General features: G+C 45.4%; 2 pseudogenes; one reads left to right on the forward strand and one right to left on the reverse strand.

The window, feature by feature from the left end:
• The first annotated feature begins 27,991 nt into the window (after nt 1–27,991).
• LOC120694127 lies at nt 27,992–54,916 on the forward strand (annotated as a pseudogene).
• A 9,457-nt stretch (nt 54,917–64,373) lies between these two features.
• LOC120694126 lies at nt 64,374–68,249 on the reverse strand (annotated as a pseudogene).
• Nucleotides 68,250–69,411: the final 1,162 nt, after the last annotated feature.

Here is a 69,411-nt window from a genome sequence, read left to right on the forward strand (position 1 = left end):
GATCTCCCTGTTTTGTAGTTTAATCTCTGACGAGCTAACTAATGAGAAAGTGTAGATATAGCTAGCCTAGCACAGATGACTCGAGCTCTGACTTTTACCTTGCTCCCGGCCTAAAGTAACCTTTATTCTTTTATCCAAGAAAGTAGTTTGTGTGTGTGTCACACTACCTCCTACCATGTTATTATCTTACCCCTATTTCTGCATGAGAATATCCAATCTCGATAGAGCTCACCAACTGATCTATATATTCTCTCACTCATCTCCTTCCCTGCGGAAATATAAATGACACCCCGGTATACTCCCGGGTAAAATGCTACAACAGTATTCCGTGTGCTTGCGGATCTATTCGTGGTTCATGAAATACTGCCGTCACAAATTGGCATCTGCGGGCATCATCGCTAGGTGACGTTGGTAGGCGCCAACAAGCATTTTTGGCGCCATTGCCGGGGAAGGTACAGAGTGAAATATATAGACAGAGTTGTGAACAAAATCGAAATTGGTATTCGCTTGCTCAACATGCTAACTTGGCTTTGTTTTCTTGTCTTCATTGATATGAAAACAGGGTAGTGTATGACCAGTTTTGACTTGCCGCAAAACTTTCATTCCGATCCAGAGTTACTTTTGAGGAGGACGCGAGCTCGTCTCGTATCACCTCGGAGATCACTCTCGGTAGTTGATCCAGTCATCGCATTGTCGTCAGCTCCTAGAGCTATGGCCCAGAAGTCACTCCGTGATTACTCTGCTCCGTCTGCTAGCCAGGTCCCGACTAGACACGAGGTTAACACCGGAGGAGAAAATTTCGAGATCAAGACGAGTCTCATTACGATGGTGCAGGCCAGCCCATTTTGTGGCAGGGCCAATGAGGATGCCAGCGTTCATCTCTAGCAGTTCCTGGAGCTCTGTAGTACTTTTGTTATCAAGGGTGTATCGCAAGATGCAATCCGGCTCCGTCTGTTTCCATTTTCTCTCTTGGGGAGAGCGAAGCAATGGTTTTATGCTAACAAGGCTGCTGTGGATACTTGGGACAAATGTGCCAACGCGTTCCTCTCGAAGTTCTTCCCGACGGGCAAAACCAATGCTCTTCGTGGTCGGATTTCGAACTTCCAGCAGGCATCAAAAGAGTCACCGGAAGCTTGGGAGAGGCTTCAGAAGTATATTCTGGCGTGTCCGCACCATGGAATGGATAATTGGCTCATTCTACAAAACTTCTACAATGGGTTGACACAGTCATCCTGTGATCATGTGGATGCCGCTGCAGGTGGAGCTTTCTTCTCGCTGACCATTGAAAGAGCTACATCATTGATTGAGAAGATGGTTTCCAACTAAGGTTGGAGCGATGATCGCCTCCAACCATGTCAGCGAGGTATGCACTCCGTCAAGGAGGCCGACATGCTTGCTATGAAGATTGATCCCCTCCTCAAGAAATTTGAGGATTAATCCCAAGATAAGGCTTAGATGCAAACACTTTGTGCCTTGGAAACTCGCATGACGTGCGAGGTCTGCGGGAATGTTGGACATTCGAGCGACAATTGCCCAGAAACCCAAGAAGAAGCTCTATTCTTCAATGGCAGCAATGGGTTTCATCCACAAGGAGGTCAGGGGTGGAATCAACCACACCCATATTACCAAGGAGGTAATGGGAATTCGAATTCTTTCGGTCCTAACCAGCCTACCTTGAGAGATCATGTCTACGGGCAAGCGAAGATCAATGAGTCCCTTCAGAACAAGATGGCCGCTACAGACAAATCTATGGAGACCATCCATGCCAAGATGGACGGATTCTCCACTGCTATGAAGAACCAGCTGAGTTTCAATAAGGCGCTAGAAACTCAATTGGCTCAACTAGCTGCTGCTACACCTGTTGCTGAACTAGAAAAGATTTCGGGGCAACCCGAATCAACTCTAGAAAGCGTGAATGTCATCAATGCTATGTGGAAAGAACCCCTCAGCAGGACATCCCTCAGCTATGCAGAGAAGCTCACACGCCCAAGAAGAGGTGCGTGGGGCGAGTTGGCACCCACAATAAGAGAAGATCCCGGAACCCCAGTGATCAGCTGCTCAATCTTTGATTATGAATTTGATCACGCCCTTTGTGACCTTGGAGCCAGTGTTAACATCATGCCCAAGGTGACTTTCGAGAAGCTAGGCTATCCATCAATTTCCCCTACCACTATGTGTGTTCAGCTGACAGATTCCACGATAAGATATCCAGAAGGAGTTGTGGAAAGGTTAATGGTAAAAGTCAAGAATACCTACATATTGGTGGACTTCATAGTCTTTGATATGAAAGGAGATCTTGGAATTCCGCTCATACTTGGGCGACCATTCCTCAAGGATACAAATGCCAGAATTGATGTGGGGAGAGGAAGAATCAGTCTCTGTATCATGGGAAAGACCATGAAATTTAAGTTCCAAAACAAGAAAGAGGTATTCCTGATTCATGAGGATAGTGAGAAACAAGGGCTATGGGTAGAGCCCGGTTAGGATGATCAAGACTATCACCCCTCTTCCAAGCCAGCTTGGGAGGATTGGGAAATTCATACTCCACCAACCAAGCCAGTGGAAGATGATCAGAAGATCCCTGATTTCATCACCAATACAGTATGGGAAGGTCTGGAAATCGTCTATCCAACATCCGAGGATCCTGTTCCTGCGCCGCCTACGCCACCAAAGAAGACCAAGAAGGTGTGGCGCAAGAAGAACAAGACGTCATCGACCGCTACTACTTCTCTAGGTATGGACAAAACGACCTCAACCTGATCAAGTATGGAGAAAGGTCCTGCTTTTTGACCCTAAACTAAGAGCTAGCTTGGGGGAGGTTCCCTCCCCTAAGTCAACTGTATCCCATTATTTGCTTTCAATAAAGAATGGATAAAAACTTCCAAAAACAAAATAAAAATTTAATGTTTTATTTCCCTTTTCCATGATGCGCGGTAAGAATGTTTTAACTCACTTTTAATAAGTTGAAAGGATGAGTTTTGCTTTGCTCTATCATGTCTGTTGTGACTAATTTGAAAATAAGAGTTCTCTTGAATTTATATTCGTTGGTTATACAAATATGTTGCCAATAAACCTGAAAGTTCCGTGGGTTGCATATGCTTGATCCGAGTCTAAGTTGTTGTGAGTTTAGATATGGTAAATAAGGTTAAGCAAGCTTGTTCTAGTGATGCTTGAAGTTTGGAGTTGTTTTCGAAAAAAGAAAATTAAAAAAAATTAAAAGGCAAGTTTTCCAGCGATATGCAATGTCCTACCAGAGCCATATGTCATATTCCATGAAAAACCCTTATACATAAGCTGCTTGATATTCTGTTGAGTTTTGTCAAATTGGGTGACCCTAGTAAGATACTCTTCATGCTTTTTTGATCATAAGCACGTACACGTCCTATCCATTTGTTATATTCCTACACTGGGAATTAGCACCACCATCCACTTCACATCTATAAATGCTCCATGTCTTGGTGATCTCTCTCGTAGAACATTCCTAAAATAAAATAAAGTCAGCTTATGGTTGCCCTAAAAAGAAGAGAAAAGATGGCATGCCAAAGAAGCATGACCCAAAAAAAAGGAGAGAAAAAGGGGGTAACCATGTCTCAAGAAAAAAGAGAGAGAGAGAGGGATGATTCGAGAGAGAAAAGCTATTACCTCAAGGAGTAAGCCATATTCATCCATCTATCCATCCATTCATACACTTGCACCTTTTGATCGAGATTGCATGACTTGTTTCTCTATGGATCCTCTCTTTGACTTTACAATAAATAGAATACAAGTGTGCTCTGTTCTTATCCTACCTTGAGCTCCACAAAGGCTTGTAGTAGTAGGGAAGATCAAAGGCAAACATTGCCCTGGTAAGGAAATACAAGATGAGTGCCTCGAGAGAGTTATCCTGGAGCTTTGCCATGTTTTCAAAAAAAAATCTTTCAAAGAAAAGTGTCTCCAGATGGATTGAGGATCTATGAACAAGTAAGTACTGCTTTATGCACCATTCTAACTCTCAACAGCCCAAGACAAGGAGACAGCTAAAAAGCCCTATGAGGGAGTAAGGTAATTGAGCAAATGTATGCTAACCAACTTATTTAAGCTTATAGATGAATCTCTTTGCTTCAGACTATGACATGACAGGTAAGGTACGAGTCAAAGTGATTTTCTGATCAACAACCTGATTTGTCCTACTTTGCTCGGGACGAGCAAAGGACAGCTTAGGGGATCTTGTTGACGCTGACTAATGACCATTTCCAGGCGTCAACTTGATCAGAAAATCATGAGAGTTTGCATTTCTTATACGCATCCTTACCCAATAAAGTTCCTAAATCACACTTTACCTTTTAGAATATGCAAGTTGTATTTTAAAGCTAATATGCAGGTTACAAGCACACTTTGGCCTGACACAAAATCACAGAAAATACCAGAGTACCAATTCAGGCTCAAATGGACCAAGTGAAGCCCAAGAACTGAAGCAAACCCAGCTGGGGCAGGCCGTGCCTCAACTTTAGGACAAGGGGAGACCAAGACAAGCCCACTCCAGGAAGTTGGGTGCAGGTTGGTGACCCGGGCAGGCCGACCGACCTACCTGGTCGGCCGGCCAGGCTCGTGGGCCCCACCGCCTCAACCAAGGCACGTGGCGCTTCCCTGTTGGCTGACAACGTCGGTTTGGGGTGCTACGGCTGGTGGCTCCCTGCTATAAATAGAAGGGGGGTCGAGAATAGGACACACACACACCACACACCTCTTCCTCTCTTGCATTCCTTGCATAGTCTTTAGGCTTAGTGGAGTTTAGGAGAAGTCTAGGAGTCATCGAGTCGCCGGAGTTGCTCGAGAGTCTGGTATGGGTTCATCTCTAGCTCTCTCTTGTAATATTTGGTCATTTGTAATAGAATTAGACTATGGTTACTGATATCTGCTTGAAGTATATTCTAAGTTATCGAATATATGCTTCTTGTCATGGTTGTGTTACTATTCAATGCTTGCATTGCATGATCGCCATGTGCTGGAGATGGTTAGTCTTTTATTCTTATAACTCTATCAACTGCTCCAATATTCGTATGATTGCTCTAGTCTGATGTCTGTCCATCCAGAGGGTGGGGGCTCCGCGCAGGACACTAGAGTATCCCTTACTAGTTGAGACATGGTGTCTAGATTAGCTAAGAGTTGCTGGATGTCAACTATACCCACAGTTTGTAGAGTTATGAGGCAGGTGGTGACAGCCCTGTCCGTGCCTTTTAGTAATCCTCCACGTTCCGTATGGGGGATAGGAGGTACATAAAGTCGCCGGGATGTACGGGCTCCTCCCGTTACTTCGATAGCGATCTCCCAGTTGTGTAGTTTAATCTCTGACGAGCTAACTAATGAGAAAGTGTAGATATAGAGCTAGCCTAGCACAGCTGACTTGAGCTCTGACTTTTACCTTGCTCCCGGCCTAAAGTAACCTTTATTCTTTTATCCAAGAGAGTAGTTTGTGTGTGTGTCAAACTACCTCCTACCATGTTATTATCTTACCTCTGTTTATGCATGAGAATATCCAATCTAGATAGAGCTCACCAACTAATCTATATATTCTCTCACTCATCGCCTTCCCTGCGGAAATATAAATGGACACCCTGGTATACTCCCGGGTAAAATGCTACAGCGGTATTCCATGCGCTTGCGAATCTATTCGTGGTTCATGAAATACTGCTGTCCCAAATTGGCGTCTGTGGGCGTAATCGCTAGGTGACATTGGTAGACGCCAACAGCCGTCGCCCCTCTCCGCTGCCCCAATCCACGTCGATGACACTCTAGGTGATCTACCCGTGCTTCCCTCTCTCTCCCTGTGCAGCCCGCGCTCGTTTTGGGGAACCATAGCACTGCACAGCCCGTGTCCGGAGATTCCTCTCTGCGCCAGTGACCAAAGCCGTGCAAACACCCAAGGCCGTCCGGTCCGCAGTGCGCGATCAGGATTAAAAGGCCGCATACCCTTTGCGTTTTAGATCGTGGCCATCCATCGTGAAACGAACGGCTCCAACCCGGTCGACCGAGTCAGCTGTGCAGTTTTGCTAAAGAGCCCCCGAAGAAGTTGTGAATCAACCCGCTGTCCGGACCATGTCTCTTGGCAGTTTTACAGAAAATCCCCAAGAAAGATTAGATGGCGTTTTAGCTCCATTTTAGCCCGTTCTTGTTTCATTAGTCTCCGCTTAGAGCAAGCTATCGTTAGTAGTGTTGTTTCGCATAGTTCATGTTTCTGAAAATTAAATAAAATGTTAAATTGATTAATGAGCATTCAACTAGTTTTCAAATTAAAATATGATTAGGCTAACAATGGTATTTCATAATTTCATGGTAAATTGACTAATGCCAATCTATATACGTTTTCAATAATAAATTTGTTTAGTTTAACATGATAAGTGAACTAACTCGATAGATGCTTTCACATGTTCTTTATTTCAAAGTTAAATATTTAAATGGCTTAATTCATATGGCAATAATTATACCTCGCTTTTAAATTTGAAAATAACTTGAATATTTCCAACCTTGGATATTTCAATATCCTTTACACATGTTTTCCTTAATTAAAATAAATTAAGCATATAGTCTTGTGCTTCTTTTATAACTCAAATATGATAGCTGTACCTTTTCAACTGTAGATTTTTTTTAACGTTTCTTGCGCTCCCTAGTTCATAGCAGCTAGTGTTTGCTAGTAGTGCAATTTTCAAAATTGTTTTACTTTCCAGTATACTGTTCTAATAGATCTACCTTGTGTGTTGATGTTGATCGTGCGCAGACGGTGAGCTGCTCGATTTGCAGTAGAGCATGCTTTTAAAGAGTAGGACTAGCAGCAACACTTTAAGGAAGGCAAGTGTAACACTATAATTCCTTGCAACCTAATTACACTTACTTTCATACTTGCATGCGTCTAACTTGATGAATCCTAAGGATTGACTAGTTTTACTTATCCTGACTACCTTGTACCTGGGTTTATGCATTGATGGGTTGATATTCTTGGCTTGCAACCTTTGCTTTTGTACCTATAATTGTTATAATCTTGATTAATGTCTTATGGAATCATGATAAAACGTGACCTTTTTAGCAACATGGTTTTAGGGAGCTAGAGCATGGGTTTGGATTGCTCTAGTCATCTCTCCTTAAGGTCCAGTTCTTAAAGCGGCAACCTAGGAAAACCGTGCAACCACAAGGATCGCATGGCTCTGATCTTGACTAAGTATTCTGATAACTCTAGCTTGTTAGTGGTTACCAAAAGGCACAAGTGGGGGTGCCATGTTTATGTATGGACCTCGGCCTGCATTGGCATGGGATTATGTTTTTACATATGGGATTGACTAGAGGAGGAGAGTTCCATGCGCCTGTCATGGAACGATAGCAGCCACTAACTTGTTAGGGAGTCTTTTGAAAGGTCTCGTAGCGTCCCTATGTAGTCACACCTTGGAAGTGTGATGAGTATGCCTGATCAGCACCGCGTGACGGGGTTTACGTGACTTGTGGTAAAAGTGTATAACCTCTGCAGTGTGTAAAACTGATATATCATCCGTGCTCATAGTCATGAACAGCTTGGATCTTTTTTTATTAGTGACTCTCTTTCTGGAAGAAATAGTTAATATTGATAATGTTCATTTATGATAACTTCACCTTTTTTTATTGATGTGGGTTACAACCAGGATCTCACCATAATTGTAGTGATTTAGTATTTCTAGAAGCAACCAACTAAAAGTGCTAACCACATTTAAAAAGTGCCTAGCCCTTTGAGCCTCATGTATTGTGGTATGCTTGCTAAGTAAGATGGTTTACTTACTGCTTGCTTGAATTCAACAAAACCCTGGATGGGTACTTAGATAAAAAAGCACTCGAAGACTTCCCTAAAGGATTCCAAGAATTCTAGGCTGTCATCCACCAGCCGGCGTTCCTGTGGCACGGAGTGTCTATCGTGAGAGTTAATAATTAGTCTTCCACTGTGTAATACTCTGATTAAAAGTTTGTATTCGAGCACTAGTGTTCTTGATATTTCAATTCTGATTGCTATATGTGTGTTTTGGGCTTCCTGAGTACACATATAGTAGCATTCGGATTTCCTTTGCAAATCCGGGTGTGACAACCAGAGGTTGAACAGAAACCACTTCCTAAAGGGTCGAAATACAAGTACCTGTGGCCATGGTTGTTAAAATCTCGATTCTATGGTACAGTTTTACGACTTTACGATCGTAGTTTATCGACTTGATTCTACAATTCTACTAAGTAGAATCTACGATTTTACGATTCTCTAGTTATGATCATACGATTTGCGATCCTACCATTGGAGTTCCGATCCGATTCAGGATCGCGATTTTAACAACCTTGCCTATGGCAAGACAAGACATATCTAGTGATCATTAGCGATCAACTTACATATGAACAAACTCAGAGGTTGTTAGCAGTACTGAGAATGCACAAGAAGGTGATAGGCTACACAATTGATGATTTGAAAGGTATTAGTCCAGCATTTTGTACACACAGAATTCATCTTGAGGACCAACATAAACTGGTTGTTGAGCATCAGAGAAGATTGAGTCATGCAATGCGAGATGCTGCGAAGAAAGAGGTGATAAGATTGCTGAATGATGGAATAATCTATCATGTACCTAACAGTGAGTGGGTCAATCCAGTTCATTGTGTACCTAAGAAAGGAGGACTCACTATGGTGGAAAATGAGAAGAGTGAATTAACTCCGCAACGAACAGTCACATGCTGGCGCATGTGTGTTGATTATAGGAAATTGAACAATGCAACTAGAAAAGATCAATTTCCACTACCATTCATTGATGAGATGCTTGAAAGGTTAGCAAAACATTCACAATTTTGCTACCTTGATGGATTTTCTAGTTTCTTTCAAATTCCTATACGTACCGATAATCAACATATGACAACATTCACATACCCATATGGACTATTTGCATACTAGAGAATGCCTTTTGGACTGTGCAATGCACTAGTTTCTTTTCAAAGATGCATGATGCTATATTTTATTGAGGATATCATGGAAGTGTTTGTTGATGATTTCTCTGTGCATGGGACAAGTTTTGATGGTTGTTTGGCAAATCTTGACAAGGTCCTAAAGCGTTGTGGAGAAGTTGACCTTGTGCTTAATTGGGAAAAATGCCACTTCATGGGCGAACAAGTAATAGTTCTCGGTCATGTTGTCTCGAAGAGAGGAATTGAAGTGAATAAAGCAAAGTTTGAGATAGTAGAGAAGCTACCCCCACCTACAGACTTTAAATCTCTTCGTAGTTTTCTAGGCCATGCTGGGTTTTACAGGAGATTGATAAAAGATATTTGAAAGATCACTAAACCATTGATTCAGTTACTTCAAAAAGATGTGCAGTTTGAATATAATGAAGACTGCCAGCATGCTTTCAGAACATTAAAACAAGCTTTAATCAGTGCTCCAACGTACTCGGCAAGTATGCCATTGGAAAGTAGACTTGATAAGATTGCCAAAATGTCCTCATTGACCATTATAGCTTTTGGGAATCAAAAGTTATGACTGATTCTTTCGGACTGTTCTGCAGCACTGGTCGGGTTCGAGTGTGGTCCTTCTTTGTAATCTTCTCCTTCTGTGTTCTTGTCAATCTCCTTGGTGAACCTGAGCAGTAGCAACGTCCAAGAAATTTCCCAAAAGAAATTCAGCACACGCACAAAAGAAATTTCAGACTTGGTGCAAACAAGGATTATGCTAGGGATGGATGGTTCACAAGGAATCTCCTAGCAAAAATTGCACCAAAGGAAGATAGCAAACTGGTTACACAACTTGATATGAAAATTCAGCACTTGTGCATACCAACAATCTGATCTCCCTCCTTTCTTTTCCAACTCTCTCAACACAATATTTTTTTTCTGCAACTTTTCTTTCCTCTTTTTTTTTGACTTTATTTTTTTAACAATACTAAGACAAGATCAGATATAATACTTGCAAAAATTAATGGTAGAAACACATGCAACTAGCAGCTATATATCTTGATAGGGTAAAAGTTTACGCAAAGGATAGAATTGGTTTACTCTTTTTTTTGTGGGAATTTTTCAGAGATATAAAAGGCACAAAAGGACACGCAAAGGATGATATGATCAGCAACTAAACAAAGACTCTAATGGACTAAAACTTAACCAAACTCACTAGATAAACAGATTGAAATAAAATACTACGAGATATTTTTTTATGGCTTTATGGTGGATAGGACGAAGGCAAAAATATATGTAGCTAAGGGTAAAGAATCCTACCGTGGCAACGCAACTCTTGATACTAGATGATGAGTCTCAGTCCCAATCTTCACAACGTAGGATCTTGAACAAGATAACTAGCTGAAATCTCAGTCAAGGTAACTAGCTGCAAGCAGCCGGGTAACTAGTGCAACCTGACGACACGCACAAGGAGCCAACCACCGTCTCTATACGGCAGCCTAAACCAAGGATTCGCCCAATCACACTCTCAAAGAACCAACCTACGCAACCTGCACATGAAGTAGCAGGAGCACGGATTGGGTGCCGATGAAGCGGCCACTTCTGTAATCCCAAGGGAAATCACAAGAGCAAAGGGGTAGAGATCACTCTCTGAATTTGTTAGCACACAGCTGAACAAAAGGGGTTCTATTTCATTATCAAAGTCTTCATTACTCTCTGAGATACTTGGATTATTTATACAAGGAACAACCCTCCTTGTTGGGTGTGAATGACTCTTAGAGTTTCTGGAGTTATGGTAACTCAAAAGTCACCACGAACTGAAATCCCGATGAGCCTCGCGTGGCTGTTGGTCTTCTGTGCAGTCTCCACTAAATCGGTCATAACGCCTTATTGTGAAGTCCAAATGATATGAGGTTTGTTGCGTTGGAAAGATAATGTGATAAGCTTTCGAACCATGTGTAGTAAGAACCAAGAAATATTGTACAATGGTACAGTTTTGCATGGGAAGTTGAACGTCTGGCAGACTGTTGACCTTCTGAGCAATCTTCACTAAAGTACTCAGATCTCATTACTGGATAATCCAAAGTACTCGGCAAGTATGCCAATGGAAAGTAGACTTGATAAGATTTCCAAAATGTCCTTATTGACCATTATAGCTTATGGGAATCAAAAGTTATGACTGATTCTTTCGGACTGTTCTGCAGCACTAGTCGGGTTCGAGTGTGGTCCTTCTTTGTAATCTTCTCCTTCTGTGTTCTTGTCAATCTCCTTGGTGAACCTGAGCAGTAGCAATGTCCAAGACTTAGGCAGTATATAATTCTCATTAATATTAAAATAAATTTCACAAAGTAGCACATTCAGCTCTTGTTGTAATTTCTTAGCTCGGCTACGTGTAATTAGTCCCATGTTCACTTGTTCTCTTGCTTGGTTGATATCTTCCACATCATGTGCTTGGTTTACATCTTGTTTAGTTGAGATGGCCTCATCATCCTCCCCCTCTTGGAAAGGAGTCATCCCCGACTCTGATTCTTCCAGGCCAAAGTATGGTGTTAGGTCAGCAACATTGAATGTTGTGCTAACACCATAGTCATCATCTTGGTTATTGAAATAATCATTGTAGCTGAAGTAAAACTTTGGAGTTGTAGTTGTATTTATTTCTTCGAGTATAGCAAGGTGCTTTAACCTATAATCATACAAACCAAGTAGTAGACTTGCTAAAGGAAAACAATAAGATTTGGAGTTAAATATAGCTTTCACCTTATATGAACATTCAATATTGAGAGTATTTGTTGATGTCCTTGAGATGGTCTTATCACTATGTGTTGTGCAAATTTTTAAGTTGCATGTTGGTTGTTGGGATGTTTGTGTTCATTTTTGAATGCAATCTATATATGTGTTGTTGACTAAATCATGCTAGATGGTTGAAGACTTATGTGTTGTTGAATAAATTATGTTGGATGTAATAATAATGTTCGTTATTACAAAATTGTGAAGTTCTTTTCCATTGAATGAAATTGCTTATCCAATGAGAATATATTATTTGTACATGGATCGACAATGGATGTACGGCCAGTGGTGCACAATGGCGTGGATTAACGGTCTTAAAACTTTCCATCGATGCTGCTGAGACCCACAAGTTGTTGAAAGGTTTCATGTTCTGTCCATGCCGCATTTGCAGAAAACAAAAGTTCTCACAAAGACATACTCTACATGTCCACCTTTCTGAAAAGGGTTTCATGGATAACTATACTCTTTGGACCATGCACGGTGAACCTGGAGTTCCTATAGAAGACAATGAAGTAGATAATGATGATGATAACATCCCAGACTGGGCTCACTTGTATGAAGCGGGTGCCTTTGAAGATGAACCAATGCATGAGGCAGAAGAAAATATTGCAGAAGAACAACAACCACCTAACGGACTAGGTCAGGTTTTAGTCGATGCACACAGAGACGCTGAAACTTTGAAGGAGTCAAAGAAGTTTGAGAAGATGTTGGAGGATCATAGAAAAATGTTGTACCCAGATTGCAAGCAGGGGTTAAAAAAATTGGGCACCACACTGGAAATGTTGCAGTGGAAGGCAGCCAATGGTGTTTCCGATAAGGGATTTGAGGAGCTTCTAGGACTTGTAAAGAAGATGCTTCCAGAGGGGAACAAACTACCCCCTACAACTTATGAAGCCAAAAAGGTTGTTTGCCCTCTTGGGTTGGACGTACAGAAGATTCACGCATGTCCTAACGATTGTATCCTCTATTGCGGTGAATACGAGGAACTGGATGCTTGTCTTGTTTGTGACACAAAGTGGTATAAGATCAGTCCAAATGATCCTGGTGATGTCGATGGTGAGCCCGCAAAGAAAAAAGTTCCCGCTAAGGTGATGTGGTATTTCCCGATAATACCACGCTTGAAGCGCTTGTTCAGAAACAAAACAAACGCTAAGTTGATGCGGTGGCACAAAGAAGAGCGTAAGCAAGATCAGCTGATGAGACACCCTGTAGATGGGTCTTAGTGGAGAAACGTGGATAGACAATTCCCAGATTTTGACAGCAACCCAAGGAACATAAGGTTTGGTTTAAGTACAGATGGAATGAATCCATTCGGTGAGTGGGGGAGCAGTCACAGTACATAGGCCTGTGACCCTTTGTATGTTTAACCTTCCTTCTTTGCTATGCATGAAGAGGAAGTATATATTGATGCCGGCGCTTATCCAAGGCCCCAAACAACCTGGCAACAATATTGATGTGTACCTAAGACCGTTGGTTGATGAGCTTTTATTGTTGTGGAAGAGAGAAGGTGTACGTGTGTGGGACGAGTACAAACAAGAGACTTTTGACCTCGGAGCATTGCTTTTCGTAACCATCAACGATTGGCCTGCACTTAGCAACCTGTCCGGGCAGTCGAACAAGGGATATCAGGCCTGCACCCATTGCTTAGATGAAACCGATAGCTTGTATCTGAAAAATTGTCGGAAGGACGTGTATATGGGCCATCGTCGATTTCTTCCCCTCAAACACCCCTTGAGAAGGAAAGGAAAACATTTCAAAGGGGAACCGGAAACTCGTGCTAAGCCTATGTTCAGTGACGGAAAGCATATTTTCTCGATGATAAAGGATGTTCATGTAGTGTTCAGAAAGGGTCGCAGCAGCCAACCAGTTCCGAATGATGAAAATGGCCATACACCGATGTGGAAGAAGAAGTCTATATTGTGGGAGCTACCTTATTGGGAAGTCTTGTAGGTCCGCAACGCAATTGACATCATGCACCTGACAAAGGATCTTTGCGTGAATGTACTAGGTTTCCTTGATACTTATGGTCAGGGAAAAGATACACTCGACGCAAGACGTGACCTGAAAGAAATGAAACAACGAGAAGATCTTCGACCTAAGAAGAGAGAGAAGGGACAACACTACTTACGTCCTGCTAGCTATACTCATAGTAACGAGGAGAAGCAAAGTATGTTTGATTGCTTGAACCATCCGGGTACTCGTCAAATATACAAGGAAGAATAAACATGAAAGAAAAAAGTTCACAAATTTAAAGTCTCATGACTGTCACGTCCTGATGACACAATTGCTTCCAGTTGCGTTGAGGGGTATTCTACCGGAGAATATTAGATTGGCAATCATGAAGTTATTTTCTTTCCACAACGAAATTTCACGGAAGGCAATCGATCCGGAGAAGCACATACAACTACAGAATGACGCTGTGCAATGCCTTGTCGGCTTTGATATAGTGTTTCCACCTTCGTTCTTTAATATTATGACACATCTCTTCGTTCATATTGTCAAAGAGATAAATATTATGGGACCTGTATTCCTACACAACATATTCCCTTTCGAGAGATACATGGCAGTTCATAATAAGTATGTTCACAATCGTTCTCGGCCAGAAGGATGTATCGCCCAGGGCTATGGAACAGAGGAGATCATTGAGTTTTGTGTTAACTTTATTGATGATCTTAATCCAATTGGGGTCCCCATGTCATGCCACGAGGGAAGACTGAAGGGAAAGAGCATATTAGGGAAGAAATCTAATATGTACATCCCAGAAAGTGATATCCGTAAAGAAAATTTCACCGTTCTACAAAATTCATCCCTCGTAGCTCCATATATGGATGAGCACATGAATATCGTACGGTCCGAAAACCCAGGGATGTCTGAGGCCTGGATTACACGACATCACATAGATAACTTTGTTGTTTTGCTTAGAGCAAAATTGATGGGTGACGGCATGATTGCAGAGCAACTTCAATGGCTGGCAAGGGGCCCATCAATGCAATCATGCAGTACCAAGCGTACGAGATTAATGGATATATATTTTACACAAGAGCTCAAGACGAAAAGAGCATGAACCAAAATAGTGGTGTGCGTATAGACGCAATAGGCAATGATGGAAATAAGGACAGCTAATTCAGAGTCATAGAGGAGATATGGGAACTAGAATATGGTCCTTTGATGATTCTTTTGTTTCGGTGCCAATGGGTGAACCAAGTTGGAGACGACGTAACGATAGACTGGTATGGGATGACAATTGTGGACTTCAAAAAGATTGAATATAAAGACGAACCATTCGTCCTAGCCAAGGATGTCGCACAGGTGTTCTACGTGAAGGACATGTCAAGTAAGCCTAGGAAAAATCCAGTCACGTCCGAAGACGAGCCAAAACGCCACATAGTTCTTCCAGGAAAACGAAAAATCATTGGAGTTGAGGATATTTCGGACAAATCAGAAGACTTTGATCAGTTTGATGACCGTCCACCGTTCTTGGTTGATATTGACCCAAGCATCTTATTATCCAAAGAGGATGCTCCTTATTTACGCAGCGATCACAACCAAGGGACGTTCGTCAAAAGAAAAATTGTAAATGTTTCATTAAATAATGTTGAGTCATAGTATTGTGTATCCATTATGTTTTACTTTATTGTTCATTTGATGAAGTGATTTATGTAATATATATTTTTATTTTGTGGTCATAAATAATATAAATTAGTATTATTTACCTATGTATTAATTACTCGTTCTGTGTTTGCATCTTCAACATGATCCCCTTCATTGTCTAATCCACTATTACCATTTTTTATCTAAATAACATATATTAGCATTTCCATGATTTTTTTTTCAAATATGTTACACACCAAAAACATTTATAAGGAAAATAAAACAATTTTTTTTGCATGTACCTATATTCCATAATTTTTCATGATGCAAAGTGCCATACAAAATTTTTGGATGTTCAAAATATTATATCCTTCTATTTTTAATGCCTTTGTCAATTTATTACACATTAGAAATGCATAATCCATAAACAAAATAATTGCTGCGAAATAATAATTTTGGTGTTTTAGTACCGGGCAGGGCCTTGTCCCCGTACTAACCTGTCTCCATGAAAATTTCCCGCCAGTGGGAGCGGTTTAGTACCGGGTAGAGCCTTGGCCCGGTACTAATGTGACCAATTTAGTATCGGGCCTTGGTTGCGCCCGGTACTAAATGTCCCAGGAACCAGTTTAGTACCAGGCGTAGCCACGGCCCGGTACTAAACTGCCCTCTCTATATAAGTCCTGGGACTTAGATCGATTTCTCATTTCCCTCTCGATCTCCCTCTCTCTCTCTCATCGTCGTCGCCGGCCGCCGCCGTCCCGCCCGTCACCGCCGTCCCGCGCGACGCCACCGCCGTCCAAGACTGCCGCCGCACCATCCCGCCCGCGCACTCATCGAACGACGACGCGCCGTCGTCCCGCTCATCCTCGTCGACCGTGCACGCCGTCGCCGGCCTTCCGTCCTGGCCGCGGCCTCGACCGCCGGCCCGCCGCCGCCGCCCCTCGACGACCTCCGCGCCGGCCCTCGACGATCTTGGTGCCGTCCCTCGATGACCTCCGCCGCCGGACCTCGACGCCGACCCGCGCGCCAGGCCCTCGACGCCGATCGCGCCGGCCCCCTGGACGCCGACCGCGCGCGCCGACCACCGCCCGACTTCGACCGGTGCCGCGCCGGCCTGCTACCTCCCCGAGGTCGACTGCCTCCGCCCGGCCCCCCTCTGACTGCCGCTGCAGGACCCCGCGCCGAGGACCCGCCGAGCACCGCCGGCCAGGAAGAAGCTCGGGCTGACGTAAGCCCTGGCTGACTCTGCTTTGTGATGATGTTAGCAATTTTTTAATTATGTTGAAAAAAGTCGAAAATAGATAGGAAATAGGAGAAAATAGGTAGAAAATTATAGAAATAGGTAGAAAATTATAGGAAATCGTAGGAAATTATTAGTAAATTATAGAAAATTGGTGAAAATTGTTGGAGAATCATGGAATCATGTCCTTATTGTTGAAAATTGTTGGAAAATCGTAGAATCATGTAGTTAGTGTAGAAAATTATTGGAAACCTGTAGAATCATGTACTTATTGTAGAAAATTGGTGAAAATTGTTGGAGAATCATGGAAAATCGTAGAATTTTTTTTAAAATCGTAGAATTATTTACTTATTGTAGAAAATAGTCACACCCTGAAATTTTCGAATTTCAGGATTGTGAATAAAATTAAAAATAAAACAACATTTTTCTCATAATTCTACATTTTTTCCAACATTTATTTTCTTCACAGGGAAATTATTATAAAAGAAAATAGATTGGTTGATTTTTCTAAATTAAATAAGGATGTTTGGTTTGGTTTGCATTCATGCTGCAATGCATTGTTTTATTGCTTGTCGTTCATTTTGAGTTTGAATTCCTGAATTCAAATTTGATTTGAATGTGTTTGTTCTTTTCAAGAAAATGCAAAGCCATTTCTTTTTCCTCTCCTTGTTTTCAGCCCAGAAGGCCCAACACTTCTTCTCCCTCTATGTTTCTCTTTTCTTTCCCGCAGGCCCATGAACTCCCACCGACAGCTCGTTACCTCTTTCTCCCCGCTCCGCCCTATTTCGCTCCCAGGCCTTGGATCAGGAATCGACAGGCCCAGATCTGTTCTAGTTCAAGTCAACAGCGCGCATACTGGTTAACCGTGGCAGTTTTGCAAAAGAGCCCTCTAGTTTTCCCAAATCAACTCGCGGTCTAGCGTAGTTGAAAAGTAATTAGGTTTAAGACCTTTTATTTCTGTTTTAGCCCCTACACTTTTACAATTTTGAACCCGCTGTCCCAGAGCTGCAATTTTGCAGGCTAGCCCCTGAAGTTAAGGTTTAATCTTGTTTATACCCTCAGTTTCTTCACTCAGAGCCCCTGTTCTTTCAAAACTTTTACAAATAAGCCCCTAGAACCTTGTTTGAGCCATAACTTCTTCGTTTTAACTCTGTTTTCATCGATGTGTGCAATAGCTTTATCACTTTGTTATCCTCTGTGAGCACACTTTGTTGTGTCTTACAAATCTTTTTTTTAGTCCTTAACCCTTTAGTTAATTGCGACTAGATCCCTGAAGTACCGTTTAGTCTATAGAATCGCCGTTTTAGTTCCGTTTTCCGCGTTTCTTACTCTCTCGTAAACATAGCAGCGAGCCCTATCCTTTATTACGCTCTTTTAAAGCCTTTATTTTGTTCTGGTGTATTCTTCTTAGATGTATCTTCTTGTTTGCTTTATATGTTTGCCCGATGATTGCTTCGAGTAGAAGGATCGCTTGTTTGAGGATTGAAGATCAAGAGTTCCAAGTGAGCAATAGCAGAAGAGCAGTAAGAGTAGCTTTTCGTTGGAGAAAGGAAAGTGACCCTAACCATACTTCTATCTATGCTTATTTATGAGAATACTTGATTTAATTGGAACATGGAGAACCTACCCAAGAAAACAGTACAACCACAAGACTACATGGCTCTGGTCTTGGCTAAGTAATTAGATGAACTATATGTTGTGTTTTGGTGGTTTTGCTTGGTGGTTATGAGTTTGTGTGGTGGAGCGGGTGAAGGAAGCTGCGTCTTCTGAGGGACCGCAAAGGCAGGGACCAACACATACATATAGGGATTCTTTGTAAAGGCCTCGTTGCGCCCCTATGCAATCACACCTCAGAAGTGTGGTATTGTGCCTGATCAGCATATATGCGTGGTTGGGTTCAAAGTTCTTTGGAACTTTTACGCGAATTGTGGTGAAAGTGTACCACCTCTACAGAGTGTAAAACTAATATATCAGCCGTGCTCACAGTCAAGAGTGGCTTGGACCCTCACATGATTAATTTAATTAAAGATGGATTTAAATCATATTTTGGTTATTTCTTGTGGCCTTGCTGAGTGCCAACCATAAGTGTACTCACCCTTACTTACTGCTGCTCAAAAGGGAAAGTTGCTGTGAAGTCTTTTGGAAGATGATGCTGAGTTCTAGGCGTACGCAACCCCTAGTCGATTGCCTGTGAAGTTTGAGCCTTCGTTTCCAGGATAAGCTGTATAACTCTGGTAGTTGTCTTTTAACTGTTTTAGTTCTCTTTTTCATGATACTGTTACTGATTATTCACTTATAATGTCCCTATATGTGTGAAACTTGATCCTGGCATACATATAGTTATGCATTCGGTTTTGTTCTTAAAACCGGGTGTGACAAAAATTGTTGGAAAATTGTATAATCATGTACTTATTGTAGAAAATTGTTATTATATATGAGTTTAATAACTTTCATATTGTTGCAATATGATGTATACCTGATGTATTTATGATGTATTCATATTGTAAATTTATCATATATTGTTGCATTAATTTATTATATAGGATGTAATAAATGCGATGTCAATTATTTGGGAGTTTTGTTATATGAACAACATTAAGGCATAGATCACGACACATAATTCCATACAAAACTCCGCATCTCATATAATTTCGCGTATCACACATAACTCCGCGTATTATATATGTTTCCATAGGGATCGAGATGGATCCCTTTCATCGTGATTTCGAAAGACGAGTAGGCCCTCCATTTAATGATCGAAGAAGGCACCCAGGCCGCCGCAGGGTGTTTGCAAGAGGATGAACACGAGGATGATGGCAGCCAGTATCTCAATGATACCAGAGATGGCGATGCTGAAAATCTGAAAGAAATGCATGTGGAAGATGACATCCCCGAGGTATATGGAATTCGATCACATATCTAACCATGATATGAGAGACTTATGTATGTCAAACTATATATACATAATTTCAGGCTTCCGGATCGAAGAGCTCGAAACGTAAACAAGGTTCAAAGAAAAAGATGGAGGGGGTGTACCACATTCACCTCGTTGCACCCGGATGGGGAACCCAAGTCTCCCAAGGGGGTTAAGACGACAGTGGTGAATCAATGTGGATGTTATGTCAGGGAGAACATCCCCATTAGCTTCAAGATCTGGAAGAAAACCAAAAGCACTGATAATGATGCTGACATCATCCCTGAAACAAAGAAGCAAATGCTATGGGCAGATGTCAAACAACACTTCAGTTTCCCAGAGGACAAAGAAGAAATCTTTAAGGATTGGGTCATGAAGAAGATGGCTATTTCTTTCCATCCGTTCAAAAATAACTTGAACAAAGACTACATAAAGAAGGGCCGCGTACCAGACTTCGAGAAACACTTCAAGAAGCAACATCCTTTTTGGGATGCATTTGTGCAGTACAAATTGTCCGAGACCAGCGAGAAAAGGACAGCACAAGCCAAAGAGAACGTGAGCAAAAAGAAACACTTTCATACCGGGGACTTTCAACTGGCCTGCAGCGAGCAAAGCATTTCTTCTATGCTCATGAAGGGGGGTAGTTCTATCACACCCTGAAATTTTTGAATTTCAGGTTGTGAATAAAATTAAAAATAAAACAACATTTTTCTCATAATTATAAAAATTTCCAACATTTATTTTCTTCACAGGGAAATTATTATAAAAGAAAATAGATTGGTTGATTTTTCTAAATTAAATAAGGATGTTTGGTTTGGTTTGCATTCATGCTACAATGCATTGTTTTATTGCTTGTCGTTCATTTTGAGTTTGAATTCCTGAATTCAAATTTGATTTGAATGTGTTTGTTCTTTTCAAGAAAATGCAAAGTCATTTCTTTTTCTTCTCCTTGTTTTCAGCCCAGAAGGCCCAACACTTCTTCTCCCTCTCTGTTTCTCTTTTCTTTCCCGCAGGCCCATGAACTCCCACCGACAGCCCGTTACCCCTTTCTCCCGGCCCAATTATGCGGCCTAGAAAACCTCCAGCCGGCCCAGCCCGTCACCACGCCTCCCCCTCTCTCCCTTTCACTGCCACGCGGGCCCACCCGTCAGGCATCTTTTCCTCCCCGTGCTGGAGCCGGACTCGAGCAGAGTCCGGGAGCCGCCCGCTCCGCCTCGGCCTTCCTTGGCCCGTACGCCGAGGTCCGGTCCTCACCCCTATAAACGCACCGCGCCCCCTCCCCGAATCCCCTCGAGCCTGTGCCGCCGCCTCCGCACGAAACCCTAGCCGCGCCGTCGCCATTGGAGCCGCCGACCTCGGGCTCGACGCGGACCCGCCGCTCCGCCGCCTCTCCTCGACTCTCGCGCATCCCTGGAGGTCCACCGCAGGGTGAGCAACATCGCACCCCCCTTCCTTCCCTCTGTCCCGCTCTCCCTCGCGTGGTTTAGCTCGCCGTCGCTGCCGTTCCGCCGCCGAGCTTGCCCTCCACCGCATCTTTGCCCTGCACAGACCCCACCATCACGTTCCTCATCGTGCGCGCTTCCTCATCGGTCAAACGGCGCTCGAAACCGTGGCCGCCGCGCAGGCCTGACGCCGGCGCCCAGTGCCGCCCCGCTCCACCTTGTTTCGCTCCCAGCCCTTGGATCAGGAATCGACGGCCTAGATCTATTCTAATTCAAGTCAACAGCGCACATACTGGTCAATCATGGCAGTTTTGCAAAAGAGCCCTCTAGTTTTCCCAAATCAACCCAAGGTCTAGCATAGTTGAAAAGTAATTAGGTTTAAGTCCTTTTATTTCTGTTTTAGCCCCTACACTTTTACAATTTTGAACACGCTATCCCAGAGCTGCAATTTTGTAGGCTAGCCCCTGAAGTTAAGGTTTAATCTTGCTTATGCCCTCAGTTTCTTCACTCAGAGCCCCTGTTCTTTCAAAACTTTTACAAATAAGCCCCTAGAACCTTGTTTTAGCCATAACTTCTTCGTTTTAACTCCATTTTCATCGATTCTTGCGCTCACGTGATCCTTGTGATGTGTGCAATAGCTTTATCACTCTGTTATCCTCTGTGAGCACACTTTGTTGTGTCTTACAAATCTTTTTTGTTAGTCCTTAACCCTTTAGTTAATCGCGACTAGATCCCTGAAGTATCGTTTAGTCTATAGAATCGCCGTTTTAGTTCCGTTTTCTGCATTTCTTGCTCTCTCGTAACCGTAGCAGCGAGCCCTATCCTTTAGTACGCTCTTTGAAAGCCTTTATTTTGTTTTGGTGTATTATTCTTAGATGTATCTTCTTGTTTGCTTTGTATGTTTGCCCGATGATTGCTTCGAGTAGAAGGATCGCTGTTTGAAGATTGAAGATCAAGAGTTCCAAGTGAGCAATAGAGGAAGAGCAGTAAGAGTAGCTTTTTGTTGGAGAAAGGCAAGTGACCCTAACCATACTTCTACCTATGCTTATTTATGTGAATACTTGATTTAATTGGAACATGGAGAACCACCCAAGAAAATAGTACAACCACAATACTACATGGCTCTGGTCTTGGCTAAGTAATTAGATGAACTATATGTTATGTTTGGGTGGTTTTGCTTGGTGGTTATGAGTTTGTGTGGTGGAGCGGGTGAAGGAAGCTGCGTCTTTTGAGGGACCGCAAAGGCAGGGACCAACACATACATATAGGGATTCTTTGTAAAGGCATCGTAGCGTCCCTATGCAATCACACCTCGGAACTGTGGCATTGTGCCTGATCAGCACATATGCGTGGTTGAATTCAAAGTTCTTCGGAACTTTTATGCGAATTGTGGTGAAAGTGTACCACCTCTGCAGAGTGTAAAACTGATATATCAGCCGTGCTCACGGTCAAGAGCGGCTTGGACCCTCACATGATTAATTTAATTAAAGATGGATTTAAATCATTTTCTGATTATTTCTTGTGGCCTTGCAGAGTAGCAACCATATGTGTACTCACCCTTGCTTACAGCTCAGAAGGGAAAGTTGTTGTGAAGTCTTTTGGAAGATGATGCTGAGTTCTAGGCGTACGCAACCCCCAGTCAATTGCCTGTGAAGTTTGAGCCTTCGTTTCCAAGATAAGCTGTGTAACTCTGATAGTTGCCTTTTAACTATTTTAGTTCTCTTTTTCATGATACTGTTACTGATTATTCACTTATAATGTCCCTATATGTATGAAACTTGATCCTGGCATACATATAGTTATGCATTCGGTTTTGTTCTTAAAATTGGGTGTGACAGAAGTGGTATCAGAGCTGTATCGACTGTAGGACACAAGGCCTAGTTAGCAATGGTCGTTTTCTAAGATTTCTTTTGATACAAAAAAATTTATTTCTTGCTTATTCCTTGACCTTCTCCATTGAATATTCTCTCTCCTTAACTATTTTCTTTTCTCAATCAACCTTGATAGTCCTTCTCACCTATCTATCTTATCATTTGCACTTTCTCATTTGCAAATGTAAAATCTTAAACTTTCTACTGACCTATTGTCCCCTTGATAAATTTTCTTTTTGATAATCAATCCTTGGTCAATTACCCTTTGTTGTTTCTCAACACCCTCAATCCTTCTGTTTATTCTTCTCTCTCCTGGACACTCCTTGATTTTCTTAAAAATTTATCTTTGTGAATATATCTTTCTTTTCTTTATTTTATCTAGCTTTCTCTGTTGAGCCTCTCCTCTTCATTCCAAATAAATATCACTTTGAATTCATCCCTTGACTTGGATTCCAAAGTATCTCTTTCGATTCAAAATTATCTAGATGATCCATGCCACGTACCCTACTACCCGTCCAAGTCATCTGAAGGTTTGAACTGCTAGTTCATCTGAGGAGTCAAGTCGAAGCAATTGGAATCGTACCACTTGCTCATATTCCTGCTCAAGTTGGATGAAGGATTTAGAGCACCACCAAAGAATCAAGCCTGAGCAAGGTTATGACACTCCCACTACAATCACGAAGGTGGAGTCAAAGCTGGAAAAATTGAAGGAGGCACGTGTCATCAACGACGAAGCTGGAAGATATAACCATGTTTAGGAGTACCCCTTCTAACTCTGTTAACAATTTTAGCATCGTTCTTTGACCGTGTTGACTGGTGAAATTCGGTGTTTGCATGATGATGTTTGTCTTTATGACCTTGTTTGGTTTGCTTCTTTGTGATGACTGTTGGTGTATTGTGGGTCTTCTACCTACAATGACGTCAGTTGCCTAGATGGGTTCTTCTTTTATACCTCTCCTTCTTGTTATCCTCTATCTTTATACTTCTCCTGCACCCGCGGAGGCACCACGAGGCAAGGGCGTCAGCAAGATGGAGCCAGGCTAAGCCCATCCGACCGATTCGGTCGCTCCCATGAAGCCTGGCCAAGAGACCCTATTTGCATATGTCGGCCTAGGCTATCTCCTCTGTCCAGGTAACCAAACGAGCCCAGGGTGGCCTCTTGGAACCTGGTTTGCCCTTACGCAGGCAACCAAATGCGCCCTAAGAGTGGCCATAGCCCGTGGACGCCTCATGACTCACGTCTGGCAACTGGCGTCGAGGAGTCGACACCGCAATGGTGATCGCCAGGTGCAAGTCCACTCCGTCTCCGCGAGGCATGAGTGTCAGTGTACCATAGGAGACGAAGCGGAGTCGGTATTGCCTTTGGTGTCAATGATCGAGTTGAGTGCCACCACGGTTGCCGAGCGGAAAGGTTGGGCATTAGGCGATCGACAATCGGAAATACGATGTGTAACTTTTGGGTGCAATTTAGATATTGTTTTCCTATGGATTAGGCTGCAAATTAGCGAAATTAAAGCCTCCTATATTACTATACATAAGATATACTTTATATTTTGGAATCCCTTTAAATTTAGGGGTCTTGTACGTTCGCACGTCCTACATGCCCTTAAAAACGCCCATGGGTTGCTTGAGATGTGTGTACAGGTGAAGGTGATGGTAACACTGCGGGTGAGGATGCTGTTGATGGTGAGAGTGAGGAGAAGCCTTAGCGTGTAGACTGCGATTAATTCCTTTATGATTTTGTTTTTCGAACTTATTATGTTTCATGCCTTATTTGTATAATAATGGGACCCCCTTCGTTTACATACTGAAACCATCGTGGTTTATTTATATAACCAGTGGAGATATACGTGTTATAGTCACGTATTTAATTTTCCTTACATCAAGCAGCGATGTCATTTATTTTCCTTCTAAAAATATACACGTCTTTCTTTTACTTCTGTAAGATAATGATATCAATTATTATGCTTCCAAAACAAATAATGACGCAAATTATAGGTATGTACAAAGAAAAATAAAGTGTGTGCCAAAAGAAAGTAATACATGGGTACAAGAGGTGGGTATAGAAAATTGTCGGTGTAAAAACTATAAGTTTTCGGTAGAAACATTTTTCTTCTATCAAAAAATGGGTCTCCACCCTTTTCGTCAAACCTTTTGCCTGATAAGTGGGACCTCCGTGAGGTGTACGGTGGGCCTAATCTTGGCATGAGAAAGGATTTTAATTATTTCAACTTTTATAGTATAGATATAGACTAGTGCAGATGTACGTGCCACAAACACATATTTATTTTTCTTCCTTCGAGCAATAATGTCATTTATTTTCTTCCAAAAGCAATACATGTCTTTATTTTCCTTTCATAAAATAATGATATCAACTATTATCTTTTCAAAATATATAATGATGCGAATTATGGGTGAGCGCATGTCCAAAGAAAATGCAGGAAATTCGTACTTCGCGTCTCATCGTTTCAACAAACGTGGGCTGGACATATTTGACTGCAATGAACTCAGTGGGCCAGGGTGTATAATTGTTCAACGTTGAACGCAGCAGCGTTCGCTCTGGTCACGACCTGTCAGCTTCTTTTATTTCCTCTCCTAAAGAGTATATTTTTATAAATAACAGTCTGATAATTGAGCAGGACTCATTCAACCTTGATTTGTATAGAAGATGTACAAAATTAAATCTGCCACTGAGCAACGATTGTGTCATAAGCGCTATGCAGGCTGCATCCATGACATTCAACGTTGTCGTTAAACCCGCAAAACAAGATTTGATTCTGCTCCACGCCATCCTGGAGCTAATTTGATTGTCGTGCCTCGGGCCTGAAAACAAATGGTAACAAATGTCTTCTCTCACCGATACAATGCAACCTTGAGGAAACTGTTTCTCTGGTCAGCTCCTTCCCGGGCAAGCTCTATCCTTTTCCGATCAAGTACCTCGGCATTCCGCTGTCTATTACCAAACTTCGCAAAGTGTACCTACAGCCGCTGGTCGACAAAATTGGTAATTGCTTGCCGACCTGGAAATCCAATCTTTTGAACAAGGCTGGAAGGGCTGTGTTGATCAAATCCAAGCTCTCTGCCATACCCATCCATACAGCAATGGCGGTTGAAATTTCCCCCTGGATCATTAAGTGCATTGATAAGAGGAGAAGATCCTTCCTTTGGTCGGGTTCAGCTGATGCCAGAGGTGGGAGCTGTGCTCTGGCATGGCCAAAGGTGTGTCGCCCCCCCGAATTAGGGGGACTGGGCATCATCGACCTGCAGATCTTTTGGGTATGCGTTGCGAATGCGATGGATGTGGCTCGAGAAAACTGGCAGCTCGCGGCCTTGGGCGCAATTGCCTGCCACACATGAACCGACCGTCACTGCAATGTTTGACGCATCTGTCTCGGTCAGGATCGGGGACGGTAACAGGACCTTGTTTTGGAAAGACCGCTGGCTGGAAGGCAGGTCCATCCAGGAGTTGGCGCCTTGTCTCTTTAATGCGGTTGGGCCTCGGGTCCGAGCTACTCGTACTGTCGCACAGGGCTGCTCTCAAAGAAGATGGGTGCTTGACATCACTGGTGCGCTCACTGTCCAGGTGATCCTTGATTACCTCATGATATGGGATCTAGTTGAAGCCACACCGCTTTGCCCGGACACGAATGATCAGTTTCTCTGGAAGTGGACTGCAGACAACAAATTCTCGACAGCATCAGCATACCATGCTTTCTTCATTCGGCAGTCAGTGATTGAGGGTGCAAAAATCTTATGGAAAGCTAGAGCCCCAGGGAAGTGTAAATTCTTTGTGTGGCTTGCCATTCATGACCGGTGTTGGACGGCAGAAAGGCGGAAACGGCACAACCTACAGCAAGAGGACACGTGCGTGCTTTGCAACCAAGAGACGGAGTCCATATCCCATCTCCTGGTAGGATGTGCTTATTCAAGGCAGGTTTGGTTTGGGCTCCTCCGTCGTGCTGGCTGCCATGCTGTGTCACCGAGTGATCCATCTCTGGTGTCTGCCGCCTGGTGGACGACGACTCGGAAATGTTTCGACAAACTTCATCATCGCTGTTTTGATACCCTAGTGGTGCTCACTGCCTGGACCATCTGGAACGAGCGTAATAGGCGTATTTTCGATCACAAGATGCTGACTGCTCAGGACATCGTCTCCCTGGTCATTGAGGGTGTAGGTGCCTGGTTCCAGGCCGGTTTTAGGACGCTAGCCCCTTGCCTACCTTTGCTTGGCTTAGATTATGGTCGCCAATTGATCGAGTTGTAATATGTTTTTGTTTTTTGGTTGTAACCCCTCTAGCTGGCGCTTACTAGGTCGCGTGAACTGCGGTTCATAGTGGTCCTCTTGTAAATTTTTTCTCCTTCTCCTCTTAATGAAAAACGTGCTCAGGCACGGTCGCTAAAAAATGACATTCAACCTTGATTTGGATAGAAGATTTGATGAGCGTCAATACTTATCGATGGTTGACCATGGTATTCACAATGGCAGCACACGTAAGGCGAGTGATTACATGGAAAGGAACATATATATAAGGCGTGAGAATGCATAGCAGCGAGAGAATATGCTCTCTGTCTGGAACCTCCCCGCGTCCTCGCTCCACACGATGCTCTCTGTCTCCGGCGGAGGGGCCTCCGCCTCCCGCCAGCCCACGCCACCCTCCTTCGTCGACATCGGATCGCCCGGTGACTTTAGTGCTCTTGTAGCCGGACTCTCCTCGTCGGTCGCCGCCGCAGATGATTGGGGAACTTGAGGGGGCAGAAGCCGGCAGCTTCTGGGCTTGGCCCAACCGAAGCTTCAATGGACCAGAATTTGCTTGGGCCTGCGTGAAGAAACTGGGCTAGGGCCATACCCTCCGGATATTGCAATGGACTGGAAGAGGCTTAGTTAGAGTGAATTGGATTGGCCTTGCATGTTTTTTACTGCCTAAAATTTTTACCAATCTGAGTTTTTTTGAAGGGTGCTGGGAGGATTCTGCAAAGCATGTATATTAATAATATATATAGAAGAAGAAGAAGCTTTTTGTTTTTGTTTTCACAAAACAGCAACTAACAAATGTAGGATTGTAAGAGTAGAACAAGAAAAAAAAAACCGTCAAATCTCTTTTAAAAAAAGGAGAAGGGGCTGCCACTCTTTAGTCTTTACCGGGCCACCTATCGTCTTTTAACACAGATTACAGAGCTCCCGGCAAAACATCTATAGAAAAAGCAAACAAAGTGATAGAATTCCATGCTTTGAAACAGAGGAGAGAATGATGGGATGGCTGTGAGAAGCAAAGCACCCAGCCTGCCAAAACTAACAAGCAAGGAACCATCGTGCTTGTTGCAGAGAAAGCAAAGTGGCTGCCCTGGTTCCTGGCCACAGTTGCACTACTCTCTTACCGTCCTACTCCTCTAGAATCGCGATTGTATTTCCTGCCGGCTCCCGTTTGATCCGAGGGCGAGCGAGCGTACATGTCAGTGGAATAATGGGTTAGATTGATGCGCGTGGCTTCCTGTCCTCTTTGGTCTTCAACGGACGGGGAGGGATTCTTCTTCTTCCACGGGAAACAGGTGCGGCGTGTTCCTCTGTATTGCCATTTACTCCATTGATTTGGAAAATACTATTGTAGTGTACCGTTGCTCGTTTACAATAATGCTTTGGCGCACAAAAAAGCTTGGTACTCACAGTTTGATGGTTTCTCCGGGCGCAGGAGGTGGCCATAGGTGTTGATCGATCCAACGGATTCATGGGTTAGATCGGCGTTCGTGCCTGTCTTTCCTGTTTACTGGTCTTCCACGACAAGAGGAATTTTATCATGGACAGACGGGTATGCTGCTGTAATCTACTCCCTCCGTCCAACAAAAAATGTTCATCTAAGATTCAAAATTTGTCCCCCTGCTATAATCTACTCCCTCCATCCCACAAGAGGAACCGAGCTCGAGCTGCTCTCTGAGTGAAATGGCTGGCTCGGGCTGGGCGAGGAAGAAGGGGTGAATTTATAGTGGGCGTATTAGTACCGGCTGGTGGCTAAAATACACCACTTAGTACCGGCTGGAGCCACCAGCCGGTATTAAATTTTGTGGAGGCCATTTAGTACCGGCTGGAGCCACCAGCCGGTACTAATCGGCTCCCATGAGCCCTGTTCCTTTGGCTCGGTACTAAATTGGTATGTTAGTATCGGCCGAAACCGTGACCGGTACTAACGGCCGCGGATGAATGTGTGTTTTTTTAGCCGTGTCAGTGGCAGATTTAATTTTGTACTTCTTCTATACAAATCAAGGTTGAGTGAGTCCTGCTCAATTATCAGAGTGTTATTATAAAAATATACTCTTAGCAGAGGAAACAAAAGAAGCTGGCAGGTGGTGAACAGAGCGAACGCTGCTGCGTTCAACGCTGAACAATTACACACCCTGACCCAGTGCGTTCATTGCAGTCCAACCATCCTAACTTTGACCAACTATATATAGAAAAGAGCAATAACATTTACAATGTGAGATGAGTATCATTAGATCCATCATGAAGTATATTTTCATAATTTACTTATTTGATAGGGTAGTTGTTAATACTCTTCTCTATAAAATTGGTCAAACTTAGACTAGTTTGATTTAGGACAAACTAGAATTTCTTTTATTTCAAGACGAAGGAGTAGACCATAGGATTTTACAATAATCTAACAGTCTAGATTAATCTAAAGAGTACATATCTAATACAACTAATAAACATATAATAATTTGGAATATTAAAAAAAGGAAAATAGAAGTTGATTTCTATATGGATTATTAGGAAGTAAAATAGCTAAATAAAGAGCCTATGCCAAACACAACTAATAAATAACTAAATTTGTAGAAAACATAACAAAAAAATGTTTTTTTCCAATCCCCATTGATACAACTAATAAATATATTAAATTCATAATATCAAAAAATAAGGAAAATATAAGTTGATTTTCATAGGGATTGGGAAGTAAAATTGCTAAATAAAGAGCCTATGCAAAATACAACTAACAAATAATTAAATTTACAGTAAACATAATGAAAATAATGTTTTTTCAATCCCCATTGATACAACTAATAAATATATTAAAGTTGGAAATTTTAAATACAATAAAAATAGAAGTTGATTTATATACGGATTGGAATGTAAAATAGCTAAATAAAGAGCCTATGACAAATACAACTAATAAATAACCAAAATTTATAGTAAGCATATGAAAAAATGGTTTTCCGGTCTCCGTTGATATTGAGAATCAAATTCTTTAAATGCACAACCTCTTTAGAGTATAATTAGTTAAAATCTAAATTTCAGAATAAAAATAATATAAAATATTTTGGCAGAAAAGAAAAAAATCTAATCCATTTAAACTATTGGTAAAAAAATAATAGATATAATATACGGCAATGGATATAATTTAACTAAAAATTAGCATGCTTTGTCAATTGGAATTACTATAAGGGCCAGTTTGGATCCTTGGAATTGAATTTCATTCGAATAATCTTAATTTAAATACAAATTAATAAAGATAATATAGTTCCATGTGGAATATATTTGTATATTATTGTTAGATATGTGGGGGAGATACTTATGGGATGCATTTTCTGCAATAGTGAAGCAAGTCGAAGAGCATGTTATAAGAATTTAATTCTTTGGAAATGAAGGGATCCATAGAATCCATTTCCATCTCACACGCTACGAATTTGAGATAGACATATATATATATATATATATATATATACTTTGGAAAGTTGAGGAATATCAAATTCCAAGACAAATAGCCTACTCCATTACTAGATTTTAAATGAAATTCAATTCCAAGGATCCAAAAAGACCTAAGAGAAAAGAAAAATAGGTCCTTCATAACAAACAAAAAGAGTGTGGCATATTCTCTCGCTGCTATGCATTCTCACGCCTTATATATATGTTCCTTTCCATGTAATCACTCGCCTTACGTGTGCTGCCATTGTGAGTACCATGGTCAACCATCGATAAGTATTGATGCTCATCAAATCTAAGGGCGGTATTATTGGCACCAACCTAGATATTACCATGTTAATCTAAAAAATAAGAGAATATATACCATTTCAATTTTATGAGGATCTAGTGGCCTAGACTAACCTAAAAAGTTCACATCAAATATGATTAATAAATATATAACGGTTCACATCGATGGAGAGGACTGTAACATTTGATTATCATATAGATATGGACAAGAGTTCACATTTTCCTAGTAGCCTCTTCCTTTACGTACAACAACCAAAAGTAACTATTTGTTGATGGCACTTAAGCACACCAATCTTGAACCGCAAATGCAGGGATCAGTTGTAGCTTTTCCCTAAGAGTCACTATACCACAGCCCCGATACACCAACTGATGATCTGTCGGTAAAAGCCGTTATACCGACGGACTATCAGTTGATATAGATGTATGAATATATGAACAAGATACTAGTAAACTCTGTGAATATATGAACAAGATACTAGTAAACTATGTATGTGGACTGAACCAATTTATTAGACTAAAGATTGCAGGATTCACATTGAGTACTGACACTTGTGGTGATGGATGTGGCGGCCAACCGAGTATAGGAAGATTGCAGGATAAACTCTGAAAAATATTGCAAGTTGCAGGATTACCCCTTCTTGGACTAGGGTTGGCGGTGGTGGATGTAGCTGGGTGGTGGACTAGGGTTGGCGGCGCGGCTCCTGGATGCACTCACGGTGCAGAGCCGCTCGGTCTACTGCGTCCTCTCCCCGCGAGGCCCCGCCCCAGGGCACGCGGCGGCGCGGCTCCTGGACGCACTCGCGGCGCGGAGGCCCGGCTGCCGCATCCTCTCCCGCGTGCGGCCCCGCCCCAGGGCACGCGGCTGTGCAGCTCCTCTCCCCTAGACGCGCTCGCGGCGCGGAGGCCCGGCTGCCGCATCCTCTCCCGCGTGCGGCCCCGCCCCAGGGCACGCGGCTGTGCAGCTCCTCTCCCCTAGACGCGCTCGCGGCTCCGGTCTCCTGCTCTCCCGTGGGCGGCGGCTCCTGACCGGGATGGACGGCCGGCAGGAGTGCAAGGTCTTACGCGACGGTGAAGATTTGGGAGAGGAGCAGTTTGGCGGCTCGTGAGATTTGGGAGAGCAGAGGGGCAGGTGAAGATTACGGGGAGGAGTCGAGCGCGCGCACCAATTTGGGGAGAGCGCCGAGCGCGCGTGGATGAGATTTGGGTTGGGGCGACTGTGCGGCAGTGGGGAAATTTGGGGAAGACAGGGCGAGGGTACGGGGATTAGGGTTTTGCAGAGCTGACCGGTGGGCTCCCAAGGAAAAATTGCGCACGAGAGCAGACGATGGGCCTGCATGTATGCCGACAGATGGTTTGAGGCCCATATTAGCTTTTGCCGACACTCCGTTCGATGATATATCTGAATAGAAACACCGACTGATGGTCAGTCGTTAAAACTTAAATTGCCGACTGATAGACTATTACAAAGTTTTACCGACTGATAGTTCGTCGCTATTCTGGTACTTTTGCCAACACACGTCCGATGGGATTTTTGGGCTGTGGTATAGTGAGTATACCCCAAGGTTTATCAATCCAAAGAGCAAGTGGTTTATCGCTAAGCTAATGCATTAATTCTACTAACTTAAGCAAATGTTTTGTGTTTGAAAGTCTAACTAGTACAAGATATTAACTAGATTAGCAAGCGAAGTTAAAGCGGTAGCTGACAAGATAGAGAGAACATTCATCCCACGGATCAGGGTCACTCGAATATGCATCTACTAAGCAAACGATACTGATCTAACACGCTTATCAAGCATTATGCACGTGTTTAACCTTTTCCCTCCCTCAAAGATATCCGTAAGAAAGCAATAACAACTAGGGCTAAAGCAATCCTAATATGAACGGTGGCCACCATATGATCAAACATAAAGAACTCATCTATGCAGTACCAAAATGACACGTAAATCAATAACAAGCGTGGCAGTTATATATCAAAATCTCCCTAATGATCCGAGGGACAAACAACGACAATTACCCCATAATATTATACATATTGATGCAAAAAGTGGTCATACAGTCCCTGGTGAAGATCTCTAATGAAGGGGGCGGCGAACGGAGTAAAAACTCCACTGTGCCGATCGGCGCGGAGGCCTCCAATACACTCTGGTGCTTTTATTGCTCCGGGTCGATCCTCCCTCTGTTCATCGACTTATGGCGGTGTTGGTTCTAGTGTTGGTGGGTGGAATTAGGTCAACTCTACATGATCTCCGTGCCTCCCTCTTAGTTGCATCCAGGGGGTATTTATAGTTGCTTGGAGTCGGTTATGGGTTTCGTCGTGAAAACCCTAGAAATCATGTGGGCTTCGATGTGCGCCAAGGTTGGAATTATTCAAGTTATTTTCAAATTTAAAAGCGAGGTATAATTATTGCCATATGAATTAAGCCATTTAAATATTTAACTTTGAAATAAAGAACATGTGAAAGCATCTATCGAGTTATTTCACTTATCATGTTAAACTAAAAAAATTATTATTGAAAACGTATATAGATTGGCATTAGTCAATTTACCATGAAATTATGAAATACCGTTGTTAGCCTAATCATATTTTAATTTGAAAACTAGTTGAATGCTCCTTAATCAATTTAACATTTTATTTAATTTTCAGAAACATGAACTATGCGAAACAACACTACTAACGATAGCTTGCTCTAAGCGGAGACTAATGAAACAAGAATGGGCTAAAATGGAGCTAAAACGCAAGAGATACTCCCGCTACTAACACTTGAAAAATCTGTTTTCAAGGTTCTAAAGGTCTCAGAGGCCTAAACGTGATTAACTATAGCTTCTAGGGGCTAGCTAGTATGATTCACAATACACAGTAAATTACGATCATAAATAGGTCAAAATCGAGGGTCTTAAGTGCAAAAGAGCAGGACTAGGGCTGAACTGCAAGCCATCTAATCTTTCTAGGGGGTTTTCTGTAAAACTGCCAAGAGACACGGTCCGGACAGCGGGTTGATTCACAACTTCTTCGGGGGCTCTTTAGCAAAACCGCACAGCTGACTCGGTTGACCGGGTTGGAGCCGTTCGTTTCATGATGGACGGCCATGATCTAAAACACAAAGGGTATGCGGCCTTTTAATCCTGATCACGCACTGCGGACCGGACGGCATTGGGTGTTTGCACGGCTTTGGTCACTAGCGCAGTGAGGAATCACCGGAAATGGGCTGTGCAGTGCTATGGTTCCCCAAAACGAGCGCGGGCTGCACAGGGAGAGAGAGGGAAGCACGGGTAGTTCACCTAGAGTGTCGTCGATGTGGATTGGGGCGGCGGAGAGGGGTGACGGCGGACGGCAGCGAGTGGCACGGACGGCGCTGGAGATCGATCCGGGGCAGCTGGGCACTAGGGTGGGGTTCCTAGGCACTTGTGCAAGCTAGGGAGTAGAAAGAGGAGAGGGGAGGCCTTACACGGCGGTGGACGATGACAGCGGTAGAGCTTACCGTGGGCCGGCCTCCAGAGGCAGGGCATCTCCGGGGACGGGAGAGACAGGGCGGTGGTGAGGGAGGGTAAAAGGAGAGGCGGGGACACGGGCCGGCCATTCATAGAGGGGGAGGCGCTCGGGAAGGAAGGGCGGGCACGGAAATCCCAGCAGTGGCGGTGAAATGGTGTTATTGCCATTGAAAGGCAATTGAAAGGGGGTTAAGGTGGGGGTTACAAGGCCTGGGGACGTTGAACGCGGGTGCGAGCGGCGGCGGCGGACACGGGTGTGCACATGCGAGTGGGGTCCAGTGAGCGGGCCTGCTTGGGCAGCGGAGAAGGAAGAAAGGAAGGGAGGGGGAAAAAGGAGATGGGGCTGACAGGCGGGCACGGGTAGAGAGAGGGAGAGGACGGAGGCGGGCGTGCGTGCTGGGCTGGTGGGGCAGCTGGGCTCGACTGCTTGGTGGAGGCCTAGGCGGGCGTGTGAGGGGGAGAGGGCGTGGGAGAGTGAGCCGCGGTGGGGTCGTGGCCCTCGGCCCAATTAGAGAAGGCGGGGAGGAGCTGGGCTGTGGGGAGAGAGGAACAGCGAGCTGGGCTGAGGAAGAGCTGGGCTGAACCAGGTTGCGGGCTAGGCTGGGTTGTGCAGTGCCTTTAGGTGGGTTTTGGGTTTAAGCTTAGAAGGGCTTAAGAGGGTTAGGGTTTTGGGCCCAAAGGGTTCTAGGGTTTTGAACACTAGGTTTAACCTAAAATGAGACATATTCGAGCTTTTGAAAACAAACTCATTTTTCACGCAGAAATACTATGCACTTCAACATGAATGCAACACTCAAACTCTTTTTTAACCTATATTCATTAAATTTTATATTTAGAAAATAATACTTATTTACAAATAATTGCACACACTTCCTGATTAACTCTAACAAAATTTTAGAAAATTATAAAATCCTAGCAAGGCTCAAAATAGGGTGTGACACTGGTGCTTTTGGTTCTTCTTGATGCATGTCTGCAATTTGCTCATTACTCTCCTCTTCAAGAATTCCATCTAATGCTGCCAATGCCTCGGCGGCTTCCTTTAACTCCTCGCTAGGATCTTTGTTATGTGCATTCACAATAGCTCTTTGCAAAGGGTCCCTGAAAGATTCAGCAAAATACACATCCTCTACCTCCTCGTTATCAGGAGATAGAGCCAAGGATTGTCTAGAAGTAGGCAAAAAGTCATATGTATAATTTGTACCATCAGTATTAATAGTGACTTTCCCTTTTCCAGTATCAAGAACAACATTTAACAACTTAACAAAAGGTCTACCCAAGATTATATCATCATGTTCGTCATGGCAACCATCGGTAACAAAGAAATAAGTTGGTATAATTTTTCCAGAGATAGCAACATCAATATCATTAAGCACCCCTAAAGGTCTAACAATTTCACCATCTCCCAAAAAAAGTTCAACAGAAGTAAGAGCAAGATTCAAAGAATAACTATAGAGTTCATCATAAATTCTGCTAGACATAACACTTACATGAGCTCCGATGTCGTAGAGTGCATTGCAAAATATTTCACCATTTATTGTTCAACTGATGTATGGCATAGGTGGCAGTGTTTCTTCTACATCAATTCCAATTGCATAGACATTCACCAATCGTCCACCAATCATTCACCAATCACTCCATTATTCTTTTCACTTCGGCGATGTAATCCGGATCCAATTTCTTTGTCTTCATTGAACAGCTTTCGAATTATTTCCCCTGTCGCCTCATGATCAAGAACTATGCTTCTCCGGTGGAAAATGTATCTCTACAGCTCTTACTGATCCTCCTGGCTTAGGCAACTGCCTTTAACTACTGAATATTGCTCCAAAACCAATTGGTGTCCATTCCATTGGTTCAAACTCCATTAACGTTGTGGCATTCACTAGGGTTCGGCCTGCAAAATTATTAGTTTCATAATTTTTATTCCGTCGAATGACCTGATTTACCTTAGGCAGTGATTATTCATGCTCTGGTGTACTTTATTTGACTTCTACATGCTTTGGTGCTTCTTCTTCAGAAATTTCAGCAAGGTTCTCGATTTCTTTCTCCGCTATTTCTTCTTCAGAACGACGGTCTATCCAATCCCATTCGACTTCTGTCCATTTGCAAATTTTCTATTGTATCCTGGTAGCTTCTGTGAGTGTCTTATCCATTAAATCTTCTCCTGCAGACATACTTACAGAATCTCCTGTAAATACTAGCTTTGGTTCTTTCTCTACAAGCTCATTGAATCGCTCTGATGCCTGGTCAATTCCTTCATCTTCTCCTTGCTTGAAGTTGATGATTTGCTTTCTCATTGGATGATCTGGCCCATGGGAAATTTTTTTGCACAAAATGCCTTCATAAGCTCTGCCCAATTGCCTTTCACCTCCAATGACACGCACGTATACCATCGTTCCGCTTCACCTGCAAGAAAAAATAGAAAAAGATTCCACTTGAACCAAACTAGTAGTACTCCTTCAAACTTCACTGTGTTGTAATATCTTGTGAATCTCTCGATATGTCGATATGGGTTCTCGTCCTTCAATCCACTAAAAGGTTTCTCTGCTGCCATTCTGATGATCCCATGCTTCAACTCATACTTGGTGGCAACAAGCTCCGAATTTGATTTTTGCGAATAAAATTGATCATTCGAAGGGCTTGCAAAATCCCTCAGTGATTTCTCCTCATGCTTCATGTGCCAGACGAGAAGATCTATCTGAAAACGCTAACTAAAAAATACAAGAAAAATATACACAATAGATTAAGTGTTAGTAGCTAATAAAATTAATACAAGAACTGACTTGTTCCCCGGCAATGGCTCCAGAAAAGCTTGTTGACAGCACTTAAGCACACCAATCGTGAACTGCAAGTGCACAGATCAATTGTAGCTTTTTCCTTAGAGTATTCTTCTAAGGTTTATCAATCCAAAGAGCAAGTGGTTTATCGCTATGTTTATGCACTAATTCTACTAACTTAAGCCAAGGTTTTGTGTATGAAAATCTAACTAATACAAGATATGAACCAGATTAGCAAGCGAAGTTAAAGTGGTAGCCGACAAGATAGAGAGAACATTCATCCCACGGATCAGGATCACTCGAATACGCATCTACTAAGCAAATGGTACTGATGTAACATGCTTCTCAAGGATTATGCATGCGCTTAACCTTTTCCCTCTCGCATACTATCACTATACAGGGGTAATCAACCAACAAGTGACTATGCACACTACAAAGCTATCGGTAAGAAAGAAATAACAACTAGGGCTAAAGCAATCCTACTATGAACAATGGCCACCATATGAACAAAACATAAAGAACTCATCAATGCAGTACCAAGATAACACATAGATCAATAACAAGCATAGCAATTACATATCAAGATCTCCCTAATGATCTGAGGGACAAACAACGACAATTACCCGATAATATTATGCATGTTGATGCACAAAGGTGTCATATAGTCCCTGGTGAAGATCTCCGACGAAGGGGGTGGTGAACGGAGGAAAAAACTCATCTGTGTCGACTAGCACAGAGCCTCGTGTCGATCGGCACGGAGGCCTTTGGTGCCCCTATTTCTCCGGGTCAATCCTCCCTTTGTTCCTCGACTTGTGGTGGCATTGATTCTGACATTGGCAGCGTGGAATTAGGTCAACTCTGCATGATCTATATGCCTCTCTCTGAGTTGCATCTAGGGGGTATTTATAGTTGTTTGGAGTCGGTTCTAGGCAAATTGACGTCGTGGAAAATCCTAGAAATCATGTGAGCTTTGATGTGCAGCGAAGACGGGCTGAACCTAGCCGAAGTGGGCCCATGCCGATCGGCACGGGGGCCTGTGCCAATCGGCACATAGCCACTTTGCGGTCCCACGTGTCCGTCTTCCTCGTGTAGTTCCCCATGGTGTCCATGATCCATCCCCATGCAAAACTCATATGAAAAAACCTTCTGTTTATGTCCCTTTTCCTGCAAATTCACAACATGTTCCAAAACGCGACACATATATGAATATAGGGTTATTTCAGGTGCCAAGTAGTGGGTTAGGATATAAATCAATACAAAAACACCACCTACACAACACCTAATTGGTGTCTATAAGAGATGCCAACACTATTCATAATCGAGACTCCTCCAATAGAAATAAATAAAGAAGTTCCTACCTATTTCAAATAAAACTACTAATCAAATACATATACTACTTTATTTAGAATCTATATTAATATGATATTCTCTTAACCTCTATCATTGGTTTCTCTGTGGTCTCCTTTTCCTCTATGGTCTTGACCTCATCCATCTCAATCCCAATTCCATCATCCACGTTTCCATTTTCATCCACCTGTGCGAGGCTTTCTTGGGGATAGACCCCCACTTTGGCCTCTGGATGCACCTGTTTAGGTGCAAGGTCGACTGCAACACCCTTTTCGGCAGCGCTACGTTTCAGCTCTGACAGGGAAAGAAGTTGGAGTATTTTGATTACAAGCTCCACGACTCCAACAAGGGATGGCATCCTTGTTGGTTTTATGTTGAGAATCAACCACCAAAGATTCCTCAGCACATGGGCCACACAGCTCGGGAGCACCCAAACCATACTCGCCTTCTATCAAGCGACGAGGCATTGCAAATCCCTGAGTTGTTGAAAATGATCTCGTCTCTGCAGAAGCAAGGCTTGATGGTAGAGAGCATCGCCGCTAGCTTCATGCGGTGACGAGTCCAGCGGTGTCAGGAGCAGACGAATGCCGGGTACGAGTACTTGGGCATCAACGATCCAACCAGCTTCAAGAAAGAATTGCTCATGGGAGTGAAGCTTATGGACCGCTTGAAGAGGTTGTTTCACGGTGTCAAGTCACTGCCACCGGCCGTAATCGGCTTCAGTCTGCAGAAGCTGACATACAAGGTAAGGGCTCGAGCTTTTTTTTGCTTCTTTAGCCGAGTTCACGCTCATCTAGTTCTGATTCTGTTAAAGTTTTGGCAGATCATGCGGGTGCTCTATGTGAGTCACCCAACACTCCCGGAGCAGCTGACCGAGGAGCAGCTGTCGTCGCTCTCAAGTCCCAAGCTGGAGTCGCGGGATAGGGAGAAGAACAAGGAGAAAGCCCCGACTCCTCCTGCTGAGCCAGAGTTCGAAGAAGACTTCGACTCTGATGACGCGGAGTACCAGTTCAGAGCCCGCCATCTGGGGGACAATGGTCAGGGGGTTCTGGGCTCATGAGAAGCCCATCAACGGATAGTGGGTCCCACCTGTTGCCAAAGGAGCGAGGTCCGCGCACTGGACGGTCACGTCGACCAAACTGCCACGGCTCAACAAAGAGATGCTCGCGCGGACGTGCACGAGCATCAGGATTGATGATTCCCCAAGCCCCTAGCAACAAGCTGGGGATAATGTGGTGGCTGACGAGCCACCCACCGAAAGCACTACCGCCCCCGGCTCTGCCAGGGTGGCTACCGAAGAGGTCCCGGCCACCGGCACATCAACCAGGCAAGCCGGGACCAAAGAGTCTGCCGCCTCGGGTTCTTCCGGGGTGGCCACTAGAAGTGCTTCGCCCTCTGGGCTGCCACAGGGGCAACCCAAAGTTGTGGAAGAGGAGGAAGAGGAGGAGGAAAGTGGCGGCTTGCGCCGCCCGGCCTTCGGTCTCCGATTCTCCGCCCGGTAACTATTAAACTCGTTGTCGGTTATCTTTGATCACCTCTCCCAGTGATTCATGCTTTTCGCCTTTCTGTTATTGATTTAGTGTGCCAAATCCACCCCCGCCAATTTCGCCCAAGGCCCGCGAGGAGCCGCCGGCCAGGGAGAACACGGGGTCGGTGGTGGGGCCCGCCTTCAGTGCCGCCACTGAGGGACCGGAGGGAGCTCCGCCTGAGCCCCCAACAGGGGGCGTTGAGGGTACACGGGCAGAGCCCCAAGTGGTTGGTGCCGAGGGGCCCCAGGAAGAGCCCACCAAAGCCAATGCTGAGGGGCCCCAAGGGGAGGAGGCCCCCGAGTACCCGAAGATGCTCCCGGCAGCAGCGGACGTCAAGGGTAGTTAGGGATGGGGCCCGCCCCGGCTGCTGCCGTCGAAGAAGATGCACCATCAGCCCCCGCACCCGCATGGCCGCGGGCGGAGGCGAGTTCCAACCTTGCCTGTACTGCTACAGAGCCGTCGGTCGCCGAGATTGAGGAGATCCCGCACGCCTGAGTTGTCCCTACACTGCCCACCCAGCCCTTCGCCATTGGCGTTGCGCCTGAGGAGGGTGCGTGGGGGGACGACCGGACGTTCCTCTTTAACTCGGAGGTTGACGATGAGGAGGTGGAACAGATGCAGGAGCTGGCAAAAAAGCTCATAACTTATGAAGAGTTTTGTAATTATTAGGAAATAGTTTCAAAATAAGAAATTTCTCCCTGATCTTATTTCTTCCTCCTTTTTGTCTTTGTAGAGCATCCAGTGCAGGTCCGCTCAGAAGAGCGAGATCCTGAGCCGGATGTCTAATGCAGTGCCTCGCGCAGAGGTTACTGAGGCTAAGTTGGCCCGCCTAGAGGAGGAGTGGGCTGTCGAGCGAGCTCAGAAGAAGAGCGAGCTTGACGAGTGCTACAACAAGATCCAGGCGGAGAAGGAAGCGCTGGTAGCAAAACATCAAGATCTCACGGTGGAGGTCTCTAGTAAGTATTCTATTTTCTACCTGCCAAGTTAATTTTCCCGAGTTCTTCCTTGCTCTCCCCTCCCCCACCATCTGAATTTTTTCTCCGGTGCTCTTATAGGGTCTGATTGTATGATCAGGGAGCAGAAGAGCTCCATACTCGAATGGAAGAACGCCCACTCTCGGGCGCAAGGCCAATTCGAGATGGTGGAGAAGGACCTGGAGAAGGAGCGTAAGCTCTGGGAAGACGGCGAGAGGGAGCTCGTCAAGGCAATGGAACAGGTCCGAACCCTCTCTGCAGAGCGCGATGCTCTGAGGGAGGAGGTGAAGGACCTTACCGATGCCGCAAGGCCTCTCTGCCGGCTCCTCGTCCCGCTGTAGAAGGACGATCCTACACCGTGCCCGAGCATGGCTACATGTCTTCATCGCGTGATGGTTGCATTCAAGCCCTACTGCAAGGACATCGCCACGTCCTGCACTGTGCAGGTACTGGCTTTGGTCAAGTCATGGTGGCTTGAGAAGGATATTGCACGGCTAAACGGTATCAACTCGGCTGTATATACTTCGTATGTATGTATTAATACAAATTCAGTATGTTTAGCCTTATTGCTCATATATCTTTATTCCCTGAGATTGTTATGCCGTGGCAAAATCGCTGGGTTTGTGTTGTATAGTGAGCGAGTCACAAACACTTGGCCGTGTAATGAGTTGGGAACAACTCAGCCATCGTTAGGCTTTCGCTGTGTATGTTAACAGGCGAAAGAAAAAGTACTCAGATCAAATGAACTCGAAAAGTACTTTTATTAACGAATAACTGTGTATGTTAGCATGTAGCCATGTACTTATTACATATCAGAGCTAAGTCTGTATTGTAAAAATATTCTAAGGATAGAAGCGGCGCAGAGGCTTGATATTCCATGAATTCAGAACCTTGCCTTCGTCTTGAGTGATTAGCCTATAGGATCCAGGTCGATAGACCTTAGAAACTATACAAGGCCCTTCCCATGGAGAAGAGAGCTTGTGAAGGTCCTTGGTGTTCTGGATCCGGCGCAGTACCATGTCGCCGACGTTGAACGACCGCTGCTGGATGTGCTGAACGTGGTAATGCTGGAGATTCTGGAGATAGTGTGCTTGGTTGATTAAGGCTGTGAGCCTTGCCTCTTCCACCATGTCGATGTCTTTCACTCTGTTTTGCTTAGCTGCCTCCTGAGAGTAATTAGCGATGCGCGAAGCTCTGTGAGCTACATCGACTGGTACGACTGCTTCGGAACCATAGACGAGGAAGAAGGGGGTGTTGCCCTATAGCCCAGCTTAGTTGAGTCCGTAGCACCTAGACCACAACTGGAAGCTCTTGAACCCACTTGCCACTTTATTTCTTCAATGGTTCGTATAGGCGCGCCTTCGGGCCTTGAAGAATCATCCCGTTGGCGCGTTCAACCTGGCCATTGGCCCGTGGATGGGTGACTGACACGTAGTAGACTTCGATCCCATGGCCCTCACAGAAATCAAAGAACTCGGACCCAGTGATATTGGAGCCCAGGTCAGTGATGATGCGATGGGGGATGCCGAATCTGTGTTTGATGTCGTCGAAGAACTCAGCTGCTTTGGCTCCGGTAGTCTTGACCAGTGGCTTGACCTCTATCCACTTCGTAAACTTGTCAATTGCTATGAAGATATGGTTAAAGCAGCCGGGCGCTGTTTTGAGTGGCCCCACCATGTCCAGCCCCCAGCATGCGAAAGGCCATGATGGTGGGATTGCTTGTAGTGCTTGAGCAGGAACGTGAGCTCGTCGGGCGAAGAATTGGCAGCCCTGACGATTTCCTCAGCGTCGTTCACTACTGTTGGCCAATAGAACCCGGAGCGAAAGGCTCTGCCCACTATGGTCCGAGATGCCGCGTGGTTTCCGCAGGTTCCTTCGTGGATCTCTTCCAGGGCCTCCTTGCCTTCAGCTCGGGGGATGCATTTCGTCAACACACCCGAGGATGCGTCGCGCTTGTACAGTTCGGAATCGACCACTACATATGACTTGGAGCGTCAAACGATCCAATCTGTTTCCGCCTGGTCCGTTGGCTCGATTTGATGCAAGATGTAGTCATTGATTGGTTTCATCCAATCTTCTTCAGGGTCGATGACCATGACCTGGCGGTCCTTGAGTGTTGATGTCATTTGCTCCTCGGTCTGCTCCTTAATGGATGGCGTGTGGAGTTCCTGTACAAATATGCCGCTGGGTACTTCGGATCGATGCGACCCGAGTTTGGACAGGGCATCAGCCGCTACATTATCCTCCCGTGGCACATAGTGGAACTCGAGGCCATGGAAGTGGCGCTCGAGTTTTCTGACTTCCGCACAGTATGCGTCCATCATTTCCTTGGTGCAATCCCAATCTTTGTTGACTTGATTGACAACCACCGAGGTGTCTCCGTAGACAACTAGGTGCTTTATCGAGAACGAGGCAGCCAGGCGGAGCCCGTGCAGTAGATCCTCGTACTCGGCTTCATTGTTGGTGGCTTTCTAGAGTATCTGCAGGACGTATTTGAGCTGTTCCCCTTTGGGAGATATGAACAACACTCCTGCGCCTGCGCCCTCCAGCTTCATGGAGCCGTCGAAATACATAATCTAGTGTTCTGACTTCTCATGTGGGAGCACGGCTTGAATTTCCGTCCACTCCGCGACGAAATCGGCCAGGGCTTGCGATTTGATGGCCGCTCGTGGGACAAAGTCGATGGCTTGAGCGCCCAACTCGACAGCCCATTTTGCGATCCTGCTTGTGGCCTCCTGATTGTGAAGTATGTCTCCGAGCGGAAAGGATGTGATCAAGCTGATGCGATGAGCCTCGAAGTAGTGACGGAGGTTGCGAGAACAAAGTAGTACTGTATAAAGCAACTTCTGTACTTGCGGGTACCGCATCTTGGACTCTGATAGGACCTCGCTTACAAAGTAGACAGGCCTCTGTATTTTGAATACATGGCGGGGTTCCTCTCGCTCGACTACTAAGGCGGCACTGACCACATGGGTAGTTGCGGCGATGTAGAGGAGTAGTGGTTCCTCGCCAGCTGGTGTTGTTAAGACTGGCGGAGTAGTGAGGAAGATCTTCAGGTCATCAAATGCCCTCTGCACCTCCTCGGTCCACCTGAATTTTTCTTGCTTCTTCAAGAGCTTAAAGAAGGGTTGTCCTCTATCACCGAGTCTTGAAATGAATCGGTTCAGGGACGCCATGCAACCTGTGAGCTTCTGGACGTCCTTGATGCACTTTAGAGGTTCCATCTTCAGGATCATTGTGATCTTCTCCGGGTTGGCTTCAATGCCTCTTTGGCTGACAATGAAGTCTAGCAGTTTTCCTGCGGGTACGCCAAAGACGCACTTTGTGGGGTTCAGCTTCCACTGGAACCGCCTGAGGTTGTTGAAGGTCTCGGTCAAATCAGCAATAAGATCATCCAAGTCCTTTGTCTTGATGACCACATCGTCTACATAGGCTTCGACGTTGCGGCCGATCTGTATCTGAAGGCAATTTTGAATTGCCCGTTTGTAGGTGGCGCCTGCGTTCTTGAGCCCGAACGACATGGTCGTGTAGCAATAGGCACCAAATGGGGTGATGAAGCTGGTCTTGATCTGATCCTCTTCTGCTAGGGAAATTTGATGGTAGCCCAAATAGCAGTCAAGAAAGCGGAGCATAGAACAACCGGCAGTAGAGTCGACGACCTGGTCAATGCGCGGGAGTCTGAACATGTCTTTTGAACAATACTTGTTCAGATTGGTGTAGTCGACGCACATCCGCCATTGGTTATTGCTTTTTTCAGACTAGAACTGGGTTTGCAAGCCATTCTGGGTGGAGAACTTCTTTGATGAACCCTGGCGCGAGGAGTTTTGCCAACTCGGCGCGAATGGCCTCTTTATTTTCTGTAGAGAATCGTCGGAGGCGTTGCTTGTTCGATTTTGCTGTCCTATCAACATCCAATTTGTGCTCAGCCAATTTCCTTGGGACTCCCGGCATGTCTGCGGGTTTCCAGGCGAAAATGTCTCGGCTGTCCCTCAAGAAACTGGTGAGCACGAATTCCTATTTGGGATTCATGTTGGCACCGATTGTCGCCGTCTTGGATGGATCGCCAGTGCCGAGGTCGATCGTCTTGAGCTACAATCCCCCGGGCGGCATCACGAGCGAGGCCGACTTCTTCATTGGGATTTCAAGCTCTTCTGGGGAGAGTTTCTTGGCCGCCATAGCTACGAGAGGTGCCTGGCTCAACTGCTGTAGTTCAGAAGCAATTGTCACTGCCTCGGCATCACAGTCGTAAGACGTCTTCAGGTCGCCATTCAGGGAGAGAACTCCATGAGGGCCCGACATCTTCAGTACGAGATAAGTGTAGTGGGGAACTGCCATGAATTTGGCGATCGCCGGTCGCCCGAAGATGGCGTGGTAAGAAGAATCGAAGTCGGCGACCTCGAACCTGAGATACTCGGTGCGGTAGTTAGCTTCAGTACCGAAAGTAACTGGTAGCATTACCTGACCGAGTGGGACTGCTGCTGTTGCCCGGGACATTGCCGTAGAATGGGGAGTCCATGGGCTTGAGCAAATTGGTGATGTCCAGCCCTATCTTCTTGAGAGTCTTGGTGAAGAGGATGTTGAGTCCGCTGCCGCCAGTCAATCAGAGTTCTTGTGAGTCTTGCGCCGACAACCACTGGATCCAAAACCAGTAGATAAAGGCCCAGATTTGAGTAGCTGGTCCATTGGTCTTCCCTTGAGAAGCTGATGGGAGTTTCTGACCACTTGAGGTAGGTTGGGACTAATGGTTTGACAGAAAGAATCTCATAGAGGTTGAGCTTCTGCTTCCGCTTTGATTCGTCCTGAGCAACCCCTCCGAAGATGACGTTGACCACCTTATTGGCTGGCTGAAACCCGGCGGCCTGTTTGTCTTTATCGTCTCCCTCATCACCATCCTTGTCGTCCGGTTTCTTGGGGGTTTTGAAGAGGCTGTGGAGCCCATGACAATTCTGTGAGGAATGCTTGTCCTTTGGATGGAAAACACATTGTTTGTCCATGATCTTGTCAAACTTGGACTTGGGCTTGCCTTTGTCGGTGACGTTGACTGAATCATCCGACTTGCGCTTCTTCGAGGACTCAACGTATGGTGGCTTACCACCGTCGTTGCGCTTGCCCTGTTGATTCTTGTTGTTGCCGTCGCCGACCTTCTACTTGCCTTCAAATTTCTCACGATGAAGGTCTTCCGCGTCGGCTCACTTGTTGATCAGCTCCCGCATCTCTTTGATGTTGTGCGGCCTATTCCTGCCAAAGTCAAGATGAACTCGATGGTCATAAAGGCCATTATGGAAGCAGTCGATGACGTCACGCTCTGGGAGGTTGATGCCAGTGGCTTTCTTCTCGAAGAATCTGCGGATGTAGCTCCGCTGGGTGTCGTTCTGCTCTTGCTTGCATTGAGCGAGATCAAAGCGGGTCCCCAGTTTCTGCCATGTGCCTTGGAAGTTGTCAATAAACTTTTTGCACAAGTCATCCTAGTTGTCGATGGAGTTAGGTTCAAGGCCTTCCAACTATGTGAGTGGCGATGGTGCTAGGGAGACCGGGAAGTAGGTGCACATTGTATCTGTGCTTCCCTTGGTAGCTTTGATGGTCGTAGCATAGTTGCATAGCCACTGAGCGGGATAGCGCTTGCTGTCGTACCTCTCGATCCCAGATGGCTTGAACTTGTCAGGCCACTCTGTTGATCGGAGTCTATAGGAGAAGATGGGGAAACCCACATACTTCCCCAAGTAGTGGTGATCCTAGCCTGGAGGTCCATAGATGGCGTCGTATTCCCGGCGCCTCTTGATTTCATCTTCTTCACTAGGCCTTGGACTTGGAGACGATTGTATCCCAGGCATCGCGGCCACGGAGATGCTCTCGCAAGTCTCTGCTATTCGCTCCGTCGTCGCGCTGCCGATGATGGCGGGGTGGCCGGGCTCTGTGGTCTCGACCGTTGGAGTCCTGGCGACCACCACCGAGTTGCCTATTGCCGTCATTGTGGCGGCTTTGTTGGGGTTGGTGCTAGACCATGGCTCTGCCATCCTCTTGGCGAGCTCCTCCGTCAAATCGTGAGCCGCCACCGTGGCGGCTGCCGCTGGTGTGGCTCAGAGGCTCTCATCTGTAGCCGTGATCATACCGATCACGGCTGCTTGAGTAATGGCTCCTTGATGGAGTCATTGATATGCCTGGTCGCAGAGTCTCATTCTAGATTTCCGCTGCCTCAATGAGGGAGGCGATCTACTGCACTTGAGGTGTCTGCTCTAGGCTCTGCAATCCTGTGGCTGCTGCAAGGATGTTCGCTGTGAGATCCTTAAAGACTTGGTTACCTGAGACCATCAGGAAGTCTTGTTCTAGATTGCGAACTAGGAATTCCTATCTCCGAGCCGCGTTTCGGCGTCGCTCCATGCGTGCCGCGTTCCTCTGCCTCCGTCGCTCCTAGTCGTTTGCTTGTTCATTAGGATCAGTCGGCTCGTCCTCAAAAATCTGGTCGTGGATGGTGACCATGGCTTCTCGGTAAGGAGAAGAGCTTCTGGTGCTTGATGTAGCTGGGAGCGTCGAATCTAGCGAGTAGCCGGGTTGGCAGGGAAGCGGGTCGATGACTGCAACTGATGCATGAGTGCTCCTGCTCGATCACTGGGTTGTTCGAGTGGACTGGTGTCCTCCCCGGACAGTGTACAGCTTTCCCCCATGGTGTGGATGAAATTACCAATCCTTCATGTTTGCCAAAGAGCGGAGCTTCCTGATAATAGGAAGAAAGCTTTTTTGCAAGGAATTCTTGGTAGGCTGCCGCCGAGTTCTTCAACCCGTATGGAAACTGGATTGAAGGCATCATGGCCTTGTGCCCAGAAGCCTCGCTTTTAAGGTCTTTGGGTGGGTTGGGTGTCGGAAGATCTGATGGTTCCATGACCTGCTCAGATTCCTTCTTCCAGAGTCGCTAGTTCGAGCTGGAGTTGAGCTAGGATTCGGCGAGTTGTGAGGCCGACTCGAAGTCGAACTCGGCTTCCGAGGTCGAATTGCGATCGCCCTCGGTAGAGTCTCGTCACCGAACTCGAAGCGATCTAAAGTCTTCTCATGGATGTAGTAGTTGAAGTCGCCGCCGCCCATCGAGACGCAGACCCACGATCCGAAGACAAAAGCTTGTCTGGCGGGAATCGTCGAAGTACCGTCGGGAAGCTTGACAGATGCCATCGAGCTTGCTTGACGATTGTTGGCGAAGGCCCCTACCTGGCGCGCCAGCTGTCGGTGTTTTTTTACGTGCAAAGCTACCTAGGGGTATCCGCGTAGGCGAGTAGTTCAGCGGAGCCTCGCCGTAATCTGAAGAGCAATGGTGAACACGAGCAATTTAGACAGGTTCGGGCTGACTCAAGTCAAGATCGTAATACCCTACGTCATGTTTGTGGTTGATCGTATTGATTGTGTATGTTTTGGAGGGGTCCCTGCCTCGCCTTATATACTGGGGAGGCAGAGTTACAAGGTCGGTTACATGGAGTCCAGGTTTGAGTACAATCCGAGTTCTTTCGTACAGGTTATCCCTAAAATCACTCGTAGTTGACTAAGCCTTCCATGTATACACCTTGCGTAGAGTTGTAGTCCTGATTACCCCCGTATCCGAGTTGTAATAGGCCTCCATGATGACACCCATGTGTCCCGGGCCGTCAGCATCCTACAATTTCCCTACCATCAAGGCATAATAAGATGGTGATGTCTCGCTATATAGCACTATGTTTAGTGGATAGCCAAGAGGTGAAAAATTTATAAGAAAAGGACAATAATACAACCATGGCAGAGTGGTGATGTGATCTTGAATAAAGGAACTCGAAAACCGATGTTTAGCATGCATGCACATCCATAAAAAGTTTCATGTAGTATGGAAGGCCACGCCCATTCAAGGGTACGTCTTTGTTGACCTTAACATAGTGGGCAGATGGTGTTGCTACTCGAACCGTCTTTCCCCTTCTACAGTAAAAAAAGGGCGATTTCGAGGGTGACTCGTTCTTCCCTTTGTCGATCTGACGGCCCCTCCACTTCGGCGTCCTTGCTGGCGGCGGCAGGGATGAGAGGGGTGCCCGGCTCCTTTGACGGGAGGGCCTGTATAGCTTTAGGCTTTAGGTCTAGTAGCTCCTTTGTCCCACCAGCGCCTTTTATATCGCTGGCTAGGGTTAGGGTACCTGTGCAACTTTCCGGCGATGATGGCAACGGTGGCGTCGTCTCCGGCAAGATCTGCATGAGGTTAGTACTGGTCTTTCTCTTGGCGTTAGGGAAGGATCTTATGTGCTCCCCTGTGAGCTTTACCTACCGGGCTGGTGGTGTTGTCGCCGGCTGCGGTCTTCCTGGTGGTCTTCTTCTTCGATCTGGAGGAGGTGGCGCCATCCTTGTCTCCAGCAGCCTGGTGTGCCATCTGCTGGAGTCTGCTCATCTTTCCTCTCCGTCGATCAGATTGCCGATACTCTTTCAGCGGTTTAAATCCGTCCTGATGGGAGATCTGGGGCGGTGGTTTTTGCTGCTTAACCATGCTATGGAGTCTGATGATGGAGGATTTGGAGGATTCAGCTTCGATTATGCTCCTGCTAGTGATGGATCGAGGCTTCTGCTGCTGACCGGAGCTCCTATGCGGATGAGGATGACGAACAGGAGTTTTAGGGACTCCTTTGTAATTTCCTTTTCTTTCAGGGGTCTAGTTGTAAAAGGGGGGATGTACTGTTTTGTGGTTTAATATATCTTCCCTTTCGCAAAAGAAAAAACATAGTGGGCGGATCTCCTTTGGAGCAGAAGCGGGAGAAAGAGGATGAGCAAAAAAGATAATGTGATACCTTGCTAACCTCAACAATGAATTTGTTAATACTGGCACACAGTTTTGGGCTGGGAAAAGTTACAACAGCCATAAAACAATATTTTTTTTATTGCCTCAACCTTCCAGTACAAGTTGTAGTATCTGAACTCACGCACTACCACACATCCCACACGTACACCAACCCACACACTCACACCTCTAGTGCGCAAGCTAGACCTACATCTTATACCTAGGCTCTGTACCACGGCCCACACGTACACCGACCCACACACTCACACCTCTAGTGCGCAAGCTAGACCTACATCTTATACCTAGGCTCTGTACCACGGCTGATAGATGTGACAGTTGTACCGCATCCGTAGGCTCGGTACCACGGCTGATAGACATGACAGTTGTACCACATCCGTAGGAGAGATATATTATTCCTACACACTTAGTGAGGCATGCGGTGTCCGATCCCGGGATCGAACCCGTGCCCACCCGCTCGCACAACTGGCGAGCGAGCCAACCGAGCTAAGCTCGCTCGGTCCTCAGCCATACGACAATATGTAAGCATAATGAATGGGGCGGTAACAACCAACGATTAGACAACAAAGAAAAAAGGAAAGCAATTTTCGTATGATGAGAACTAAAGAGGACGCTTCCACTGCTCATTAATGTTTCATTCAAAATCAAATTCGAATGATTACTTCTGTTGATATATATTGGACAACTCATCTAGATATTTCACTAGAAATCTAACGATAGCTTATCATGTGTCCATAACTTACAAAAAAAATGTACATCTCCAATTAAAAATCTAAATAAAATTATATTTCTTTAAGTAAATATAACAAATATGTTTCTAGATAGGGTATATTCTTCTTTCTAAATTAATGTTCAATAAGATACACCACATATATGATGATGAAATAAAGCATAGATATACCATGGTCAGTTACAATGACGACACGACTAAATACAACTATTTGCATCTATTTATTTTAAAATAGAAATAACCAAATATTGACATAGAAAAGACTAGCTACCCGCGCTAATTGTGTAGGCCACCTTGCTAGTTCGTGTGACTGTAAGGCCGTCTCAATAGAGGTTGAGAGTTTCATCAGATGAGAGGAGAGTTCCATTCCCATAAAACACAGCCGGTATAGTTACCAAGTTCTTAGTCTTGATAACTGTGCAATGAAACTGTATATTGAGATTGGCCTAAAACATTGGCACTTTTAATTCAAACAAGTTTTCAGACACCACTGCATTCTCTCTGCTAGCTGATTTATACATGCGCCAATATAATGCCCATTGATTCATACACCCCTACCTGAGCATGCATTCGTATCGGATTAACTAATTGTTAGCTGAAGCTGCAATGAATTAATGTGGCCTCACCTTGTTTCCTGCTTACTCCACTGCAGCGTTTCGATGCAAGAGACGTTGGCGGTGCTAGAGAGCAAATATTTTATTATATTCGGCGCTACAGAGACAAAAAAGTCATCTATTTTAATGGTTGGAGTGGCTTTGGGGTGGCCCCGGTCCTGAGATCCATAGAACAAGAACTTCGGTCAATCAAAGCTAAGAAAACTCCTCCAGAACTATGCCTTGACAAAATAGTTTACATAGATTGCTCAGCGTGGGAAAGTAAAAGGGTGATGCAAAGGAAAATCGCAGAGGAGCTAAAACTTGTCCCTGAAACAATGGCCGTGCTTGACATGCAGGATGAGGATGATGACTTCAATGGTGTGGACCATGGCTCTAGGGATGTGATACCAAGTGTTTCGCAAGTGATTGCCCGAACCCTGGTGGACAAAAAATTTATGATGATTTTTCTTAATGGAAGTGACGATGAGGTTGATGTAACTAGGTTTGGTATTACTCCTGGCTATTGCGACCACATAATATTATGGACGTTCAAAAGACGGTCTTTGACCATACATAATCGCCGTGAGGAGATAGGAAGGAAGCTCAGATACACCCAACTTCTTCTTTATACCAGGTCGCTGGCCAGCGAATTAACAAGTTCACAGTTTCAGTCACTGTTGCGTGAAGAAGCCGCCAACATAGTCGCTCGCCAACCTTGGGTGCGAGGCATTGACCTAATAATGTTAATGGAAAGTTGCCTGTATGAGTTGTTCTTGCAATGTAGTTTTCACAGAATCACTGGATTTGCTTGGGTGGCTCATGCTCCAAACTACTGGACCTGCGATGGGATCATTAAGGCCGGGGACGTAACAAGGCAGATTATTGATAGATTGCATCAGGAAATACGTTGGGTGTGCGATGCTCCTTTGCTTGGTTCAGTGTTTGCAAAACTCATGGAAGATCCGGAGGCTCCCTTTTTTGTATTCAAAGATGATATCTCCTTCCCCAAAAAGAGGCCACATCGTTGGGTTTGTGTCACCTCGAAGAATATTACAGCAATAGATGATACAAAAGATATATTGGAAAGTGCATCGTCTTTGTTCGTAGCGTTTGAAAAGTCGGATAACCTGCAAGCCTTACCAAATGGGTTTCTTACACATTGCAGCAACCTTGGCGTGGTAATTCTTTCTTGGTGTGCATTCAGTTTTATATCACCTCCTTTCCTTCAGTGCCACAGATTGAGATTCCTCGGCTTGGATCACTGCACAAATGTCAACACAGTTGGGGTAGAAAACAATACAGATTATTGGGTGTTTCTACAAAGCCTATGGGTCCTTGACTTACGTTACACTGAATGGGACGATATCTTATCTGAAGGAAAGATGGAGATCATGGCCAACCTCAGGGAGCTAAATATCGAGGGACTCATGTGTTGGAAGTTAACAAGTAGATTATTGAGAAGGCTCCCTTACCTCCAAAAGCTTCGGATAATAAAACCTACTCACGAAGCAAAGACAACAATAGATTACTACAATTCATTTGTGGACAAAGTAGATCTGGAAATACTTGATTTGTCAGGTAACAGAGATATGGAAAATCTACCGACAAGCTTATCAATGGCAAAGAGCCTCGAGATGCTTATCCTTGATGGTTGTGACGGCCTAGAGAATGTTGTTGTGCCGAATGGGCTTCCCTCTTCCCTAAGGTCATTTAGCTTTGATGGATATGGACCAGCAACCCATTGGACATCATCTTTATTTAAGTTGCATCTAGAATCTTCTGAGCCAAAGCAACTGCCTCATGCAGATAATAGGGATGTCAAAACCTCCAAGATATCCCTACAAGGATGCACACAGTTGGAGAATTTGTTTATACGGGGGCTACCGAATCTTGTGGAGTTGGACCTCTCAGAATGTCCAATCAAGGTACTTGACCTTACAACTATGGTGGCAGATGTCCCATTGCTCAAGCGGCTCTTCCTTCTAGGTTGTGAGAATCTCCGTGCAATAATATGGGCCTCGCATGAGCCAATGAAATGGATAAAGCTAGAGTTATTGTGCATAGACACACGACCTAAGAGGGCACATGGATTTATCCGGCCATCTCTTGTCCAGTATGATCCAGAGAAACGAAAAAAGCTAGAGTTGCATGCTATTCTTGCAGACGCGAGGCTTGCTAGGTCCTTGAATCGCCTTGTGGGTCGTTATGCAGGTCGTTCAGTCTACAGGGATATTTATTTTAATATCCACTTCACTTCTCTGGCTGAGTATAGTGGAGGTGTTCAACTTGAAACGACCGGTAAGAAGATGATTGAACACAGTAATCAGCAGCACTTTGCTGTAGTGAGCCGGTATGGTGATGTACTTTCCAAGATTGGTGATGCCCCGATGCTGGTCTTCCCGCAGCCTCCCACTCAGCAGTTTGGTCATCATATTGAGATTAGTAATGGGAGCCATAACTTGGAGAATGAATTGATACGTTATGATAATTTATCTTACCTAATGGCAGAGCTCGCTAGATCGTTGCATGTGCATGATGCCTCGACGAGCGCTAGCATGCCTGAACGGTATAACCGGCATCGCCTGAAGTGGTGCCGCTTGGAAAGGTGCCCCAACATTGACACGGTCTTTCCCTCGGCTGCTCAGGATTACAAAAATGAACTGGAGACTGTTTGGATATCAGATCTCCAGAAGGCCCGCAGCATTTGGAGCAAAGGTTCCCGGTCACCTCCATCCTTTGAAAATCTGCAGCACTTGCACCTGCGCTCCTGCCCAAGGCTCCAGTTCGTTCTGCCCGTGTGGGTTGCCTCCTTCCCCAACCTGGAGACCCTCCACATTATCCAATTGCGGCGACCTCACACATGTCTTCGTGCTGGACGAGAAGTACCCGGAGGAGATCGTCACCCACGGCGTACCGTTCCCGAAGCTAACCACCATCCACTTCCACGACCTGCCGAAGCTGCAACAGATCTGCGAGGTCAAGGTGCTCGCTCCCAAGCTCAAGACCATCAGGATCAGAGGCTGCTTTGGCCTGCGCCGGCTGCCGTCCTTGCAGGGCCGCGAGCCCGGCCTCAAGAAGCCGACCGTGGAGATGGAGAAGGACGTGTGGGACGCGCTGCAGTGGGACGGGCTGGCCGCCGGCCACCACCCGGACCTCTTCGAGCCGCCCGTGCACTCACGCTACTACCGGCCGAGGCGCCTCCTCAGAGGCACCGTCCTCAGGTACCTACTTTCACAAACGTGCTCTGCATTATAGCATATCGGTTTGCCCAAACATCCATCCATATCTTTCAGCTCTGCCACTAACTGACGGCTTGTTGTCACATTGCCTAGGTGAACCCTCAAGATTTGGGCGCTGGGTTTCGTTCGTGACTTTGTGTCATGGATCAAAGTGGATTGCTGGTTTGGTTTGTTCGTGATGGCCGTTGATTTGGTTTGCTGGTTTCAGCTACTGCCTTGGCTGATTTGTTGTGTGAGGTACGGGGCCTCAGGTTGGCTCCTGTCTCTGCTGCTGATGGCCGTGTTGGCCTAGCGGTTGCCGTGTGGTTTGGAATAAAATGGCGGCATGGTTTGTGCGCCTGCACGCATGTTTCGTTCAGGCAGTCTGACCCGGCCGGCGTGTGGCTTGCGGTTGGAAGTTGGAACAATGAAGCAGCAGCTGGGTCTAGGTGCACGGTGTGCCACTGTCCACCTGCTGCATGTGTGATTGTTGTGTGGGTTTGATTTGTTTGGATTGATGAGCGCCTGGTACGCCGTCAGGTGTATGCAGTAGCTAATGAGCAGCAGCTGTGTCCTCTGTGTGTGTTTGCTGGTCGTGGCTGCTCTCAGTTTGCTATGTACTGTCTGATGAACCAAGAGACGGCTGGTTTGAGTGCCTGATTCAAGACTCTTGTGATTTGTGAACCTTTTATTATGATTCAATGTATGACGTTTGTGGTGTGTGAGTGTGAATTATTCTTGCGAGCTGGTGCCAGGAGCTGTTTGTATCCATTGCATCTGTTTCTATCGAACAAAAGAACCAACTTGTGATGCAACACGCACTGAAGTGCCACCACTCTGACGAATACTGCATTTTACTAGAGTACGGAGACAGTTCCTGTTTCCATATGTTCATTGAGCTGATGCTGGGAGATGTTTGCCATGCATCTGTTTCTACTTGGTAAAAACGATATTGATAAGGCTCTATATCGAGCAGCACATGTTTTGCCATGGCCATCACAAAAGAATTTAGTTTGTGCTGCAACACTGAAGTGCCATCGCACTAACGATTTCTTGATTTTGCTTGAGAAGGGGTACAGTTTTTGTTTTCTGATTCAGCAAGCCAAGCAAGCAAGAAAACGAATCTGTGAACCAGGCATGGTTCCCTCTGAACCCCCAATTCTTGTGAGCTGCATCGTTTACTTGTTCCCTCTTCCAAGGAAAAAAGGTTACACTAGTGAATCTTTGTTATGATCCTTTGAACCAGACAAGGTTTCCTCTGAATCCACAATCAATGCTCTTTTAAATTTTAATGATCCTTCCGAAGCAGAAATAGCGATGGAAGTTCACAACGATTGAGTTCAGTCTCCAGTCATTTCCAGTCCCAACATGGGGGATCATCACTACACTAATGAGCATAAGCACAAAACAAAAATAAAAGGTCCCACCGGATTCAAAGTCTGCAGTGCTAACCCCTACACTATGGAGCCGGCTAATGTTAATTTTCAATGTTTAATGTATCTGCAAGTAGCACATCATAGCAGTTCTCGAATCCAGTAGAATTCCGATGTGCACAAAATCTGAAACTGTAGGATCAAGAACACCGACTAGAGGGGGGGCTTTGAATAGGTGGTTTAAAACTAAAAACACCAACACTAGAGAAATATAATTAGTAACAAAAAAGCCCTATGTCATACTACAACTATCTCTAGTTTGGGTTTGCAACCTAGGGTGACAAGATACAAATCAAGCTCTAGTAATGTAAATAACTTAAAGTAAAGCAAGAGAAGTAACCGAGCTTGACACAAGAACTTTTTCCCGTGGTGTCGATGACTTGCCGGTCACCCCTAATCCACGTTAAGGTGGATTCCAAGAATCAACCGCCCTCTATCAAGAACTCTCTTGATCTTGAGCCGGCTTGAATCAAATAACCGCTCCACACCTCGATTCCACTAGAGTTGCTCTTCACCACTCCGGTGAGGTGAGCACAAGACCTCTCACAATCGAAATCGAGGCTCCTCAAGAATCTCCTTGGAGGTGCTCCACGAAATCCACTTCTCCAAGCCGTCTAGGGAGTGGCAACTCCCAAGAGTAACAAGTCGATAACGCTTGCTTGAAGTTTCCTTAGCGCCACAAAGCTCAAACACTTGATGCCGTGCACTAGGATGCTCTCACACTCTCAAGAATGCAATCTCTAAGCAAGAATGTGTGAGAGAGGGATGGCTCAGTTCTAAAGAGTCAAGAATGTAGTCCAAATGGCCAAGATAGCCTCCACAAGGCCGGGCATTGAGTATATAGAGGTCCCCTCAAAAACTAGCCGTTACACTCTTTTCTGCGTAATCGCGGACCGTCCGCGGTTCAAAAACCGGATGGTCCGCCGTTATAAGCCAGTGAGTCAGAGTGCATTTAATGCGTGTCAGAACTAGCCGTTACAACCCTGGCGGACCGTCCGCGCCCTATGGGCAGACCGTCCGAAGTTATAAGTTCCAAACCACCAGAGATGAAAATCGTCTCTGGTCTTTTTTCAAACTGACCGGCGGACCGTCCGCGCCCCAGGGACGGACCGTCCCCCGTTCATCCTCAAACTCCACCAGAGACCCAAAACGTCTCTGGTCATTTTGTCAAGTGACCGGCGGACCATCCACGCCCCATGTCCGCCGTTCAAGCCATCAGCACAACCAGAAAAAACACGTCTCTGGACAAATTTAACTTAAGCCGGCGGACCGTCCGCCCATCAGGACCGGACCGTCTGCCCTTCAATTCTTTTCTCACCAGAGACGAAAACATGTCTCTGGACATTTTTAAAATAGTATGGCGGACCGTCCGCCCCTCTAGGATGGACCGTCCGCCCTTAAACAGTTAGCACAAGTTTTGATCCTGTTTTTCAAACTTTTCAAAACGAAGTTAGCCCTCATGCATGCATCTAGATATTTTGAGCAAAATGGCACTAGAGACCCATCAAGCATGAGTGCAAAGACCCCTCTTGATAGTACGGCTATCTATCCAACAAACCCGGTCATTTTTCATCCACTAATCACCTTATGACCGGCTAAAATGCAAAAGCCCTATATAATATACATTTGCCTTGAGCCTGAGCTTTGCACATCAACTCCAAATGTTCCATAATCATCCTTTGAACCTCATTCATCCATGGACTATCTTATGCACATCATCTCAAATGCAATTGTTAGTCCATAACCGTTGTCATTAATTACCAAAACTCGAATTAGGGGCCTAGATGCTTTCAATCTCCCTCTTTTTGGTAATTGATGACAACACTAATTTTGGAGTGATAAAAAGCTTCAAGTCAACTTTATACACAAGGACATAAGGTAGACTTGGAATTGAACTTTGGAAGAACTTACTCATTTTTCTTGAAATTTTTAGAATATGATATGAATAAATTCACCTAAGTTCGATGAATAGAGAGAACTCCCCCTTGACATGTGCATATAATTTTGAATGAAATCCATGAGCACAAATATATAGATTTGAAAATTTGATGGAGTTTCCCCTACAAGTGGAAATCGAGGCATACAACATACAAGATATATATGATATGAATTCAAAATAATTAGCACAACCTCAACAAACCACAAGAGTAACCATAGTGATAAAGAGTTTCACAAGCCAATATAGTTCACCACAAATTACAAACCAAGGGTGAAAATTGCAACTAATCCGGTGCAACATTCAAGAATCAAGCATATTGATATATGCCATCATTTTCTTAGAGATCATGTGAACAAGGGTGATATCAAGATTGATGGAATTGGCACGGATGATCAATTGGCCGATATATTTACCAAGCCATTGGATAAATTTCGGTTTTGTAAGTTGAGAAATGATCTAAACATCATTGACTTCTGAAATGTGGCTTGAAAACTAGTACATATGGCATGTGGTTCTTCTTTGCAACTCTTGTTTTATTTTTCTGAATTTTTGAGGCATTTTTGAGCATACAACTTACAAGATATATATGATATGAATTCAAAATGATTAGCACAACCTCAACAAACCACAAGAGTAACCATAGTGATAAAGAGTTTCACAAGTCAACATAGTTCACCACAAATTACAAACCAAGTTCATCCATAAATCTAAAAGTTCATGCAATACGATATGATAAACGTGCAATGCAACAGAGTTCAACAAAAATAGAGTTTACAACTAAATCAAGAGTAGCAAGCGGAAGCAAAGCAAATGAAAAACTCCATGTGAAATCCATAAGCTCCCCCTAGATCCAAGCTTCACTCCAATGCTCTTCTCCCCCTTTGGCATCAATTGCCAAGAAGTTCAATCCATCGGCGATGGAAGTGGTGGCAGTGGGTAGATCGAGTAGAAGTGGTCCGAGAAGCCCATGGAAGCAGTGTGGAAGGTGTCAAAGCGCTGCTCTAGCTGCTGCTGTCTCTGCTCAAGCTGCTGAAACTGCTCAGACGTAGGCATGTCATCAAATCTTGTATCTAGAGCTGGAATGTCAGAGTGTAGACTCTCCTGAACACCTTGTATCTAAATCATCATAGGCTGGAACATGGTCTCATGAAAGTGATGAGTCATCTGCTGTTGCATGTTCTGGAAGCCTAAGTTCATCTGAGTCTGCATCTGAGTGACAAGACCATCCATATGAGAAGTCATACCCTGCTGCATAGATGCAAAGTATGGGTCAAAGTATCTAGCTGGAGGAGCCCACTGTGGCTGCACTGGATGTGGTGGAGGTGGCATGGCTTGCTGTGCTACATCTCCTCCCATGTGACCACCCTCATCATCATCCTCATCATGCTCATGTTCATCCTCATACATGTCATCACCTGGGGAAGGGGTCAAGGGCCTAAGAAGAAATGACGTGTCATTCTCGAATGGCCTAAAAGGAGTGTGATTGCACTCACAAACCCCTCTAAAACTTGTCTTGGCCTTGATGATAGACATAATATATGGTGCAAATACAAGTTCATCTCAAGGTTGAGTCTCAGATATGCAAGCTGATCCATGATAAGAGCTATCACATTAATTCTATTTCCATTCATAACATGAGAGATCACATTCCAATAATGACCTCTAACTTTTTCCTTGTTTCCACTCTTAGGCATTAAAGTGACTCTAGCAATCTTATTGATGACCGAAGGGTGGTGTCTAAGACCATGAATTCCCCCAAACATTCTAGGAATCCCCACATTAGCAGGCTCACAATAAACAGGATAATCATTTTCATCTAAGGGGTTTCCCAATAGAACATTCACACTTTGCTCACTCTTCATAAGATCATAGTCTAACTGATTTGCTGTAGCAAATTGAGCAAAGGTAGCATAGTATGTTCTCTTTCAGTTGTCCACTAAATTCTTTCTTATTCTATGCTAATCTCTAAGGTGGCATAAAATTGACGAATCACAGTTTCATTCTAGCCACATCTATGCTGAAGAATATTAGCTAACCCCATGGTTTCAAATCTGTCAACAAGTTCTGTCATGATTGGCTATGATCTCATGTAAGCTAGGTCTATGGTCTGATGTTTGAAAACTTTTTTCTTAACCATATGACCAAAAAATGCATCTTATTGTTCCTCAGTTCTGAAGTAGAGAATGTTGGTGTCACGAGGTACTGTTGAGCTAGTTCACTGATCTTGCATTAGAGTATGACTCAGTGGTCCACTACCTGCTGGAAAGATCAAGTCCTATAAGATCAGTGACGTCATCCTCATCACCATCGATATCTTCCTCTGAAGAATCATCACCAACACCACCAAGTAAAGATGTTGCAGCCATATCACTGAGGTTAGGAGCATAATCTTCATCATCTGAATCATCTCCATCTCTTTGCCTTTTGGAGGACACAGCTTTCTTGATCTTGGAAGTAGTGGCTTTGAGAACCTTCCGGGGTGGCTTGTGATCGAGAATTAACCATAAGATTCAATCATTTTAGTATAAGAACCCAGCCAACCAAGATTACCACAACTTAGGACAATTCTGCAAAAAACTGCCTCTGGTGGACCGTCCGCAGGCTGAATGCGGACCATCCGTGGGTCACTGAAACACCAAGGCAGATTGTCCGCGGTCAGCAGGCGGACCGTCCGCGACCCATCTGTTCATGCACAGTAACTGAAAATCGCCCAAGATTTTGATTCATGCATAATTTGAGTTCCAGATCAAATCTACCAACCAAATTTTTGCCACAACATCTCCTCAACACTAGCAACAAATTCCCCCTACTAATTTCTTGAATCCAAGGCACAAAAATAGATCAGAGCACCCCAAACCCTAGCCTCTTTCATGATGAAATCCAAGAAAATAAGGAGATGAATCATTGAAATACCGAGAGGACATGATGGAGAATCACGAGAAGGGTCTGGGGATGCGCTCGGACCGTCCAGGAATCATGCCAAATAACCTTGACCTTGATGTCTCCCCCCACAGTGCTTGAGAGAGAAAGAGAGAGAGAGAGCTTTTGAGGGTATGGGGTCGGTTTGGTGGAGAGTGAAAGAGACTTGGGCATATAAGTCCACGGGTGGCCGGTCCCACAATTCTGCGTAGGCGCGGACTGTCCGCGACCTCCAGGCAGACCGTCCACCTTTATAATTTCTGACACATCACCCGACTGAAATTGCCTCTGGAACATCCCTTCTCAACACGGGCAGACCGTTCGCGAGACTCAAGCGGACTGTCCGCGGCTACCCTGCTGGTACTCAAAGCGGACTGTCCGCGGACCATCCACAGTTCCTTTTAGCTGCCTTTTCCAAATATGCAGAGCCTCTGGTGACAAAATTTTATGAACGATGGACCATCCGCCTCTTACCCGCAGGACCGTCCGCGCAACCAAATTTCAGATAGCCCAAAATTTTGCCAACTTTTACAATTCCAACTTCAATTTGGGATCATTGCTCATATAAAATTCTAAAAGTCTCAAAACGAGCATGAATACCATCCAAAGACTCATAAGAGAGAGTAAGAATGAAAAATCAAAATTAAATCAATCAAAATCAAGAAAACTCAAAAATGGCTCAAAAATGCCTCAAAAATTCAGAAAAATGAAACAAGAGTTGCAAAGAAGAACCACATGCCATATGTACTAGTTTTCAAGCCATATTTCAGAAGTCAATGATGTTTAGCTCATTTCTCAACATACAAAACCAAGATTCATCCAATGGCTTGGTAAATATATCGGCCAATTGATCATCCGTGCCAATTCCATCAATCTTGATATCACCTTTGTTCACATGATGTCTAAGAAAATGATGGCGGATATCAATATGCTTGATTCTTGAATGTTGCACCAGATTAGTTGCAATTTTCACCCTTGGTTTGTAATTTGTGGTGAACTATATTGGCTTGTGAAACTCTTTATCACTATGGTTACTCTTGTGGCTTGTTGAGGTTGTGCTAATTATTTTTAATTCATATCATATATATCTTGTATGTTGTATGCCTCGATTTCCACTTGTAGGGGAAACTCCGTCAAAATTTTAAAATCTATATATTTGTGCTCATGGATTTCCTTCAAAATTATATGCACATATCAAGGGGGAGTTCTCTCTACTCATCGAACTTAGGTGAATTTATTCATATCATATTCTAAAATTTTCAAGAAAAATGAGTAAGTTCTTCCAAAGTTCAATTCCAAGTCTACCTTATGCCTTGTGTATAAAGTTGACTTGAAGCTTTTTATCACTCCAAAATTAGTGTTGTCATCAATTACCAAAAAGAGGGAGATTGAAAGCATCTAGGCCCCTAATTCGAGTTTTGGTAATTAATGACAACGGTTATGGACTAACAATTGCATTTGAGATGATGTGCATAAGATAGTCCATGGATGAATGAGGTTCAAAGGATGATTATGGAACATTTGGAGTTGATGTGCAAAGCTCAGGCTCAAGGCAAATGTATATTATATAGGGCTTTTGCATTTTGCCGGTCATAAGGCGATCAGTGGATGAAAAATGACCGGGTTTGTTGGATAGATAGTCGTACTATCAAGAGGGGTCTTTGCACTCGTGCTTGATGGGTCTCTAGTGCCATTTTGCTCAAAATATCTAGATGCATGCATGAGGGCTAACTTCGTTTTGAAAAGTTTGAAAAATAGCATCAAAACTTGTGCTAACTGTTTAAGGGCGGACGGTCCAGCCTAGAGGGGCGGACGGTCCTGCCATACAATTGTAAAAATGTCCAGAGACATGTTTTTGTCTTTGGTGAGAAAAGGATTGAAGGGCAGACGGTCCGGCCCTGATGGGCGGACGGTCCGCCGGCTTAAGTAAAATTTGTCCAGAGACGTGTTTTTTCTAGTTGTGCTGACTGGCTTGAACGGCGGACGGTCCGCCCAGGGGGCGCGGATGATCCACCGGTCACTTGACAAAATGACCAGAAACAGTTTTGGGTCTCTGGTGGAGTTTGAGGATGAACGGCGGATGGTCCGCCCCTGGGGCGCGGACGGTCCGCCGGTCAGTTTGAAAAAAGACCAGAGACGATTTTCATCTCTGGTGGTTTGGAACTTATAAATGCAGGACGATCTGCCCATAGGGCGCGGACGGTCCGCCAGGGCTGTAATGGCTAGTTCTGACACGCATTAAATGCACTCTGACTCACTGGCTTATAACGGCGGACGGTACGGTTTTTGAACCGCGGACGGTCTGCGATTACGCAGAAAAGAGTGTAACGGCTAGTTTTTGAGGGGACCTCTATATATACTCAATGCCCGGCCTTTGGGAGGCTCTCTTGGCCATTTGGACTACATTCTTGACTCTTTAGAACTGAGCCATCCCTCTCTCACACATTCTTGCTTAGAGATTGCATTCTTGAGAGTGTGAGAGCATCGTAGTGCACGGCATCAAGTGTTTGAGCTTTGTGGCGCTAAGAAAACTTTAAGCAAGCGTCATCGACTTGTTACTCTTGGGAGTTGCCGCTCCCTAGATGGCTTGGAGAAGCGGATTTCGTGGAGCACCTCCAAGGAGATTGTTGAGGAGCACCGATTTCGATTGTGAGAGGTCTTGTGCTCACCTCACCGGAGTGGTGAAGAGCAACTCTAGTGGAATCGAGGTGTGGAGCGGTTATTTGATTCAAGCCGGCTCAAGATCAAGAGAGTTCTTGATAGAGGAGCGGTTGATTCTTGGAATCCACCTTAACGTGGATTAGGGGTGACCGGCAAGTCATCGACACCACGGGAAAAAGTTCTTGTGTCAAGCTCGGTTACTTCTCTTGCTTTACTTTGAGCTATTTACATTACTAGAGCTTGATTTGTATCTTGTCACTTTAGGTTGCAAATCCAAACTAGAGATAGTTGTAGCATGACATAGGGCTTTTTTTTGTTACTAATTATATTTCTCTAGTGTTGGTGTTTTTAGTTTTAAACCGCCTATTCAAACCACCCCTCTAGTCGGTGTTCTTGATCCTACAGTTTCAGATTTTGTGCACATCGGAATTCTACTGGATTCGAGAACTGCTATGATTGTGCTACTTGCAGATACATTAAACATTGAAAATTAACAGTTAGCCGTCTCCATAGTGTAGGGGTTAGCACTGCAGACTTTGAATCCGGTGGGACCTTTTATTTTTGTTTTGTGCTTATGCTCATTAGTGTAGTGATGATCCCCCATGTTGGGACTGGAGATGACTGGAGACTGAACTCAATCGTTGTGAACTTCCATCGCTATTTCTACTTCGGAAGGATCATTAAAATTTAAAAGAGCATTGATTGTGGATTCAGAGGAAACCTTGTCTGGTTCAAAGGATCATAACAAAGATTCACTAGTGTAACCATTTTTCCTTGGAAGAGGGAACAAATAAACGATGCAGCTCACAAGAATTGGGGGTTCAGTGGGAACCATGCCTGGTTCACAGATTCGTTTTCTTGCTTGCTTGGCTTGCTGAATCAGAAAACAAAAACTGTACCCCTTCTCAAGCAAAATCAAGAAATCGTTAGTGCGATGGCACTTCAGTGTTGCAGCACAAACTAAATTCTTTTGTGATGGCCATGGCAAAACATGTGCTGCTCGATATAGAGCCTTATCAATATCGTTTTTACCAAGTAGTAACAGATGCATGGCAAACATCTCCCAGCATCAGCTCAATGAACATATGGAAACAGGAACTGTCTCCGTACTCTAGCAAAATGCAGTATTCGTCAGAGTGGTGGCACTTCAGTGCGTGTTGCATCACAAGTTGGTTCTTTTGTTCGATAGAAACAGATGCAATGGATACAAACAGCTCCTGGCACCAGCTCGCAAGAATAATTCACACTCACACACCACAAACGTCATACATTGAATCATAATAAAAGGTTCACAAATCACAAGAGTCTTGCATCAGGCACTCAAACCAGCCGTCTCTTGGTTCATCAGACAGTACATAGCAAACTGAGAGCAGCCACGACCAGCAAACACACACAGAGGACACAGCTGCTGCTCATTAGCTACTGCATACACCTGACGGCGTACCAGGCGCTCATCAATCCAAACAAATCAAACCCACACAACAATCACACATGCAGCAGGTGGACAGTGGCACACCGTGCACCTAGACCCAGCTGCTGCTTCATTGTTCCAACTTCCAACCGCAAGCCACACGCCGGCCGGGTCTGACTGCCTGAACGAAACATGCGTGCAGGCGCACAAACCATGCCGCAATTTTATTCCAAACCACACGGCAACCGCTAGGCCAACACGGCCATCAGCAGCAGAGACAGGAGCCAACCTGAGGCCCCGTGCCTCACACAACAAATCAGCCAAGGCAGTAGCTGAAACCAACAAACCAAATCAACGGCCATCACGAACAAACCAAACCAGCAATCCACTTTGATCCATGACACAAAGTCACGAACGAAACCCAGCGCCCAAATCTTGAGGGTTCACCTAGGCAATGTGACAACAAGCCGTCAGTTAGTGGCAGAGCTGAAAGATATGGATGGATGTTTGGGCAAACCGATATGCTATAATGAAGAGCACGTTTGTGAAAGTACGTACCTGAGGACGGTGCCTCTGAGGAGGCGCCTCGGCCGGTAGTAGCGTGAGTGCACGGGCGGCTCGAAGAGGTCCGGGTGGTGGCCGGCGGCGAGCCCGTCCCACTGCAGCGCGTCCCACACGTCCTTCTCCTTCTCCACGGTCGGCTTCTTGAGGCCGGGCTCGCGGCCCTGCAAGAACGGCAGCCGGCGCAGGCCAAAGCAGCCTCTGATCCTGATGGTCTTGAGCTTGGGAGCGAGCACCTTGACCTCGCAGATCTGTTGCAGCTTCGGCAGGTCGTGGAAGTGGATGGTGGTTAGCTTCGGGAACGGTACGCCGTGGGTGACGATCTCCTCCGGGTACTTCTCGTCCAGCACGAAGACATGTGTGAGGTCGCCGCAATGGATAATGTGGAGGGTCTCCAGGCTGGGGAAGGAGGCAATCCACACGGGCAAAACGAACTGGAGCCTTGGGCAGGAGCGCAGGTGCAAGTGCTGCAGATTTTCAAAGGATGGAGGTGACCGGGATGCTGCGGGCCTTCTGGAGATCTGATATCCAAACAGTATCCAGTTCATTTTTGTAATCCTGAGCAGCCGAGGGAAAGACCGTGTCAATGTTGGGGCACCTTTCCATGCGGCACCACTTCAGGCGATGCCGGTTGTACCGTTCAGGCATGCTAGCGCTCGTCGAGGCATCATGCACATGCAACGATCTAGCGAGCTCTGCCATTAGGTAAGATAAATTATCATAACGTACCAATTCATTCTCCAAGCTATGGCCCCCATTACTAATCTCAATATGATGACCAAACTGCTGAGTGGGAGGCTGCGGGAAGACCAGCATCGGGGCATCACCAATCTTGGAAAGTACATCACCATACCGGCTCACTACAGCAAAGTGCTGCTGATTACTGTGTTCAATCATCTTCTTACCGGTCGTTTCAAGTTGAACACCTCCACTATACTCAGCCGGAGAAGTGAAGTGGATATTAAAATAAATATCCCTGTAGACTGAACGACCTGCATAACGACCCACAAGACGATTCAAGGACCTACCAAGCCTCGCGTCTGCAAGAATAGCATGCAACTCTAGCTTTTGTCGTTTCTCTGGATCATACTGGGCAAGAGATGGCCGGATAAATCCATGTGCCCTCTTAGGTCGTGTGTCTATGCACAATAACTCTAGCTTTATCCATTTCATTGGATCATGCGAGGTCCATATTATTGCACGGAGATTCTCACAACCTAGAAGGAAGAGCCGCTTGAGCAATGGGACATCTGCCACCATAGTTGTAAGGTCAAGTACCTTGATTGGACATTCTGAGAGGTCCAACTCCACAAGATTCGGTAGCCCCCGTATAAACAAATTCTCCAACTGTGTGCAATCCTTGTAGGGATATCTTGGAGGTTTTGACATCCCTATTATCTGCATGAGGCAGTTGCTTTGGCTCAGAAGATTCTAGATGCAACTTAAATAAAGATGATGTCCAATGGGTTGCTGGTCCATATCCATCAAAGCTAAATGACCTTAGGGAAGAGGGAAGCCCATTCGGCACAACAACATTCTCTAGGCCGTCACAACCATCAAGGATAAGCATCTCGAGGCTCTTTGCCATTGATAAGCTTGTCGGTAGATTTTCCATATCTCTGTTACCTGACAAATCAAGTATTTCCAGATCTACTTTGTCCACAAATGAATTGTAGTAATCTATTGTTGTCTTTGCTTCGTGAGTAGGTTTTATTATCCGAAGCTTTTGGAGGTAAGGGAGCCTTCTCAATAATCTACTTGTTAACTTCCAACACATGAGTCCCTCGATATTTAGCTCCCTGAGGTTGGCCATGATCTCCATCTTTCCTTCAGATATGATATCGTCCCATTCAGTGTAACGTAAGTCAAGGACCCATAGGCTTTGTAGAAACACCCAATAATCTGTATTGTTTTCTACCCCAACTGTGTTGACATTTGTGCAGTGATCCAAGCCGAGGAATCTCAATCTGTGGCACTGAAGGAAAGGAGGTGATATAAAACAGAATGCACACCAAGAAAGAATTACCACGCCAAGGTTGCTGCAATGTGTAAGAAATCCATTTGGTAAGGCTTGCAGGTTATCCGACTTTTCAAACGATACGAACAAAGACGATGCACTTTCCAATATATCTTTTGTATCATCTATTGCTGTAATATTCTTCGAGGTGACACAAACCCAACTGATGTGGCCTCTTTTGGGGAAGGAGATATCATCTTTGAATACAAAAAATGGAGCCTCCGGATCTTCCATGAGTTTTGCAAACACTGAACCAAGCAAAGGAGCATCGCACACCCAAAGTATTTCCTGATGCAATCTATCAATAATCTGCCTTGTTATGTCCCCGGCCTTAATGATCCCATCGCAGGTCCAGTAGTTTGGAGCATGAGCCACCCAAGCAAATCCAGTGATTCTGTGAAAACTACATTGCAAGAACAACTCATACAGGCAACTTTCCATTAACATTATTAGGTCAATGCCTCGCACCCAAGGTTGGCGAGCGACTATGTTGGCGGCTTCTTCACGCAACAGTGACTGAAACTGTGAACTTGTTAATTCGCTGGCCAGCGACCAGGTATAAAGAAGAACTTGGGTGTATCTGAGCTTCCTTCCTGTCTCCTCTACTTGTTTCAAATTCATTGGGATGGTTTTTGTTTGAATTGTGTGGTATTTGATTTGAATTAAAACCATTCAAATCAAATACAAAAGCTAACCTACTCCCTAACTAAGCCGGGCCTAAACCCATCAAGCCAGCTAACCCTGCCGGCCCGACCAGCCTGCTCTGCCCGGCCTGAAGCCGTGCCGCGGCCCAACCCCCGCGCGCGGACGCACCCCTGCCGCGGCCCGCATCGCCTCCGCCCAGCACCGGCCCAGCTAATCCCGCACGCCCGTTCGCCACCAACAGCCACTGACAGGCGGGTCCCGCCTGTCAGCTTTACCTTTCTCCTCCCGCAGCCGCGCCTCACCTCTGCTTTCACCGCGGCACTCCGCGACAATGCGCGGAGCGTGTCTCCCGCCGGCCACCTGCCCTGCTGACGCCCACGTCTGCCCCTGCGGTCGGCCCTGATAACCTGCCGCGCGCGCGCTCCACCCTTTCCCCTCGCGCACGAAAGCCCAGCCGCGGAGCCCTGATGCTGCCACATCGCGTGCCGGCCCGTCCATCACATCACGGCCGTTCCCCAGCGTCCGGGCCACCCCTAAACCCTAGTGCCTCGCCTATAAAACCCCCACGGCCGCACCCCGAAAACCCTAGCCACCAGGGGAATTCCCCTTCTGCCGCCGCAGCCAAGAGAGAGGAAGTAAGGGGAAGAAATAGAGGAGGGGAGAAGAAGAAGGAGGGAGAAGGAGCCGCCACCAGAGCTCCCCCACGCCGGCGGCCCGTACCCCTGCATCGATGTTGCAGCTCGGCACGGCACAGCCTCGACCGCTCCCTGCACCGAATCGCCGCCGCACCAAGCACCCCGACCTCAAGCCCGACGAGTGAGCGCCATTGTCTCGCCTCGCCCGCTTTCCCTTGGTCCGGTGTGCTTCGGCCGCCGTTGAGCCATCGGTAGCGAAGCCCTAGGAGCCTCGTTTCCTTGGTTGTGCGCCTGCAGGAACCCTCGCTGCTTCGCCGCTGTAGCCCGTAGCCTCCGTCGCCGCTCCCCTGTTCTAGCGCCTCCGTGCCTAGCGCGCGGCCACGCCGCGGCTCGGGCGAACCCGATGCCCGCGCGCGTGTGCACAACCACAGCCAGGCCGCCAAGGCGACGCCTTTGCTCGCCTTGTTTGGACCCTCGCTGATTCGCCCCGCTGGCATGCCATGGCGCCGCCGCGGAGGCCACTCGCCTTGCCCCGTTCCTCCCCCACGGGCCCGCCATGGCCTTGCCTGGTGTCCGCCGTGTGTGCGCGCGTACACGGGAACTATAGCATAACTCTTCTGCCTCGTTTGAGAGATTGACAAATTCTCCTATACTATATGTAGGACGGGGTGTCACATCACTCTGTAACACCCGATTTACAAAAGGACATAAACCGAGCAATCATATACGTGCCAGGATCAAGTCACACGTATATACAACAGAATGAACAATATATCACAACACATATCACGTAAAAGGATATAATAAAGCGAGTACGAATGTTATTTATTACATAAATGACAAATATCTGATACAGAGTATGCGGAAGCGTAAAACAAGTACGAAACTCGAAAGCTGGGCGCCACATGGACGTCGACTGGGAGACGACCGCCTAGAAGTCCTCGTACTCCTGGTAGCTCCGGGTGAACTCCTCCGCGTCGCCGGGAACTGAGCAGCAGTAGGGTGT

Source organism: Panicum virgatum, unplaced genomic scaffold (genome assembly GCF_016808335.1).
Source record: "Panicum virgatum strain AP13 unplaced genomic scaffold, P.virgatum_v5 scaffold_3406, whole genome shotgun sequence".
Lineage (NCBI taxonomy): Eukaryota > Viridiplantae > Streptophyta > Magnoliopsida > Poales > Poaceae > Panicum > Panicum virgatum.